At 41.1% G+C, this 60,948-nt stretch overlaps 2 protein-coding genes across 2 annotated transcripts; one reads left to right on the forward strand and one right to left on the reverse strand.

The window, feature by feature from the left end:
* Positions 1–41,857: 41,857 nt before the first annotated feature.
* On the forward strand, positions 41,858–42,199 carry LOC110683280. Its single transcript, XM_021859626.1, has one exon. The coding sequence runs from the start codon at positions 41,858–41,860 to the stop codon at positions 42,197–42,199; it is 342 nt and encodes a 113-aa protein (XP_021715318.1).
* A 2,691-nt stretch (positions 42,200–44,890) lies between these two features.
* LOC110683286 (protein ALP1-like) lies at positions 44,891–45,699 on the reverse strand. The gene is made up of 3 exons (XM_021859639.1): positions 45,604–45,699; positions 45,178–45,403; positions 44,891–45,093 (listed from the first exon to the last, which is right to left on the reverse strand). The coding sequence occupies exons 1-3, from the start codon at positions 45,697–45,699 to the stop codon at positions 44,891–44,893; spliced, it is 525 nt and encodes a 174-aa protein (XP_021715331.1).
* Between the last annotated feature and the right edge of the window lie 15,249 nt (positions 45,700–60,948).

The raw sequence follows: 60,948 nt of genomic DNA on the forward strand, positions 1-60,948 counted from the left end.
CGTGGCCAAATTAACTGAATTGATGAAGAATATGGCTCTTCAAATCAATGACCCTGTGAAGCAACAACAAATGGAGCTCATGCAAGAAAGCTTAAGCAAAATATCCAATGATTATAGATTCCAAGGAATTAGCTCACAAGGGGTCTCAGTGGATAAGGAACTTCTTCCGCAGAAGTGTAGTGCCAATGACATCCTTAAATTCAAGCCAACTAACAATCCTTACTTTCACTTAAGAGCTTTCGAGACTATAATTGTATATTAAGGGGATTGATAGGAAGATTTTTCGTTCTTTCTTCTCACTATATCACAACCATAAAATGTGGAATAAGCAACATACGATACGCAACTGTCAAGTTACATAGGAGACCTTGAGAATTATACAGAGCGCCTAGGTAAGATAAGCGTTTTATATAATGAAACCTATAGAGCGCCTGTCAAGGTTAACCGCTCTATTTGAAGTGTCTAAATTTTACTCCTTATTTATAGATCGCCCTTCTTACTTAAGCGATCTATAAGTATTATTTTTTTAACAAAATAAATAAATTCGAACAGCCCAACAAATTGAAGCCCATATCATATATGTTTGATACCCACCTAACCCTAAGATTTAAAATACGGAGTACCGCCTCCTACTCTCCTAGTTCCCACTTTCTCTTTCCTTTTGTTTCTATTTAGAAGTGTAGATCTTCTTCTAATTTTCTTTCTAATCTCCTCTTCCTCTCTTCAACTGCTCAACACCATCGTCAAAAAGGCTTCTCATGCCATCAGTCCACCACCTCGCAAGCTACTCACAACAATCAGTCACCAACTTGCAAGCGTCCCACGCCACAACCGATCTACCTTCTCACGCACCGGGCATCAGGCACCATGACATCAACCTTCTCACGTCAACCATTCATAAACCAGCCACCACCGAGCCATGAAGTTTAGACCGCCCAACAACGAGCCACCATGGCCGTCGCAAGCCAAAACGCATTTTTGTTTTTGCTTTTAATTCAAATTTCTAATTATAACTAATTTGTTGGTATAACTGTAATTTTAGGTTATTTTTTTTAGATTATTGTATGATTGAGAATTTTTGAATGTTTTTAGTATTATTTAGATCTGAATTCGGACATTTTTCAATTTATAATTTTGTTGTTTTTTTTGTTAATTAGATCTCATTTTATTTTTGTTATTTTTGAGATAGTTGTTTATGTTAGTTTTAGGGTGGTGTGGTGGTTTTTGTGGGTGTTTCAGGTGGTGTGGGTGCTGTGGGTGCTGTGGGTGGCAGTTTTTCATTGGTGTTTTTGGTGGTGTGGGTCGTAGTGGGGCTGATGGGTGGTAGTGGGGGCAGTAGTTGTGGCCTGTGTGTTTGGGTCGTGGGTGGGTGGGGGGGATGTGGGTGGGTTTCTACTTTGTACATTGATAATTACAAGTATAATAAGTTGTATTTGTAAATTTTCTTTCTCCGTTTATTTACGTAAATTACAAGTATAATAAGTCGTATTTTTAATAAACTAATATTTGTAAGTATTAGTTTATTACGTACAATTACAAATATTATTATTATTATTATTAAATGTATTTAATAATAATAATAATAATAATAATAATTTTTTTTAAAAAAAACTAAGGAAAAGAGAGCACCTATCTATGATAGGCATTCTCTTTTTACATACTTATAGAGCGCCTTTCCTAAGATGACAGCTCTCTTTTCCTTGTTTTTTTATTCACTTTGTATCTTGAATATGAAGCTCCTATCTTAGATAGGCGATCTGTATTGTGCTAGATATAGATCGCCTCAAAGAGGCGTTCTATAGACTTTATAAGGCACCCCCTCAGAAGAACGCCTCTAAGGTTTAGAAACCGTTTGTCAACAATGGTTCTTTTCTTTTGAAAGAGAGAAAACCTTTTCTTGGGATTCCATAATAAGCGCTTTCATAGATAGATATAAGTGCAACATTCAAGATGTAACAGACCATAGACAACTTGAGATGCTAAAGCAAAAAGAAAACAAAGGGTTCACTTCTTTCTTCAACAAATGGAGGAAATTTTTGCCAATATGGTTAAGGTTCCTACTGAAAATGAGTCTGTAAGGATGTTCATCAAGAATCTTCAAGAAAAATATGCAAAGCACTTAAAATACCAACACAACTTGAATACTTTCAAGGGTGTCCATAATATAGGCATTAACACTGAAGAGAATCTTTTGAAAGATAATAATGCGAAAGGAAAGAAGAACGACCATCCTTTTTCTTCCTCCCCCATTAATGAAGTACATGCTACGAACACCTCTAAACCACGAATCCAAAGGTCGAAAAGAATGTTCACTCCACTTGGTATGAGTTATGAGGCAGCTTTTGAAAAGCTACATCACAAAGGACTAGTCATGCCCATAGGACCTATCAAAGACCCGGTTCCAAAAGCTAGGCCACCTAAGTGGGATCCTAATAAACACTGCAAGTATCACCAAGGAAAGGATCACGACACTGAGGAGTTATGGAAACTCAAAGAAGCTATTCATGAACTGATCGATGACAATAAATCTTCCGAGATTCTAGCCATTGTAGAATATCAAACATCTTTCAATCCTTCACTCCTTATCACACCTGCAGGTGAGCCCATGATCGAGATAGCTTATATAACCTCTATTGATGAAGTGGCCATGATTGAGCAGGATGATATAATCTTCTTAGATAATACCGGGGAAAATTTGTCAAGTCTAAAAGAAGACGTTCAAAAACTGCAAGATGTCATTGTCATGCTCTTGAATGTGGTAGAAGGACCAGCAAATTGGATGATGGTTATCAATCAAAATTCTCACCAAGGATTTTATGAAGAACTCAATGCTCCTAAGCCACGGGCAAAACAGACCATTGAAGACTACACACCAATATAATTGACTTATGATGAAGCTTTTGACTATCTTCATGATAAAGGTTTCATTCATCCCGTTGGCCCTAGTCAAGATCCACCACCTGATAAACGATCTCACAATTGGGATCTAAACTCTTATTGCAAATATCATAGAGGCCATGGTCACACCACCGAAAAGTGTTTTACCCACAAGGATCTCATTGATTCAAATCACCTTCATGTTCCTCTGAGCAATAGGAAGGCCAAGAATAGTAACAATAATAACAGTGGATGGAAAGAAAAGATGAACGACAATCCTTCTTTTTCCAAAACTACCCACTCAAACAACGTTAGCACGTTTAACTTGGATGAGGTCCTTGCCATGAATAAACGAGGACAAAAGAGAAACTTCACACCTATTGGTATAAGTTATGACACAGTATTTGATCGCCTTCATGATAAAGGTCTCATAACTCCTATTGGACCATTTGAAGATCCACCAGTTGAAAGGAGGACGGCTAGCTGTAACCTCAATGCACACTGCAAATACCAATAAGGTACGGGTCATACTACAGAGAGCTGTTAAAAGCTAAGGGAGGCCATCCAATAATTGATTGATAATAACTAGCTTCCCATACCTCCAGCCGGCAAGAAGACCAAGTGATAATAAGAGCGCAAGACACAAGGCGAGCTTCAACGACAAGATTTCGTGACCTCTTTTTCTATCTTCTTTTATTCCTTTTCCCAATAAGTCTAGCATAAGCACCTTTTATTTTCCTTAGATCTTATTTTGTAGGGGTTTACCTTTTATCTTTTAATAAAATGAGCATTTCTTTTCTTGCATATGATTATTTCATTACATTGCATTAAAAAAAAAATTCCATGTCGAACTAAGCACAAGGTATACCAATGATTTGAGGCACCCCTTGTAGCCACATCATATCACCTTTAACCCTTCAAATATGCAATCCTTTCTTGATAAACCACTTTGAGCCTCGTCTAACGATAAACCTTTCTTTCTTTGACCCACATCTACCTAACCTTGGGATGGGATGGTGTGCATTTTATGCAATTTTCAAAGATAAAAGCTTGAGTAATTTCAAAAAATTAAAATAAGCCAAAGTGATAAAAGTGTACAAAAGGGAAAGTGTTCCAATATCTTTGATGTGAATATATCTTTGATAAGAACACGTCTCAGATTGCGTTTCTTACGAGTGTTAGATACCGTGTCTGAGAAAAATGAATGTCGAGTGAGTGATAGACCGCATGATCGGGATTGTCCACACTTATCCAAATAAAAAATAATAAAGCGAAAAAAAAGAGAGAGCAAAAAATATAAAAGAAAAGAGTTTAAAAGTGAGGGAACCTCAAGCATACAAATACAAATATTCAAAAGCAAGGTTGCACACCTTAGGGGCTTATCTAGGGTCTTGAGCCTTTATCCTTTTCTTCTTCCACCTTTAGCCTAACCACTTTACAACCGTTCGGCCTGATTCCTAACAGATACGTAGGCAACCTCACATTGGGGTGCGGCCGTAATAACAATGCATTCATATTTAAGTTCATAATTGATCATATCAAGGGATCTCATATGCTCATCCCTATCAATTTAGAGCTAGACTTGGGGGCTTGATCCCTACATCGTTAGCTTACCTAGCCTAAGAGTCATCATCATTTGACTCTTCTTGAAATAATATCTTTCCATACATTTAGCCTTTGCGGCATAACTTTAGTAACACTTTCACACACATCACAAATACATGACCAAATAATCCTACCTTTAGGAACCCTTTGTCATGAAATCATAACACAACATTGAAGCATGCATGCCTTGTAATATCGAAATCATTCATCGGTGTAATCATCATTGCATCACAAAGTATGAAGTGCTTAGCCACCGTGCTTAAGTTACCCAAATACTTTCATCATCAAGTCAACAATTCTAATAGCCTAGGATGAATTAATCCTATCACTGTGAGATACAACGTGGACGCATACATTTGACTAAGCTCATTTAACATACCATCCCACACTTCACTTCTTCCTTTTTGTGTCTTTCTTTACGGGAGAAAGTCGGTACCCTCCACAAAAAATGCCGGAAATTTTTCGCTTGCTTTTTTGCATTTTTGAGTTGCACAATCACATTATAATGCACACACGAGTCATGTACATTGAGTCATGTCACCTCGAATTAAGTCTAACACATGTGTCAAAACACATTAAGTCACACACGTGTCAAAACACATTGAGTCAACCTCAAGTTAGTCAATGACCTTAGGTCAACCCTAAGAAAAACACCAGCAAAGTCTTTTGCAATCTTTTGATTTTTACAGAATACAGCCATTCAACAAAGCTCTTGTTTGCAGCCAACCGAACGATCTCAGCAAACATTCAAGTATCAAAGCTCTTTTCTTCAAAGACGCGTAGGCATCCTATTTAAGCTATTTTTGTTCAGAGACGCGTGGACATATCAAAAAGCTCTTTTTCTTAGAGACGCGTGAGCATATCATTCAAAGCTCTTTGTTCAGAGACACGTGGACATTTCTTTTCAAGCTATTTTGCTCAGAGACGCGTGGGCATCCTATTTAAGCTCTTTTGTTCAGAGACGCGTGGACATTTCTTCCAAAATCTCCATTGTTCAGAGACGAGTGAATATCCTTCTAAAAGCTCCATTGTTAAGAGACGAGTGAACATCCCTCTAAAAGCTCCATTGTTCAGAGCCGAGTGAACATCCCTCTAAAAGCTCAATTTCATTGTCCAAAAACGAGTGAACATTCCTCATAAAGAAGCTCTTTTGTTTAGAGACGAGTGAACATCAACGACGACGAAGCACGACCACAACATCAACAACGAAAAGATGGCGTTCCCTAGCTCTTGGAAGGTTGTCACAACAACAATGCAACAATAAAAATCGGTTAATACAGAGACGTGTGCTCGACGGTGCAAGATACGCGTTTCTTAACTCTTTTATATGTTTAACTAACGCTAGTTTTCAGGTATCGGCGTTACAAGAGTGATTTAGGATTGTAGAACGTTCTAAATCATTCTCCGTCTCTATCGCTACTTTGACTTTTGTTTTCGAAACTTGCGTTTCTCCAAACTCAGTCAAAGTGGGGGCTTCTGTAGACACCAAATGTGTCTCCCCAAAATCAAACCCAGTGATGAATACCTTTCATGTAATTTTATTATTGAATGAAGTAAAAGTGTGAAAGGTCTAGTGATGTGGATGTTTTTACTAAAATAACTCTCCTTTTGTTTTCAAAAATGTTTCTTCTTTCACTCTATTTATGAAAATGTCCAATCTAGTTTGTTTTGGTCCATGATAAGGGTCCAATAATGGTGTAGTTGGATCAGGCTCGAAAAGAACTTTCCAACGATATATTATAAGCCTAATTCCGATGAATAATGAAAACGTTATGGCCAAAATACTAAACAGAGCTCAAATCGGATTTTACCTACGGCCCAATGATCATGTGGAGGGTCCGAAGGTTTAATCCTATTCCTAAACTAATTAGAATTCATAAGAATCTTCTATGAGTTTCTAAAAGATCTTAATTATCCTTTTTGAAAAGATAAAATGAAAGATTTTGAAATTGAATAAAAACTTTCCTTTTTAAAGTCCTAATTCTATTCGAATTTAAAGATGTTCAAAGACAGTCAGATATTATTTTTGTGCCTCATAATATTTATCAAAATCTTATATGGTTGGATAGATCTTGAAATTATCTTTCCAATAAAATATTATAATATTAGTTCTGAGCTATAACAAAAAAGATATGAAAGAAATACGAAACTCTATCCAAAACTGACACCCTTCCACTATTTCAACCATATCTTTTTATCTACAAAAAATTTTATTCTGATTCTAATTGAGTTGGAAAGTAGACTTCAAGATATTTCCAACAACATATTATATGACTTATCTGGAATTCTGGATCAAAAGATATGATAAAAATAAAATCCGTAAAAAGTTTTCCCAGCGCCAAACAACATGTTTGTCGCCTAGCACTACTACCTGTCGCCTAGCGCTGCTCTCGTCGTCTGGCGCTAACTCCTTTTGTTGAAGACATGAGATCTTTTATTTCGGATGGGACTCAAACTCTTTTCTATCGTATCCTGAGCTATTTTTTTTTCTATATATAAGGGTCGTATCTCCCTATTTTTAATCATTCACAACAATCATCTCTCTCTATTCTCTCTCAAAAAGCTAGAAGCTTTTTCTCTCTCTCTCTATTATTTTTCTAAACCTTCCCATCTACAAAATTTTTCATACATTAGCTCTAGACACACCTAGCCAAGTTCGAAGTTGCCTTCGCCCTAGACGTGAAAGGTTGAATATTTTTTAGGGTTTGGTCCCAAATCTCTATTTCAATTATTTAATTTAATTGATCTGTTTTAATATTTTTCCTTGAAATTACTAACGCGTGTATTTTGTTATTAGAAAGAGGTACGAGGCATCGGAGTAAGTAATTTAATTGCTTTATTGATCTTTTGATATAGAAATAATGCTTAGATTATTTTTTTGATTCCTAGTATCATGTTAGGATGTTTTGTTGCTTCCTAGTATCATGTTTAGAGTAATAATTAAAATTTCTAATTTCATGTATATTATTATGATGCTTCCTATTTCTTTCCTAATATCATGTTAGTGTCATGTTAGGGCTAATTGATCTTTATTGCTTAGTGACATGCTACGGTTTGTTATTAATATTGTTAGTATCATGCCTAGAATCTTGCTAATATTATTATGCTTTGAGATTGAGAATATTATTAGTATGATGATGATTGTTATTATGTTGCTTGATGTTTACTATTGTTATTGCTTGATCACGCCTTTTATGCATGTTTAAAGGGAATTTGTACTTGTAATCACGCCTTTTATGCATAACTAATAATCTTGTTTAGTCTAATATGATTATAATTCAAGTGGTTGCCAATAATAGGTTTGTTTTTGCATTAATATTCAATTAACATAGATAAACAAGTTTAGGGTTAATCTATTTATTGTATGTTAGTTAGAAAGCGCACATGAATACGAGAAGAATAAAGTAGAGGCCTATTTTTTAAGGTAAGTTCAATCTCTTTAAGGTTGGATTTGTACATTCATCTCCGAACTTTTAGTCATGGTTCCAGACCTATTGGAGTTAACGATCTCCTAGATCGTTAAGGGGTGTAACCTTCACCCTGTCAATGGTTTACAAGTTCCTAAAACTTGTTGGCGATTCTTTTACTCTAGCTTCCTTCGCTTTGGACGCCACCATGCTTAAGTGTATGATTCACAGTGGGGCTCAAGTGTGAGATGCTTGAAATATTCCCTACAAACTACCTATTTTTATTATTTGTTTTGAACTACCTGTATGCTTGGAAACGTTTGGGTAGCACTATCCACTAACGTTTTTCGTTCAATTAAAATATTATTTTGGCCCAATTTTTCACTTTTATCAATTATAATGGCCAATTAATGCTAAAATAAGCAAAACCCCCAAATTAATTAAACCCTAAATCCTTAGAAATTAAAATCCCCAAATAATACTAAACTCATGAATCGAAAATGTATTTTAATTAAAACTCTAATTAGGTTAATTAAGGTAAATTAAAACCTTTATACAAATCGGGAGATTTCATTTGGGTGGCAAAAGTGAAAAAAGTGGGCTCCGATAACATATTAATTGGACAGAAAATGATAATGGGTAGTGCTATCCAAATGTTTTCAAAACTTGTGGGTAGTTCTAAACTAAAAAAAAAAAAAAAAAAAAAAAAAAAAAAAAAAGTAATTGTTCACAAATGACCCTATTTTGAGGGTAGTTCTACACAAAATTTCCTTTCATGAGATACATCTTTAAAATGACTCTCTCCGTTTTTAAATTCTTGTTCCACTTTTCTTTTACGACCGTTTTTAAATACTTACTATATTTTTTTATTTAGAAAGTTTTTACAATATTTAATTAATTTCTCTCACCAAGGGACCCAACAATATTAATTTCATATTATCTCTACTTCAAATCTCTCCTCTACTTTTGATTTTTTACAATTTTTTAATCTTCCACCAACCCCACTCCCTTCATATTTTATTACTTTATACAATTTCTCTTAAAAATCCGCGCATAAAAAAATGGAGCAAGTATTTAAAAACGGGGGGAGTATCAAGAGTTGCAAGTCAAGTATGCGACATCATCCATATAAGTACGTTTAATATAAGTTATAAAGTTATAACATACCAAGATATGTTGAGAATGCAACATACAGTAACGTCTGCAAATGAACAGGTATTTCATTTGCAATATCGTGGTGAATTAGAGGGAGAAACGGAGGCCAGTTCTTCTCTTCTATTATAATTCCAGCTACAAAAGTAAAGTATTATTAGACATTAGATTATAAATCATATGGCAAGACACCTTACTTTTGACATCCACAAAAATGAAGAGCATTATCACCTCGAGAGATGGCTTCTTCCCTCCTTTTTAATTCCTGCATCCATGACAGAGATCAAGATAAGTTACGCTAAATAATATCAAGTACACAGTTATAACTTAAAATAAAGAGAAATACAATTAATATTGTTCAAGATTGTTGTTATTAGGAATTTCATTTACAATAATCTATAAATCATCACCTTAAGAAAAAGAAATTAGTATAAGAATTGTAAATTGTCAATTCTGAAAATGAAACAGGGTTGGAACAATAGTATAAAGAGATATAAGCATAAAGATGAAATTTTTCTAAAGGATATGTGTGATCATAAAATCATATTTGCTTAGCCTAGAAAGTCTTTATTGTAGGGTTGTGCAGAGTACGGTCTAGACCGCACCAAACCGTAAACCAAACCGCAATTTTGCGGTTTGGTGCGGTTTGCGGTTTGGAAATTACGGTGCGGTTTTAAAATTTGACCAAACCGCGGTTTTACAGTTTGGTGCGGTTTCAAAAAAATTTCAAACCAAACCGCACCGCAAGCCGTAATTTAATGCAAAGACTCTTATATGGAAAGAAGACTCTTATATTGTATTTATATGTAATGAATTGTGTGGGTCATTATTAAGAAAACCAAAGTTTTCCTTTCTTATTACTCTCCGTTTCTTGTGCTTTGGAGTTGTAATGGAGTGGTTGTGGTTTACTTAATGATTTTGCTCCATGTTTGCCTTGGTATGTTATTGGGTCACTATTAACATTGCAGTAAAGCACTACTTCTTTATTGAATTATTTGCATAGTTGTACAGTTTCCAAGTAAAAATTTCATAACAAAAGATTAGTAAATAATCATTATTTGTGAGGTAAAAAAATTATGGAAAAACCGCAAACCGCACCGCACCAAACCGTATTTTACAGTGCGGTTTGGTGCGGTTTGTATAGAATTGTAGTTTGGTGCGGTTTGAAAAAATTACAAACCGCACCGTGCACAGCCCTACTTTATTGCTCATAAGATAATAATAGTCCTAAGCTTGTGAGTTATGAAAAGTGCATTACATGTTCCTTTCTCTTCAATTCAGCTTCCTTAGCTTGCAGTTCCCTCTCTCTACTCTTTATATCCTGTAAATAATATATAAATACACAATCCACAGTTATAATTTCTATACCACGAATAATGATAAATAAATAGATAAAAGGAAATTTTGTGAAAAACTACCTATTCTACCAGAATTTGCGAGGAACTACCTATTAAAAAAAATATTGTAATTGACTACCTAATTTTCGAAAAATGTTGTAATTTACTACCTTACGCGGGATTATGAAGGAGTTTGACCAAAGTTCTCCGGTGTTGACTTGGTCACGTTTCATTCATCAAGTGTCACGTGACCAAGTCAACGCCGGAGAATTTTGGTCAAACTCCTTCATAATCCGGCGTAAAGGTAGTAAATTACAACATTTTTAAAAAATTAGGTAGTCAATTACAACATTTTTTTTAATAGGTAGTTTCTCACAAATTCTGGATTATAATAGGTAGTTTTTCACAAAATTTCCATTTTTAGGTAAACTTAATTTACCTTTCCATTATTAAAGGAATATCAATTGTTGCACCGCGGTTGTAATCAGCACGATCTGACGGAAGTGGTGACAATATTGTATATGGGGTAGGAGGAATACTACCAGGATTCTGCTATTACATAGTACATAAATTAGATATTAGCATTTCTTATTGTATAATGTAATTTATGTTCAGTATAGAATGATTTCATTTATAAAAGGTGAGAGTAAGATAAATAATAATCATAAAAAGGAGGAAAAATTGAAACAAATACTCCCACTTTTGTCTCATCTTTTCAAAACAACTAGGGATGGCAATGGGTCCTGGACCCGACTCATATGTTAGGTTCTGGGTCCTTATTTTTTGACCCGATGGGTCTGGCTCGGATATGAGTCTAAGCTTAATTGGTCGGACCCGGTCCAGATCCGACCCATGGACCTATTTTTAATTAATTTTTTTTTTTAAATAATGAATATATATTAGTTATAATATTATTAAAAAAATCACTTAATATACTACGTAATTAGAGGCTGAGAAGATAGACTTTAGTGAAAGTGAACAAATAAAATAGCAAGCAACCAAGCAATTAAGTTTTTTCTTAGTACGATTTTTTTCTTGCATTGTCTTTACTTTTTAATCAACAAATTATTAGTGTTTCAAAAATATGAACACATTTTTTTTAATGCATCTTTCATAATTTTGAAGTAGTAGTATAATTATAAATTTTAATATATATACAAAATTATAAAAAATTAATAAAAATCATAATTAGGCCCGTTTTAGACCCGCTAGACCCAAGTCCGGGTCTATTTTTTTAGACCCAATGGGTCTGGGTCGGATCTGGTCCACCTCTGAAATATTAGCTCTCAGTGGACCCGACCCAAACCCGACCCATTGCCATCCCTACTCACAACAACGAAACAGCCACAAATCAGCCACCTTGCCCCTAAGCGCGCCACCACAGCACCAGCCATGAAACACCAATATTTACAAACCGCAACCACCGATTTCAGCCCAACAGCCTTGCTGCCATTAATCTCGCGCACCGCAGCCACTAGCTTGCAACATTCCCGCAACAACAAACTCCGGCAGCCCGCCGACTTCACCACCAACTTCCTCCAACATCCCGCAATAGCATACCACAACCAGCTCAGCCACTGCGATTACCTCCCTGCTCCAGCCACCCTTCTCCACCGCAACAACCGAACCACAGCAGCTCCAACTCATTTAACCACCACCGCAATCGAAGCCTACTTTGAGCTACCACCATTCGAACCTCAATAAATATCAATTTGATTCTAATTGTTCGGGGGCGCGCACTCATACATCGGTACCGCGCATTTCTGGTTGCGTAAAAACCGTATCATGAGTTTCTCATGTGATAATTAATGAAGAGCGAACGGTCTTGCTATGAAGCTTGATGAAGACGATGATGATGAGCAGTGGTGATTGTTTGATGGAGCTTGATGATGATGATGATTATGATTATGATGGTTATGTGCACTAATGTTGGTGAATTGCGAAACAGGGGAATATTTCCCAATTTAGAGAAGCCAAAATCGAGCCCACTGAATTCGATTGGGTTTACACAAAATTTTAACATCCATTATTATAAAGATAGCATCAAATGATTATAATTTACCCCTGAAATGAATAAAAGTTACCCCAATATGCGTAAAAGTAACTCAATTCAAATAAAAATTATCTACACTTTATTAGTAAAGAATCACATTTTAATTGACTAAAAATCAATTATTAGTGATTGAATGTAATTAAATTACCTTTATAAAACTTTTCTTGTTATCTATTTTTATATAAAAATTGTATTATGTTTGAAGTTACCCAAAGAAAGGCAAAAAATTACCCTAAAATTAGCTAAAAGTTACCCTTATACTGCTCGATGTACACTAATATTAGTGTAAAGCGGATGTGTAAAAATGTTTTTGTTGTTTTTATTCTTACTATAGTGTATTCGTGCTAGCGCATCGTATATATGTAACATGTATATTTTGAAAGAAAAATAATATTCTGTAGGAAAGATGAAAGTTTTTCTAAAAAAAAATTATGGAAGTTACTTAATGGGATTATTAAAAATAATAATATTAAAAAAAATAAAAAAAATAAAAAACTAAACTCAAGAGAGTTGAGGATTGAGGTTTTGGAGAAACCTCATTAACTGACTCTTAAATTATAATATAGATTCCGCCTTTTCGAAATCAGGATACATTCCACCTTTAACCACTATCTCCCCAAAATAATCCTTTAACCTGTATTTTAAGTTGGTAACCGATTATAAGAATGTTACGCCACATGTCAATTTTTTGGTTTTTTATTAATTAAATTTAAAAACAAAAAAATTAAAATCACGCCACAAAATTGTCAAAAATTGGATTAAAAAAAATCCAAAAATTGATTTCACCACCATCTAATGAATTCTTGAATGAAATTCATTAGTGGGACCCACCACGTACATGTGTCAATATTATATTGATTTTTTTTAAAAAGTAAAATATCTTAAACCCTAACCCAGCCCTAGCGCCATCACCGGCAACCCTAAACCCCCACCATTGGGAGCCCCCTTCCCCAACCACCGGCACTTGTGAAACCCACCCAAGTTGACTAGTAGCATGACGTAGCACCCTAGCCCAACATGAGACACCGCAACCCTAGCCAGTACCGAAAATCTGGTAAACGAAACCAGTTTGACCCACCCCACCACCCTTTCTTACCTTCCACCCTTAAAACGGCCGAAATTGATCATGGCAACCCACGCTTGGCCGATTTTAGCCACCAATAGGGGTTAAGGAAATGGGAGTGGTTTCTGCAGCGGGCTGAATGTGTTAGTGTGGTTTTGAAGAGGGGGGGAAGGAGAAAGGGTGATTTCCGCGGCGAGTTGAAGGGGAAAGGGTGATTTTTACGGTCAAGGTAAGGCAGGGGGAGGTGCCGGTGGCAGGGTTGGGTTACCAACAGTGGGTGTAGGATTGTTACCGGCGGTAAAGTTGGGGGTAGGTTGGGCTTAGGATAATTTTTATTTTTTTAACCAATGCATTACTATATGTGTCGTAATGGGTCCCACTAACGAATTTTTATCCAAAAATTTGTTAATGGTGGTGAAATCAATTTTTGGGGTTTATTTTTGTGGTGTTATATTTTAAGTTTTATTATTATTATTATTATTATTATTATTATTATTTTATTTTATTTTTTTTTTTTTTTTTTGCGATGTAATAATCCAATTTGTGGCGAATTGTGGTGTTATTTTGCAAAATTTTCAAAAAATAATAAAATTAAACTAGCCCCCTTATAATCTTTTTCCCTCGTTGGCTCCTCCCCACGTGAACTAGCTACCTATTCCCGTTCGCCGGAGCCAACCATGCCCCTTTGTCTCGAAATCTCCTTACCCTCTTTGAAACCAATGTTAAGGTTTTTTTATTAACAAAATTGGCCTCTACAAAATCTGTGGTAGGGGTGGTGTTAAGGTGGGTTTCGAGTGGCAGTGGGCCAGTGGCGGATCCAGGTGGTACATAGAGGTACAACTATACCCCATTCCGCGAAAAAAAGTTAATTAAAAAAAAATTGATTACAAAAAAGACCGCCTATTCACAACCACTAATGCCCCGCCTTTTTGTGTAAAATTTTAAGAGACTACCTATTTTAAAAAGCGTTTTATTAGGATGTTTAACTATTTTTAATGCCATAATACTACTTTTGATCAAAGAGACCTATTGTTACAAATAACAGGTCTCTTTGGTGATATTTGTTAATTTTTTCCACCTTAGAATAGTACTTTTGATCAAAGAGACCTATAGTTACAAATAACAAAATAACAAAATCATAGATACTCTCTTTTTTTTACTCCCAAACTTATTTAGTTACTCAATTATAATTCTTGTTGTATAGTGTACGTAAATACTAATACCATAGCAAAAAAACTTATGCATATGCTTCACATATTACTTTGTATTTTTAATTCCGTACATGCATTCCCCAAATCCTAGATTCGCCACTATCAAGTGGGATGAGGCTTGATTTAGAGGTGGTGCTATGGGTTTCGGGGTAGGATTTTGAGGGGAGGTGGAGGAGTTTCGCCAGTCCATTGGGTTGGGGTCAAGTAAGAGGAGCTAGTGTTTACAGGAGTTGGGGATATGTGAGAGTTTTGATTTAAGAAGGGGTTGGCCTGGTGGGTTAGGGCTAGGGTGCCTAGGAAGGGTAGGGTTGTTGGTGGTGTGGGAAAGGAAAAGATGGTTTATTTATTTTTATTTTTTTTAGGTTGTGGTGGTGTGATGATAGGGTGACCATATAAGGTGGTGGACTGGTGCTTAAGTTGTGTGCCATGGTTGTGTTATTTTTGATTTTTTTTTAAAATATAACCTATCAAACTTATTTTAGTTAAAGTGACTGCTTTTGGGAAGATGGTATTAAAGGTGGGGTTGTTTTGAGAAATTGGGATTACTGATTTCAATTTTTCCAAAAAAGACTTTGTATGAATGAGAGAGCACTTATGTTATGACTTCAACAATTAATCATCTAAGTTGTTGACCAAGTCTAGATCACCTTTTGAACAACAAACATATTTCACACATAGGTATGCATTCATATAATAATCATATATGTGTATACACTTGCTCACACATAAGGATGATGTTTAAACCCCAAACAAAAACATGTGAATGCCCAAAAAATTATCAATTGATGGCAAAAGAATGCACTTACAGGCATGTAAAAAGGACCGCCGCTAAAGTTGGATTGATTAGTACCTTTTCCTTTAGATTGATCCTGGAATTTTTATTAACAACCATTAAAGATACAACTTTGAATATAAAATAGTTTCCGCTTTATGCATATTCTCCTGTTTTTCTTTATGTTATCTAATAGATTATGTAGGGCCAAATCTCAAAAACTAACATTTTATTGAAAATGTAAATGTTACTAATGCCCGATTTGTCTATACCCTAATTTACAAAAACAATTATGACTGATACTACCAAGACAAATCTATATAAAGTCACATACTTCCTCCGTTTTTTTTAGTTGACACCATTGGATTTGGCACACAATTTAAGACAAGGAGAGAGAGTGTAAAAAGAGAGGGGTATTACATGTCTTTTTAAGCTAATTGAAAAAGTGAGTAGGGTTCCTTTTTAAGCTAATTGAAAAAGTGACTTATTTCTAATCCAATTCAATTGTCTGAAGTAATAATACACGCAACAAAATTAAGCTTTGCTAAGCGGAACTCCAACATCAAACAACCTTTATTCACTCCATACATACTGTAAACTAAACAAAATTGTTCGAAATAGAAAAAGGTTGGATCGAAATATTTTGGTACCAAGTTTCATTCTCCCAAGGATAAGTCTCAGGCAGAAATTCTGCTAGTGAAGAAGCCGCAATTATCTTCTTCTGCTCCTTTGTAAGAGTATAATCCTTTCCCTTCTTTGAAAGAACAATCGGCTTCCCTTTTTCCATTACAGGAAAAATTTGATTTTTTTTTTTAATTTTGGAAGGAGAAAAAAATTTGAGTTAGATTACCTCAAATTAAGGAAAGATAATTAAAGAGAGTAAGAATTGCATATAGATTTGTGGATTTTCAAAGATATTTGAGGAGAGAGAAAGTGGTAGAATTTTCTAGATGAACTTCAAGAACACAATTAAGAGCTCTGGTAGGAGTTCCCTCAAACAAAAAAAAAAGATGTCTGGGAGGAAGACGTGGGTAAGTGGGTTTATTGCCAACAATCAAAGTAGAGTAGTTAGGTAGGTGGGATGTCATAAAAGAGTAGGGAGTGATTAGTTGTAATCAACAATTATATGTTTAAACAAAGGATGTTTAGGATATAATCTGTTTTTTTATTAAGGGTAAAATAGGAAATTCACCCTTAAAAACTTACCAAAAAAGGAAGTGTGTCAACTAAATATAAACTTCCCAAAAAGGAATAGGTGTCAACTAAAAAAAACGGAGGAAGTATATGTTAACAAATGTTCAATATTATCTATTCCTAATGAAAATCAAACTAACATATACTTCATTTGTTCCAAGTTGGATGATACAATTCTTTTATCAATTTGTCAATGCAAAAATTCAACTGAAAATATCTTTGATTATATTAATGTGACAAAAACTAAAATTGAATTTTAATTAAGTGCACAAAAAAATGAATCTATCATGAATATGTTTCTGTATAACTGTAAATCACAAATGCTAGCTTAGTCAAAGTAAATCTAATGAATAATGCCAAAAGTTCAAAGGTGTCATTTAATTTGGAACGGAGGAAGTAATAAAAATTACAAATTTTCATCTATAATATTATTAAAACCCAAGGGAACAACATGATCATGTCATGTGTCACCCTTCCCACAATATGACTAGGCGACACATGTGTGAGGTGGCATCCTATGTTTCACGTCTTTCCCCAATATAAATTGATTCCATCGATATTAATTAAAACTCTATAACTTTAATTAAAAAAAAAACTCTTCATATGTATAACCTCCAAATTTAATTCCATAACTTAAATTTAAACCTGTTCAACGGGTCGGGCTGGGCCGGATAGGGCTTTATCTAGAATGGGTCGGGTCGGGCCGGGCCAAGCCTAATCCAAAATGGGCCGATATTGTCCATGGGCCATTAAGCCCAGCCCGGCCCGACCTATTTAAAATGTATAAACAATCCAAACCAACCATAAAGTAGACACAATATAAGAGAATTATAAAGGGCCTTTAAGAGGCCTTATAAAAGAGAACACAGCCAAAAGCAACTACAAAAATATCGAGTACAATACAAAGACCCTAGGGAGGGACTTACCTTCTAGGAAGGGCCTTCCCAATGCCCAAGATCTTGAAAACTGGTTTATAAATAAAATCTTATTACAACTTTTTTTTTTAAAAAAGTAATTAGCTTGTTCTGTATACGATTGGAGAAAAATGGGTAGACCGGGAGGCATAAAGCTCAGCCTGGTCTGGTGATCTGAATACCTCACCAACGAACGTGTTAACATCAGATTGTTCTTTACAACAGAGTCTGCTTGAATTTCTTTCGGAAGGAGCTGTAGCATATACAGAAATAAGTAAGACTACTTGATATTTTGTTAACAAGAAAGCTGCTACATCAAGAAAAACAATGCTCAAATGTGGTTTGGAATCTAGTAAGATAAGCCACTATATTTATTATCCAATTCAAGGAAATTCGTAGCAATAAATTACATATTAGTTACATTCCCTCATTACATTATTCTAACTAATAGCTAAAACCCATCATCAATAACTCATCATAATATCATATACATATAGAAAATCAAGGAGACAACAAGAGTAGAAAAAAGCAGCCCTAGTCCAACCCTTTTATAAAAGCAATAAAAAGCAAAATAAAAACAATTCCCTAGTATAGGAAACTATCATCAACCTCATCATCATCATCAACGGCCTCATCATCATCCGAGCTAGAATCACAATCCAAATTTGAAAGGATGTTATATTCATCACGACGCCAATCTTGAACACAAACTAGGGCTTGAACCGTTGAGGGTTTCAATGAGCTACGATTAGGAGATATAGTTTTCCCCCCTACACTAAAAGCCGACTCGGAAGCCACCGTACTAACCGGAATTGTTAGAAGATCTCGTGCCAATATTGCAAGCTCCGGAAATCTCACGGCATTTTGTTGCCAATACTCTAAAATATCTAGCTCCATGTTCAAATCAAGCTCCGATTCCTCCAAATATGACTCAAGTTGGGACTTTTTTGTTTGAGTCCTTGTAATTCTTGAACTATAGCTTTGATAATCATCAAAGAAGTTTTCATCTTCAATCCTACTACTTGTAGTAGAGGGATCAACAATTGGGGAAGTTGAAAATGTTGACTTATACTCATTATACAAAGATCTTAAAGTGTTCAACACTTTTTCAACTTTACACATAGCCTCATCCAAACCATATATCTTGTCAAAACAATACTACACAAACTTTAACTTAAACCTCGGATCAAGAATTGCCGCACAAGCTAGATATATGTTATACTCGGACCAATATTTGTCAAATTTTTCCAACATAGGTAACACCATTTGAGCTAAAAATTCATGTGGACCTTTAGATGTCTCAAGTAAACGACGATGCACCATACATGCTCCCTTAAAATACATGTTAGAAGTTGGAGACTTATTGGCCGAGAACATACATGTAACATCATAAAAGAGTTTCAAAAACTTGTGAACAACACTCAACTTTTCCCATTCATCATCCAAAGGCACATAACTCTTGAAAGATGCATGTAATGACCCCAAATGAATAAACACATCTTTATAGTAAAGCACATTATCAAGCATCATATATGTAGAGTTCCAACGAACTTGCATGTCCATACGAAGTTTCCTCTTAGCCTCTAAATGAAAATGCTTTTGAGCGGTATCATAAAAGTCCTTGCTTCTAGAAGATGATCTTGTAACAAATTTTACCAAGTTTCTAATATTATCTAATATGTTCTCTGATTAGGGGATTTTGCTCCCACCAATCGGAATGCGCCACGTGGACCAATCAGGTCCTGCCAAGTGTCTCCTAGTTGGAATTGTCAGGGCTTGCCACGTGGCACGCGCTTATTCGTCCACTCTGGACCTGTTATGTCACGACATGTGGCATACTCCATGCCTAATGGAGAAACCGGCCACCCAGGCCCAATTTCCGAGGGAAGCCCAATCGGCCCTAGGTTTACCTAAACCTAGGATGGGCACGCTTCCCAAGGTTATAAATACCTCCCTTAATCCTCATTAAGGGGGAGAGAAGAAGTTTACGAAAAACATTACGGAACAAACACATTAATTACACACAGTAATAACCGGCTGATCTCGCTAACAAAGCAGATTACCCACATTAAACACTCTCACCTAGAGAGACCTTATTACTTTAATTTCCGCATTAATTACTCCTTAATCAGGTACTAACTTGACCGTTGGAGGCGGAGCTCACAGGAGTCTCCATTATTTTGCAGGTACAGGCGCCCGGTTCCAGTCTCTGAATTGTAACTCTCCCGCAGGACATCAGAAAACCCCGAAACATTTGGCGCCGTCTGTGGGGAGAGTACTTCAGAGATGGCATCCAAGTCTGTACCGACTCCTGAAGAGAGGCGTCCCCTAGACGACCCTCAAGTTCAGTCGGACCATGACACCGAAAGTGAATTTGAAGTTGAAACTCATACAGCTTCAGACGGGACCCTAAGGGCCCGACGTACCCGTCATACCGAAAGGAGGGAACGGGAGCATCTTCAAACAGGAAGCGAGCCAGCAGGCGCACCGCCTGTTCGGCAACAGCCGACTGATGGGTCTGCTCCCATCACAAGGAACGAACTCATGACCTTCATGAGGGACTTCAAGGGAGAGATTCAAGAGTTGATCAACAAGAAGTTGACTGCTCCAGTCAAGGAGCAGTCGGCCAAGAAACCCTCCACTTCACTGAAGAGGAAGCCAGTTGAAGGGCGAGAGGCGACTCCTCATCCTAAATCTAGGAAGCGGGAGCCACCTGCCCTTGATTTCACAAAATTCCGTTATCCTACAGGAAATAGGAAACCGGTTCGTCATATTCAGGCGGACGGGTCGAAGCAAACATTCACAGATGCTCGGCTACTGCTAGAGCAGAAGAAGAGTGACCGATTGTCAGAGTCGGCCTCTACTTCAAACTTTCAAGACAGTTTAAGAAATGCCTCGATGAGGCATACTCAGTCGTACCATGAGAGTCAGTCAGGCGGCACCTCCCGTACATTTGTGCCGCAACAACAGTATTTTATGCAGCCACCTCCATTTGGTGGACCTGCAGCAAAAAACGTCCAACCTATGGACTGGCAGCTACGGTTGCTTAGACTTGGTGAACAACCGTCGGCCTTCTCCAAGGAAATTATTGAAGCCGCTCAGCCGGCCAAAGTGAAAAATGTACTAGTAGGCGCCTATGACGGCACTACTAACCCAGAAGACCATCTGATGGCATTCACCAACCTGATGTACCTTCAAGGGTTGGATGATCCCACCTGGTGCAAGTGTTTCCCAGCGACTCTCAAAGGAATCGCACAGCAATGGTTCGGCAACCTGCCGACTGGTTGTGTAAATAGCTTCAGGACGCTTGCTTACTTATTTGCCTCCAACTTCGCCATGAACATCCCTGCGAAGAAAACGACCCTTGATTTGGGAACAATTCAGCAGGGCGAGAAGGAGGGGCTTCGTTCTTACATCAGGCGGTTTAACCTAATGAGAATACAGATTCAAGGGTTACCGGATGAGGTAGCTTATACCGACTTTTTCAGAGGTCTCAAAGACGGGTCTACCTTCAAATTTGATTTGGTTCGAAAAAGGGTGGCGACTCTTCAAGAGGCCTTGATTGAAGCAGAAGCCTATATACAGGCGATTGATCTTTGTACGATAAAACAGTCGGACGGGAAAAGGTTCGACAAAAGAGAAGGACGACAGAAACAGTCGTCTAACAAAGATGAGAAAAGAAAAGAGGTCTGGGCGGCTGATTCCTCTAAACAGCCGGCCCAGAAAAAGAAAAAAGAATTCAAACCATACTCCCCAAAGTATGCGTTTAACAAGGATAACCAGTTTATCCTAAAAGAAATCAAGGGACGGATCTCAATTGAGAAGCCGGTCCCCATGAAGGGTTCTGCAAACAACCGGAACCAAGATAAAATCTGTGCTTATCATGATGACGTTGGTCATCACACCAATGACTGCATCAGTCTTATGCGGTACCTAGACCGCCTGGCTGAGCAAGGTGATCTTGACACTTATGTCAAGAAATCTACGGGGAACACTTCCTCAAAAAAGCAGTCGGCCAAAAAGAATCAACAGGCCGACAGCTCCGATACAGATGATGCAGTCGTCTACACCATTGCAGGCGGCTTCTCAGGAGGCGGCCCCACTATTAGGGGCAACAAAGATAATATAAGGCGGTTAGATGTAAATTCCGTTCACCAAGAACGGCCGTCCAAATATACATTTCCTGAGATTGTCATCACTGAAGAAGATCTAGGAGGGGTAAGGGGGCCGCATGACGACCCTCTCGTTATTGAATGTAAAGTGGCCAACCAGAGAGTTGGCCGAATCCTCATAGATACCGGGAGCTCCTCAGATCTCATCAGTAGCAAATGTCTGTCGAAACTGAAATATCAGACTGATTGCATACATCCGGCCTCCCACCCTTTAGTAGGGTTTGGAGGAGGAGTCGTCCACCCACTGGGACGAGTAGATTTACCCATTCGCCTGGGCGAAAAAGGGGAAGGACGACACATGGTAGTCCGGTTCCTAGTAGTAGAGGAACTCTCGGCCTACAACATGATTCTGGGTCGACCAACCCTGAATAATTCCAAGGCTGTTATAATCCCGTCTCTTATGTTGCTCAAGTTTGAGAGGGATAATGGAACAGACGGCTCCCTAAGGGGATATTAGAGGATGGCCCGAGAGTGCTATCTCTCGGATGTCAAGCCCACTGTTATGGCCACTGGGTCAAGTGGTGAAAAAACAAACCTTGACAATGTCAAGGAGGGTGCGCCTGTTCAAGAGGCAGGCGACAAAAAGAGAAAGGCGTCCCAGACAGAGGCCGCAAGAAAAGCAAGAAAATATCAATCATTGGCAGAGGAGCGGTCGGATGAGTTCCGCCCTCAGCCGGCTGGTGAGCATGCGGACCTGATCTTAGACGACTCACGTCCTGACCGAACAGTCAAAGTTGGGACGACTGCTCTGAGAAACCTTGGTGACGACTTTCACAACCTATTGAAAGAATACAAGGACATCTTTGCATTCGAAGTCCATGAAATGCCAGGCATTAGTCCTGATCTGGCGGTACATAAACTCGCCGTGGATCCAAAAAAGAAGCCGGTACGGCAAAAGAAGCGGAACCATGGCGAAGAAAGAAGTCAGGCGGCAGCCGCCGAAGTTAAAAAATTACTTGATGCAGGGTTCATTCGGCAATGTTACTTCCCAGACTGGGTTGCAAATGTGGTGCTTGTTAAAAAGCCGAATGGCACCTGGCGAATGTGTGTAGACTACACAGACTTAAACAAGGCGTGCCCCAAAGACAGTTACCCTCTGCCTAAAATTGATAACCTGGTCGACTCAACAGCCGGCCATGCCTTGATGAGTTTTATGGACGCCTATTCTGGTTTCCATCAAATTCCTTTATGGAAGAAAGATCAGGAGAAGACGGCTTTCGTCACTGATCAGGGGTTATACTGTTACACGGTCATGCCGTTTGGTCTTAAGAATGCCCCGGCTACCTTCCAACGAATGATAAACAATGTGTTCTTTGATCAGATTGGGAGAAACGTGGAGGCATATATTGATGATATGATTGTCAAGACTAAATTTCAGAAAGATCATCTGTCGGACCTCCGAGAAACTTTCGCCACACTCAAGCGGCACCATGTCATGCTCAATCCCAAGAAATGTGTATTTGGAGTTGAGTCTGGGAAATTTCTCGAATTCCTTATCAATCAGAGAGGAATAGAGGCGAACCCTGAGAAGGTGCAGGCGGTCATCGACATGCAGTCGCCTCGTACCGTCCGAGAGGTTCAGAAGTTAACAGGTTGTCTGGCGGCCTTGGGAAGATTTCTAAGCCGATTAGGCGACAAATGCCTATACTTTTTCCAGGAAATTAAGAAAAAGGCAAGGTTTGAATGGGGGCCGGATGCTGAGGCCGCCTTCCAGATCTTAAAAGTTCACTTGCATTCCTTGCCGAGGCTGGTCAGCCCTTTGCCCAAAGAGGTTCTCTACATGTACCTGGCCGTCTCTGATCATGCGTTAAGCGCTGTTCTCCTTGCTGAAAGGGACGGCTGTCAGCTCCCGGTCTACTTTGTCAGTCACGTACTGAAAAATGCCGAGTTGAGGTATCCCCTAGTGGAGAAATTCGGTCTTGCACTCTTCATGGCTGTTAAAAAATTGAAGCCCTACTTTTTGGCACATGCAGTCGTCGTGTATACAGACCAACCTATCAAGCGGCCACTGACCATCATGGAGTCGTCAGGCCGAATGATCAAATGGGCCATAGAAATACAGAGCCTCGAAGTTACTTTCGAGCCTAGAAAAGCAGTGAAGGGGCAAGCCTTTGCTGATTTTATTGTAGAGATGACTCGTCCTCCTAACTCTCAAGTTGCAGACCAAGTATGGAAGGTATATGTGGACGGAAGCTCTACTTCAAATGGTTGTGGAGCAGGCATCATATGTCAGTCGCCAGAAGGAGACAGGTACGAGTATGCTCTACGCTTCAGTTTTCAGGCTTCAAACAATGAGGCAGAATATGAAGCTTTACTAGCCGGGATCCGCATGTGCAAGGCGGCAGGGGCAAGAAAAATAGACGCCTGTTCCGATTCACAATTGATAGTGAGTCGGTACAATGGCGAATACGAAGCAACCCATCCGGCCATGATCAAGTATTTACAGGCGGTCCGACAAGCAGTCGGCTCCCTTGAGGATTTCCATCTGATCCAAGTGCCGAGATCAGAAAACAACCAGGCGGATGCACTGTCAAAATTAGCATCATCCGCCTCCTCCGATACTCCTCGAACTGTTTTTTGGGAAGTAATGGAGAAGAGAAGCATCGAGGAAAACCCTATTGGAATCCTAGACAGAAGCTCAACCTGGATGGATTCAATCAGGGCATATCTGACAAACGGTACACTGCCGGATGATCCTCAACAGGCGGCAGCACTGAAAAAACGAGCCACCTGTTTTGAAATGATAAAGGGAGAACTTCACAAGAGGGGGTACCTTCAACCCTTCTTAAAGTGTGTTACTCCAGAAAAGGGACGAGAGATACTAGAGGATCTTCACTCTGGTTAATGTGCTTCTCATATAGGCGGTAGGATGCTTGCTCAAAGGGCAAGGCGGCAGGGCTACTTTTGGCCTACTTTGGAAGCAGATGCAATGGAGATAGTGAAAAAATGTGACAAGTGCCAAAGGTTTGGCAAACTAATTCATTGTCCGGCTACTGACCTCACTACCATTCACAGCCCACTGCCGTTTGCTAAGTGGGGCATGGACATTCTGGGTCCATATACGCCTGCTACAGGCGGCAGGAGGTACATACTTGTTGCCGTCGACTGCTTCACTAAATGGGTAGAGGCGGAGGCTGTAAAGGGAATCAAGACGAAAGATGTAATTTCATTCATTTGGAAAAATGTCATCACTCGGTTCGGGGTTCCCATGTCTATGGTTTTTGATAATGGTCCCCAATTTGAGACGCCTGTTCTCAAAAGCTGGTTGGGTGACCAAGGAATTGCAAACTACTTTGCATCTGTCGGCCGTCCACAAGCAAACGGCCAGGTAGAAGCCTTTAATAAAATCATCTCAGACGGTCTCAAGATAAAGATTGAACGAGCAGGCGGCCTATGGGCGGATGAACTACCACATGTTCTCTGGGCCATTAGGACGACTGAAAAAGGGGCGACTGGAGAAACTCCATTCCTCCTAACTTATGGTGCGGAAGCTGTTCTTCCAATAGAACACTATGAGCCGACTCTTCAAGTAATGCTATATGACGAAGAGGCAAACTGGGAAGCCATGCGCCTGGCATTAGACTCACCTCCTGAAAAGAGGGACAATGCTGTCTTGCGCCATGAAATCTATCTCCTGAGAATGACTAGATCATACAACAAAAAAGTATACAGGCGTCCACTCAAAATAGGGAACTTTGTACTTAGAAAAATGGAAGCAGTTGGTAGGGCTAATGAGTCTGGCAAACTAACTCCCAACTGGGAAGGACCCTACCGAATCTATGAGGAAGTCAGGGACGGTACCTACCGTCTGGAAACACCAGACGGACAACCGTTGCCTCGAACTTGGAATGTAGATAATCTTAAGAAATATTTCTTTTGAATGATGCAAATAGTCAAGAGCTACTTAATCAAAGTTTGCACTTACTATTCAATTTTGTACTACGAGGGGCATGCCGTCTGTACCTTTACAGTCGGCTACTCTCCATTGAGTTTTTCACTCTATCTTCAGAGGGGCATGCCATCTGTGCCTTTACAGTCGGCTACTCTCCATTGAGTATTTTACTCACAATACTTAGCTAAAAAGATAAGGGCCTGGCCGACCCTGTGCCTAACAGGCGGCTACCCTCCTTTTACTTAGCACCTACGTTCACCAAGAACTTACCAAGGCCACAGGCCGAATGATCAGACCAGGCGCCAAGCCAACTGATCAAATCTACAAAACTAATACGACCTGTCCCAACATCATAGCAGGCGTCCGACGGCATCCATCCGGATGAAATTCGTCGCAGAGAGCAGCTCCCTTTTGGGTGGAACATTGTTCTATAAACTAATTACACGGCACCTATACGACTGTCCCCAAGGGCAACCACGTAGCCGTTTTTGAGACAAGGATAACTCTATCACTAATCAAACCAGTGGTAGCAGTTGACATCTGAGTCGGATGACCGCTTGTATTACTTGGGATAAATACAGGGGGTACCTATTGAGTTACTAGCCAACAAACATTGGCGAATCAAGGGGTCTAGCCGGCCTTCGCCGCCTGGTACCTCTACTTCTCAAACAAAAGTGACGGCGACTGAGTAACTCCAACGTTAACTCATAAGTCACTCCCTCAAATTTGGTATGGAACCTAAAAGGTATGAGTTAATAGGGGCACCCAAACCTCTATTCCTACTAGGTAACCTATTGAGTTAATAGCCAACAAACATTGGCAAATCAAGGGGATCAGCCGGCCTCCGCCGCCTGGTACCTCTACTACTCAATCTAGATTGTGACGAAGACTAAGTAACTCCTATGTTAACTTAATAATCACTCAAACTTAGTATGGAGCCTAAAAGGTATGAGTCGTCCGCCTGTTTTTAACAAACAGGGGCCCTCAATCGCTACTCTTGCTAAGTTAAAAAATTATGAGTTAAAAGCCAACAACATTGGCAATAAAGGGAAACAACCGGTACCAGCCGCTTGTTTTCTCTTCTACACAATTCCTTAGCGACTAGGTAATACTCTATTTACTTGGTCAGACCACTTTCCTACTTGGTTAAATTTACAAATTACAGGACCGCCTGCCTAAACAGGATCCACACAAAATAGTTCGAATACTGATTGGATAAATGGCCGACTGATCGTCTATCCTGGAAACAAACAACCAGTCGTCCAGCGGCATAGGCGGCGTACTAACTCTCCGTACCTGTCTGCAACGTTCGGCCATGTAAAATAGTCGGTCTAGTGAACAATTGGATATTAGATATGGAATACTTAGAGAAATTTGAAGCAAAACAAAAATTCATTAAAAATAAGCCGATCATTAAAGACCAGCAAAATATTCAAAGCCCCGGCCCCCTGGCCGGGTAAATACAAAAGCAAACGGCACGCAGGCCGTGGAAAGAATACATAAAGCTTAAGAAGGGGGCAGTTCAGTATTAGCAGCTGCCGCCTGGTCAACACTCTTCTTGCTGGACTCGGCTTCATCTGCATCCTTTTTTGATGCCTTACCCCCAAGCGGCACAAGCGCCACTACCGGCTCCTCCTCCTCCTCCAACTCTTCCCCCAACGCCTCTTCTTCAGCAGCCGCCAGGATCTGTTGATTATATGCATCCGAGCACTGGCGGTACGTTCTTTCCCAAGAGGCAAAGTCGGCACTGGGGAAGAGGCGGCCCCAGGTCATGCGCTGGATTTGAGCGGAGTCTTCCATCATCTCCCGGACCAGCTCTTTCTTCTCTTGCTTGGCCTTTTCCGAGAGCTCTTGGGTAAGACTCTTCTCCTGGGTCACCAGGCGTTCCTTTACGTTGGCCAAGGATTTCTCCGTGGCTTCGTAAGAGTACATTTTCAGGCGAAGAGGTTTCAGCTCGGCCTTGAGATTTGTGATGGTCGCCTCCAGCTCGTCATTCTTCTTCTGGGCCGCCTCTAACTGAGCCCGAACAACGGCGGTAGCTTGCGCCTGATAATAAAGAATATCAATGGTCAGTACTTCATTTTGGGCAATTTGAAACATTGCCTTATCACAGTCAGAGGCGGCCATAGCTTTTGCAGCCTTTACCTCTTTGTTTTTCCGATCAAGCGGCTTGCGAAGGCCGTTAACTCGGAGCAGGGCCTAAGTACAAAAAAACAGGCGTCAGTTTCCAAACAAAAAAGAAAACAGGCGTCCAGAAATTCAAATACTCAAAAATATGCTAAGTATACCTCAGCAAGGACCCCTGCAATCCCGTCAAGGTCAAGGGTGCCGACACCCCTGACCGCCTCCCTTTCAGCTGGAGGAACTGCCCTGATCATAGACTTGGCCATCTCTACCAAGTCAGGCTCCTAGGGGCCGGCTGCATTAAGCATAAACAAACGGTTTAGACTTAGTAACAAAGGGAGCAAGTCTAAAATTTACAAGGACAACTTCATACCTCTAGGCGTCCCAGTTGGAGCTTTAGAAGAAGTGGCCGGCTGTTTCTCAGCCGCCACCTGTTTCCTGGCAGAACCAGGAGAGCTCCCAACAGTCGTCTTCCGGGCCTTGGGGTCCGGCTGTTGGGAAGATGAAGCTCTTGGAGCACCCGTCTAAAAAAGAAGAAAAAAAAGTCAGTATAGGCATAAACACTCCAAAAAGAGGGTGAAAGGTTCGGAGCTCACCAAGGGTGCCCCCTTCTTGGGGGAGTCGGTTGAAGCTTGTTGCATAATAGAGGCCCGCAACATGGCCGCCGCAGTCTTGGAGGCGGTGATTTTGCTCATGGCGTCAGCTGCAAAAACAAACAGCAAAGTTAATAAAAGATAAACAACAAATGTATGAAACAACAGAGTATTCGACAGGCCGACTACCTCTTGAGCACCGACTGCTGAGGCCGCAGGCGGCCAAAAAGTACTCGTCATAGAGCCACTTGAAGCTCGGGACGCAGTGCAGGGGTACTTGCTCTCGTACCCATGAAGTAGAGTCGACCCTCGACTCTACTTTAAAGAGTCCTTTATCAAGGATCTCTTTCTTAGCCTTGGGGGGAACAGGCGGCATGCTACGGCCGCCTGCAAGAAGGGGCGGATTCCTGTTCCACCTATTGAAGCGCTTGTTCTGCTCAATGTCAGAACTCTCAATGATGAGGAAGGTGCTCCGCCAGTCCTTCCACTTGTTTGCTTTACCTCTCGTCATGAGGTAGCCCCTGTGGCTTGTCAATTGATACCAGCCGATACTGCCTGTCTTAGGGGTCCGGCTGAGATAGTTCATATGGGCGAAAGCCTCGAAGCTCGGCTCCACCCCGTGCAGTTCGCACCCGGCCACATAGCCGAGTACGTTGACCCAAGAGTTTGGGGCTAACTGCCATAACCCCAACTCATACCCATCCAAAATCCGCTGAACAGCCGGATGTAATGGGAAGCGAAGCCCTGCCTTGATGGCCGCCTCGTAGCAGCCAAAGCAGGAGCTTTCATAACTGGAACCAGCCGGCCAGACGACTGTGTCTTCTGGATCCGGCACAAACACTAGAAAATCGGGGCCCATGGTGTGGTTGGCAATAAAGCTCTCCACTTTCTCTTGCATGGCTGTGATTCGGCCCCGAGGTACCGTGCAGTAGTAGGGGGTATTTAGCTCTCGGTAAGAGGCGGATGGTTCCGCCCAATTGTCCCCCTTCTCAACTGCGTGAGAAAGTCTCGCCTCTTGCAGGCGGCTGTTTTTCTCTTCTGTACCCAAAGAAGCATGGCCAGAAGAGCTTGACGAGGAATCGTCCTCGGACGAGTCTGAAGAGGACGACTCCTCCCCTCTCCCGGTGGGGCCCGCCTCCTCTCTTTGAAAAGGAGCAGATTTGTTAACTGTTAAATTGGAAGGGGTCACTATGACTCCCCCCACAGAATTGCCGGCATCCAGGCCGCCTTGTCTCACTTCAACATCTGGCGCCTGGTCAGATGTTTCACTAATCGGCACCCTGTGGGAGGAGCCGTCTGAATTTGAGATCCTAGCTGTCTTTTTCGTTCTGGCCATCCTGCTCTGCATAGACACAGATACAGTCGGACTTTGTATAAAGGGCAAAGATGGGTCCGGAAAAGGGCAGGCGGCACTCCTAGTCCTAGATTCAGCCGTCCCCGGTGACCGGCTGATCACTAACCTAGGTCGTGTCGTGTGCTTCCGTGGTGCCATTTCAGAAAATAAAAAGAAAATTAAGAGTAAGAGAACTGAGTTACCTGAACGAGTGACGGTTGATGAAGTTCTGAAAATCCTGTGCAGTCGGCTTGTCAGAACAGGCGGTAGGCAGATAAAGTCCAAAATGTCAGAGCAAGTTCAGGGGTCCGAATGTTCTCAAATAGTTCTCAAAGTGTGAAAATGACTCAAGGCAACTCTCCCTTATATAGGCGAAGTGAGAAGGCGAAGGGTCACTTCCAGAATTCAAAATTTGGGCGGGAAAATCTCTCGTCCTTTCGCCGACTGACACCTGTAGCAGGCCGTCGCCCGTTACTGTGCGACACTTGTCACAGGTAACACGTGACCAATCACGTGCCACCTGTGAGGGGCAAATGATTAGGGGATTTTGCTCCCACCAATCGGAATGCGCCACGTGGACCAATCAGGTCCTGCCAAGTGTCAACTAGTTGGAATTGTCAGGGCTTGCCACGTGGCACGCGCTTATTCGTCCACTCTGGACCTGTTATGTCACGACATGTGGCATACTCCATGCCTAATGGAGAAACCGGCCACCCAGGCCCAATTTCCGAGGGAAGCCCAATCGGCCCTAGGTTTACCTAAACCTAGGATGGGCACGCTTCCCAAGGTTATAAATACCTCCCTTAATCCTCATTAAGGGGGAGAGAAGAAGTTTACGAAAAACATTACGGAACAAACACATTAATTACACACAGTAATAACCGGCTGATCTCGCTAACAAAGCAGATTACCCACATTAAACACTCTCACCTAGAGAGACCTTATTACTTTAATTTCCGCATTAATTACTCCTTAATCAGGTACTAACTTGACCGTTGGAGGCGGAGCTCACAGGAGTCTCCGTTATTTTGCAGGTACAGGCGCCCGGTTCCAGTCTCAGAATTGTAACTCTCCCGCAGGACATCAGAAAACCCCGAAACATTCTCAATACAAGATAGACCGGATTGGACAATAAGATTGATGATATGAGCACAACATCTTATATGAAAAAAACAACCACCACTAACCAACATACCCCTTGACCCAAGACGATTTTTCATGTGCTTAACCATCACATCATTGTAACTTGCATTGTCAACCGTTAAGCTAAGCACTTTGTCATCTAAATGCCATTGATTAAGAAACATAAAAATCTCTTCGGAGATGCTTTGTCCATCAAAGGGGGGTGACAATGATGTGAACTTAATAATCCTTTTATGAAGTTTCCAATCATGATCAATAAAATGGGCAGTTATGCAAATGTAATGTTGCTAAGTATGTGATGATTTCCAATTATCAGTTGTCAAACATATTCGTCCGGGTGCATTCCTCAAATTTTTTTTTATTTTCTCTCTATAAAAGGCATACAAAGAAAAAAGGTCTCTAGTTAAAGTTGCTCGACTAAATGGTTTAAATTTAGAATTAGCCTTTAACATCATCCGCCTAAAATCTTTTTCTTCTACGGTCGAAAAAGAATGAGAACCTTCAACAACATATAATAAAATCTCTTTTCTTAATTCACTCATATCAAAAACAAATTCTTCCTCATCCTCAACCGCCTCACCGAGTGGAAGTCCCTTAGTTCGTTTTTTACACACATCAAGCAAATGACGTATTAAATGAGATGTGCCACTATTATTGTGGACAATTAACTCCACTTTACAATGCTTACAAATAGCAATTCGCTCACCTTTTGCATTTGTTCCTTCCGTCATTTCTCACCAAACTTTAGATTTCCTACTCCTTTTTCGCTTACGGGCGGCATTAGATTCATCAACCTCATAATCTACTGGCATTGACGTTGTAGTTTTTTCACTTTTCATGGTTAAAAAAACTACAAAATTAGGTAATTAATAATTATTAACCAACTGCCATTATTATAATTTCCTGCTTTTTTTGTAACCCAGAAAAAAAGGGGTCAATACAGTCTTATAGAGTCAAATTTCAGTGTATGATTTGGTAAAAAATTGATTAATTTTGATCAAAAATTGAGTGAAAATTAAAGGGTGTTGAAATTTGCTCAAATGTTGCTTTTTTAGTATTACTTTCTACTGTTGCTGCTCTTTTCTTCCTTCGTAATGTTGGTTAAAATGCTGCACTTGTTTGCTTTGAAAAACAAGCTCATGATGTTGAAACCATACATTTTCCTAAAGTTGATTGGAATTCTATTAAACCCAACTTTGATAAAGTCACCCCATATTCGAATTTTCGGGCAGAAAAGTGGATCATTGTGTCTGCTTCGGATCTACATTAATCTTCTCATTAATAATGAAAAGTTGCATAGGAAACTACATTAATCTTCTCATTAATAATGAAAATCACAAAAACATACAAATTCCAGATGAAATAAATCAAAATAATTGAAAAAAAGGAAGTTAAAATGTACTACTTGAATATGATCGAGAACTAATCGAGAAGAATTGAGCGAAATCGAACAACATACCTTGGTAATTGAATTGATATGACGGAATCAACGATTGAGAGCGGCAAGCAAGAAGGTGATAAATTGAAGATTTAGAATTTGGGAATTTTTTTAGGGTTCATCATTTGGGGGAAAGGGATTTTTAAAGGGAATTTTTTATTTGAAACTGACGTTAGTTTGTTTAAGAAATAAACAGAAAATTTAGGATAAAAAGCCTCATAAGTGTTATCTAATTTCAGCCCTTTTTAACTTAGACCAAACCCTTTAAAGCCCATTATTTAATAGCCCTTTAAAACCCCACCCCATTTAAATGTTGGATGGGTAAAACCCTTTTATTAAAGGGCTGGACTAGGGCTTTAAATGGGCCCCTAACCCATTGAACATGTCTACTTAAATTCTCTATAATAATGTTTAATTTTCAACAAAAACTATTCATATGCATAACCTCTAAATTTAAATTTGACATGCTTATTTTAAATATATATTAATGAAAGATCGTATAGATTATTACTCCATATGTATTTCACTCATTTATTAATAATCTGTATTGTTAAACATTAATAATTTTTATTAATTTTGATCACAATTAATTATAAATTTACGATGTATCGGGGTATCGCCCGGACCAATAACTAGTTAGAAAATAAAATCCCCGTAAATTAAACTTCTCTAATTATATTTGTACTCAGTAGCTTCCTTCCTAAACAATAGTTAAACTAGAAATCCACATCTAACATATGAAACAACAACTAAAGCATTATAATGATTTTGACTACATATATCTCAAAGGTGTCCATGAATCAAATTCTAAGAGCCTATGTAAGCACAAATACATTGTCGTGCCAAAAAAAAAAAAAAAGGGGGGGGAAAAGGGGGTTTAAATATGCATTGTATACAAATCATAATAAATCTTACATATTGAAGAAAAATGGAAAAACAACATATCAATGACGATAATAAATTATGATACTATATGACATTTATCTACATATTCAAGGGAATCAAAGAATATTGAAATTTCAAACATGCTTTCAAAGAGAAAGAGATCTTACCGCGAAAGGATTTATATCTTCGTCAAATGGGTTTCTATTATGCGCCATGAAAACAGAGTTGGAATTATAAGGATCGCATTAAATTAAATTTGAACAATGTAAGTGAAGATATGCGAGAAATCTACTAGATTTTTCGGGTTTGTTTATTTAGAGAAAGCGTTTTAATGAATGGCTATGAGATTATCATTTTATTTTTTCGTTTTTTTGTTTGATTTTGAATTTAGATGCATTCTTATTTTTAAATTTAAAATGGGATCTTTTACCAAATTGGCTACTTTTACAAAACTATTTACCAAAACGGCTACTTATCAATATTAATTACAAAAGTAGCTAACTCATTAACTTGGAAGGAAATTATTTATTTGTTATTTTCCATTCAGCTAGTTTGGTTCACTTTATGGTTGATTTTTTTTTTTATTAAAGAGAAATATTTTTTTTTAAAAAATTTTAAAATTATTTTTCTTTTTTTTGGGGGTGGGGGGGGGGGGAGGGAGTTTTAATGCCATAGTTTTAGATATCCAATGATGAGAGGGTAGCTAGCTTGTTTTTCATAGGGTGTGCTTTTGTTTTCTGTTTTGTTTTTTTTTTCCTTTCTTTGTTTTTATTTCGGTTAGTGTGTTTTCTTTTGTTAGAGGTTCTCCTCTCTTTTGCACCGAAAAAAAATATCCCATTAATTTGAAAAATAACATTCAACATGTATGGGGAGATATAGAAAACGGGCTGACATCGCATAAAAGGCCGATATCTTATCTGGGTACGGATCCTCAGCAACTACCAAACATATCGGCATCCATGCATAAGGCAGATGTGTCGGCTTATCAGTGATCGGCACGTGGCAACAACGCTTTGACACATGGCACAAGGTACTTTGCATGCAATGCAGCCACCTGTCATTTGGAAGGGTTATAAATAGTCAAGCTTAATCCTATGATCAAGGTAGCATTTATGACTCTCTCTCTCTACTTGCTCTCTCTACATAACTTCTTATCTCTTTCTTAAACACTTTTTAACTTTATCATCGGAGTGGTTTTCCCCGAATCACCCCAGGGTAAGCTAACCTCTGCTCTCTGTGTAGGTTCTCATTTGGACGATAGGATCTTCATGGATCTCGGACTCCAACTTTCGGGTTATCGGATCCTAACCAAAACAATTTAGAGCTAGAAGGAGGGGGTATTGATCACTTTTATCGCCTAAGAACCTCACAAAGACATATAGCAATCAACCGATCATGATTGGAAATCAGGAAACTCTTGTGTTTAGTAGGGTGGCTAATCAAAGGATAGCGGCAGGAAATGAAACAATACAACCAGAGAAAGTAGTGGATGATGAAACTCACACCCTAGAGGAAAATCAATTTAATATGTTGCTAACCCCAGAAGGGTAAGCTGGAGCATTTCATGACCAATGACTGAGTTTACACCTAAGGATTTGGTAATGAATGCAATAAGTAAACTAGGCTGGAGGAGGGGTGCCAAATTGCAAACCTTGCCAACTAGTTCAACCAATCAGCAAGTTTAAGAGACGCCGGTACGAAGAATTGCCGGTAAGAGTGCAGGCGACTCGGTGTGATGTGGATTCTAACCCCTTGTTTAGTCAAGATTTTAGAAAATCCACAATCTTGAAGTAACGATCCAATCTTGAAGGATTTCTTTAAGATTGAATAAAAACGAACCGATATTTCTCCTCACAAGATCACTCCTGAAACTTATGATTCGAATCCCCAAATTAATTAACCCACTCCTGGACGCTAATTATTTTGAGATTAAACTCTTAGCCTACTCCTAGACACTAAGTGTTTAATGTTCTAATCTTCAACCAACTCCTTGAATTGAAAACTAGCAAAAGAATTTGTAAGCAATTAAGCAAAACAAACAATAAACTTGTATTAAATTTTCTGGTTTTGATATGTTCTTCAAAGCCACGAAAATAAGCTTTTAAAAGCCTCAAAAGAGGTCTCCTAGTCCTCCTAGAAGTAGAAGATCTAACCTAGATAGGATTCTAATAATCCTACATAAGATAGAATTTCAATCCTATCAAAGATAAGATTGCTAGGTAGTTTATTCCTAATCAAACTCTAACTAACTAAAAACTTTCCTAATCACCTTATGAAGTTTATAGCAACTAAATGACAGAAAAATAAACTTATCCTAATTGCTTAAACCAAGAAAAACCCTTTCAAGTGAAAGGTAAAAACTTGCAAGCAAAACTCTAGAAAAAACTAAGTAAAGAAAATCTTTCTTTTTGTACTGCCGCCGAACTACCACCTCACGCGCCTCCATCCTCGACACGCGCCCCACCACCGTGTAGCTGGACTCAGGCCGGAGCTAGGAAGCCGGCGCGTGGCACCCAGATCGGCGCGTCGCCACCGCTGTTGTCGTCGGAACCCAACTGGTCCTTGACTTCTTCTTCAATGGCTGCGCATGTTAACCATTCTTGATTCTTTGCTCCAAGCTCGAACCCTAATGGCCTTAAAACCAATATGATTGGCTCTTCAAAAGAATTTCCCTCTTGATTCACATCATTCTCCCCCTCTTCAAAAGAATTTGTCCTCAAATTCACTTCATCTAGGTAAGGAGTCAAATCACCAACATTAAAAGTAGCACTTACATTACCATATTCGCTTGGTAGATCAAGTTTGTAAGCACTATCACCATAAACTTCCAAAACCTCAAAAGGGCCGTCAGCTCTAGGCATGAGCTTGTTCTTCCTTTTGTGTGGAAACCTTTCCTTCCTTAAGTGTAACCAAACAAGATCTCCCGGCTTGAATGTAGGTTGTTTGCGCTTTTTGTTAGACCTTGCTTTGTATAAGTTATTCATCTTCTCAATTCTTACTTTAACTTGTTCACATGTCCTCTTAAAAACTTCAAGCCGTTTCTTAGCATCAATATGGATGTCCTCTTTGTTTAACGGCAACAAATCAATAGGCAAGAATGGATTAATGCCATAAACAACTTCAAATGGAGCTTGTTGTGTAGTTGATGAGGGTGACCGATTATAAGCAAACTCCGCATGGCAAAGTCTCATATCCCAATCCTTTTGAGTCTTACTAACCAACCCTCTAAGTAAAGTACCTAAGGTTCGATTGGTTACCTCAGTTTGACCATCTGTTTGAGGATGATGAGAAGTACTAAACATGAGCTTTGTTCCAAGTAGCTTCCACAAACACTTCCAAAAGTGGCTAAGGAACTTTGAGTCCCTATCCGAAACTATGCTTCTAGGAACTCCATGAAGTCGAACAATTTCCTTGAAGTATAGATTAGCTACATGTTGCGCATCATCCGTCTTGTGCATTGGAACAAAGTGAGCCATCTTTGAGAATCTATCAACTACAACCATAATAGCATCCTTCCCTCTTTGAGTTCGTGGTAGTCCAACAATGAAGTCCATACTAACACTATCCCAAGGACAATCTGGAACTGGAAGAGGTGTGTATAAGCCCTTTGAAAAAGAACTCTTTGCCTTTTGACAAGTAGCACATCTTGAAATCACACTTTGAACATCCTTGATCATATTTGGCCAATAGAAATATTCTCTAAGCATATCAACTGTTTTGTGAACACCAAAGTGCCCCGCAATTGCACCACTATGCACTTCTCTAATAAGCAATTCACGCACACCACATTGAGGAATACAAAGTTTGTTACCTTGAAATAAGAAGCCATCTTGAAGCACAAAGTTGCGTGAAGGGTCTTTGTACTCTTTTGCCAAATCCGGACAGGTTGCATACAACCCAAGTATATGATCAAAACCAATGATCCTAGCATCCACCATGGCTAGCAAATAAGATCTCCTTGATAGTGCATCGGCAACCACATTCGCTTTGCCTTCCTTATACTTTGAAGAAAACGTAAAAGATTGTAGGAACTCAACCCACTTGGCGTGTCTATAATTCAACTTTTGTTGTCCATGGATATACTTCAAAGCCTCATGATCCGAATGTAGCACAAAAGGTTTTGGTCTTAAGTAATGAGACCAATGATCCAAAGCACGTACAATAGCATAAAATTCACGATCATAGTTAGAGTAGTTCAACTTTGCACCACTTAGTTTCTCACTAAAGTAAGAGATAGGTCGTGCTTCTTGAATTAGAACCGCACCTATACCTGCTCCATTTGCATCACATTCCACTTCAAACAATTTATCAAAGTTAGGCAAAGCTAGAACCGGCGTATTGCATAGTCTTTCCTTGATTGTCTCAAATGCTTGTTGCGCCGAATTAGTCCACACAAAGTCCCCTTTCTTCATCAATTCCGTGAAAGGTGCCATGATACTAGAAAAGTTTCTAATGAACCTTCTATAGAACGATGCAAGACCATGAAAACTACGTGCTTCACGAATGTTTTTAGGCGCCACCCAAGTCGACATAGCAGCCACCTTCTCGGGATCCACTTCAATACCCTTACCCGAAATAATATAGCCAAGAAAAGAAATACTTGGAACCATGAATGAGCACTTTTCAAGTTTGCCATATAGTTGATGTTCTCTTAATGTTTCAAATAATCTTCTAAGATGATCAATGTGTTCAACATTATCTCGACTATAGACTAATATATCATCAAGGTAAACGACAATGAACTTATTTAAGAAGGGTCGAAGTACCTCGTTCATGAGTCTCATGAATGAACTTGGCGCATTGCATAGCCCAAAGGGCATGACCATCCATTCATATAATCCTTGCTTAGTTTTGAAAGCAGTCTTCCACTCATCTCCTTCTCTAATTCGCATTTGATGGTAGCCGCTTCTAAGATCGATCTTGGAAAATATGGTAGAACCATGTAACTCATCAAGCATGTCTTCTAGTCGTGGCATAGGGAATCGATACTTGATAGTAATGTTGTTGACCGCTCTTGAATCAATACACATTCTCCATGTACCATCTTTCTTTGGAACTAGTAAAGCTGGAACCGCACAAGGGCTCATGCTTTCACGAACATAGCCTCTTTCAATCAATTCCTCTATTTGTCTTTGAAGCTCTTGGGAAGCCGTAGGGTCGCACCTATAGGCTGGTTTATTAGGTAGGGGAGCTCCGGGAATAAGATCAATAGCATGCTCTATTCCACGCAAAGGAGGTAGACCTTTAGGAAGTGCCTCTGGGAACACATCCTTAAATTCATCTAGCAATTCTTCTAGGTGCACGTTTGTTGAAGAACTTGTGGATTTCGCCTCTTTTATCACTAAGGCAAAGACCGTGGCTCCCTTTTCTACTTCACTCTCAAGTTCCTTAGCATTCAAAAAGAAATTCGGCACTTGCTTCTCTTTATCTTTGTTATGACCGTAGCTTGCATTAGGGGGTAGAGGATTGAGTTTGAACCTTTTGTTTCCTACTTTCACCGAATAAGTATTTGCCTCACCATCATGTGTAACTTGACGATCAAATTGCCAAGGTCTCCCTAAAAGAAGGTGACAAGCACTCATAGGAATAATATCACACCATAACTTTTCTTTGTATTTGCCAATGGAAAAGCTTACTAAGGCTTGTTTCTTTACATGAAGTCCCTTAGAATCATCAAGCCAACTCAACTTGTAAGGATTCTCATGTACTCTTGTTGGAAGGTTGAGCTTAGTAACCATTTCTGTGGACGCCACATTAGTACATGAACCACTATCAATGATCACCTTGCATGATATATCTCCTACTTTGCAACGAGTATGGAATAAGTTTTCCCGTTGAGATTTGTTAGGGTTTGCTTCGGCATGGAGGATCTTCCTTACCACAAGCACCTTTTCATCATCCTCGGGATCAATCTCCTCGTTCTCTTCCTCACTACCTGTTGCCTTAGTTTCGGATTCCTCATCGTCACACTCAAAAACTATGTGTTTCTCTTCTTCTACTTGTTGTTCGTACTGTCTTATTGTGAGAGTTTTCTTGGAAGGACATTGATCCGACCTATGTCCCTTTCCTTGACATTTGAAACATCTAATTCGGGCTTCGAACTCTTCTTTAGATATCTTAACGAATTTCTTTTCTCCACTTGTTGAGCTTTCTCCCTTAGACTCGTAGGAACTCGGTTTAAAAGGCTTGAAAGCTTTGCTTGTTTCGGTCCCTTGTGAGAACTTGGTACCAAAACTCTTTGTACTTGTGCTCTTCTTATCTTCGAGCCAATGACTTTCAATTTTTAAAGCTAGTTTGCACACATCATTGAATGATTCATACGTACTCAATTCAATCTTCCTAGAGATAGTGCGATTTAGACCTTTAAGGAACCTAGCAATCCTCAATGGTTCTTTTTCATCCAAATCACAAAGAGAGGTTAGTTTATCAAATTCAGCAATATATTCATTAACACTCTTAGTATCTTGTGTCAACATAGTGAGTTTCACATACAGAATTTGTTCGAAATCATGTGGAAGGTATTTAGAACGCATCTTCCTTTTCAAAACCGTCCAAGTCTTGATTTTTTCTTTCCCAGCCCTAGCACGTCGTGCTTTCAAATTATCGAACCAAATTCCCGCATTCTTAGTGAGTCGTATATAAGCAATTTTGAAACGTTGAGAATCATCAAAACCTTTATAATCTGAAATTTTCTCTAATTGTCTCGCCCACTCAAGAAAATCTTCGGGGCTTCCTAGACCCGTAAAATCATCAAGCTTGATACCTTTATCATCAATCTTATTCATATTATGAGTATCAACATCACTACTAGAAGCATCACTATCACTATCATGCCGTTTTTTCTTCTTTTTCTTTTTATCAAGCAATAGTTGTGAAAAAGCATTAAAACGTGCCTCCGTGTTATCTTGCAATCTTGCAAATTCATCCATGAGTTTGCTCAAAGCTTCCTCCATAATTATAAGACAAAAACAGACTTAAAAGAACCCTTATCCACACAGGTATATCCCACAAAAATCGCAACACAACTTGGAACAAAATTGCACACAACGAGCAGTAAGTATTAAATCGGACCAAAACTGACACAGTTGCGGAAAACAGTCCAGTTTAATAGCAAACGAACTCGAAAAATTTCGAAATTTCACAGGCAGAAAGTAGACAAAATTTCACTCAAAATCAAAAAAAGAATCACCTGAAAAGACCTTGTAACGAAGGAGAACGAGCCTTCTGAAGTTGACAGAAAAACTGGTTATCCGAGAACAAGTGCGATTTGATGAACGAAGTGTTGAACGATCAAAAACCCCTGAAATCTGATACCAATTTGATGTGGATTCTAACCCCTTGTTTAGTCAAGATTTTAGAAAATCCACAATCTTGAAGTAACGATCCAATCTTGAAGGATTTCTTTAAGATTGAATAAAAACGAACCGATATTTCTCCTCACAAGATCACTCCTGAAACTTATGATTCGAATCCCCAAATTAATTAACCCACTCCTGGACGCTAATTATTTTGAGATTAAACTCTTAGCCTACTCCTAGACACTAAGTGTTTAATGTTCTAATCTTCAACCAACTCCTTGAATTGAAAACTAGCAAAAGAATTTGTAAGCAATTAAGCAAAACAAACAATAAACTTGTATTAAATTTTCTGGTTTTGATATGTTCTTCAAAGCCACGAAAATAAGCTTTTAAAAGCCTCAAAAGAGGTCTCCTAGTCCTCCTAGAAGTAGAAGATCTAACCTAGATAGGATTCTAATAATCCTACATAAGATAGAATTTCAATCCTATCAAAGATAAGATTGCTAGGTAGTTTATTCCTAATCAAACTCTAACTAACTAAAAACTTTCCTAATCACCTTATGAAGTTTATAGCAACTAAATGACAGAAAAATAAACTTATCCTAATTGCTTAAACCAAGAAAAACCCTTTCAAGTGAAAGGTAAAAACTTGCAAGCAAAACTCTAGAAAAAACTAAGTAAAGAAAATCTTTCTTTTTGTACTGCCGCCGAACTACCACCTCACGCGCCTCCATCCTCGACACGCGCCCCACCACCGTGTAGCTGGACTCAGGCCGGAGCTAGGAAGCCGGCGCGTGGCACCCAGATCGGCGCGTCGCCACCGCTGTTGTCGTCGGAACCCAACTGGTCCTTGACTTCTTCTTCAATGGCTGCGCATGTTAACCATTCTTGATTCTTTGCTCCAAGCTCGAACCCTAATGGCCTTAAAACCAATATGATTGGCTCTTCAAAAGAATTGCCGGTAAGAGTGCAGGCGACTCGGTGGGAGTCCAAGATTAATCCTCAGGCCATGCCGCTAGTACAAGAGTTCATCGGCAAGGAGGTTCGCATATTGTAGGGCAAGAGATGGTGCAGACAGTGGTCTAGTTAACGACATCACCGTTTGCGCAGAGTATCTTGGATCAGCCTATGGAGAAGATCAAAATGTCGACATGTAGGTACGATGGAAGGGGAGATCCAAGTAGATATATAACCTTATACAAGGGACATATGATCTTATACACCTACTCGGATGCCGTATGGTGCAAGGTCTTTCCAACCACTCTGACTGGGGCTGCAGCAGATTGGTTTAACAATTTGGGAAATGGAACGGTAGAAAGCTTTGAGAAGCTAACTGAAATGTTTGTGGGCAGTATATCAGCAACATTGTATGGCAGAGAACTTCAGGAGAATTAATGGTAATCGGGCAGAAGGAAGATGAGTCTATAAGGCACTACATTAGGAGGTTTAACAATGAAGCAAACACAATCCCAAAATTACAGCAAGAGATAGTGGTTATGGGATTAATGAATGGTCTTAACGACTCGGAGTTTAAGAGGTACTTAACCAGAAAGAATTTATCGACACTAGCAGCGGATTTTAACAAAGCCCATGATTACATAAAAAGTGAAGAACTGATGAAAATAAGCAGTCGAGTTGGTTCTGCCGATAAAGCTCAGCCTATGTCGGATGGAGGATCTTCAGGAGCAGGAAGGCCAAGAAATCCGGCCCTAGTAAGGGGAGGAGGAAGTCGGTAGGAGGTCAGGGGTGCCAAGGCACCAATACGGTATAGTTCGTACACACCGCTGAATGCGCCGAGGGCTGCTTTACATTCTGTCAATCAGAACTGAGAAGGATGGGTGAGACCCATACCTATGAGGGCAAAAGGAAGGGATGCTAAGAAATACTGTATGTTTCACCGGGATGTGGGCCATTACACTAAGGAATGTACGCAGTTGAAAGATAACATTGAGGAGCTGATAAGGAAGGGGCACCTGGCCCAATACCGGTTGAATGCGGGAGGAAACCAACCTTCGCAATACCGGCAGATAGAGCGCCAGCGGTTGGAAGCAAGGCCCAAAAGGCCACAAGCCGGAATTATTAGGCAAGGGGATGGAGGCTTGCGGCCGTTGTCAACGGGGAAAAGGGTTGATGTGATAACTGGGAGACCGGTTCATGGAGGAACAATAAGTGGGGCAAGGAGGCACCTATCGAAGCACCAACATATAATCAATGCTCTGGATGCTGATAGTCATCCTCGACCTACCTGTATTTCTGATGTGGTGTTTACAAAGGAAGATGCAAAGGGAATTGTCTTTCCTCATGGTGACCCTCTAGTGCTGATAATGAAGATAAATGGGGTTGATATAAAAAGTGTCTTGGTGGATGGCGGCAGCTCAGCGAATGTGTTATTCATACAAGAATTTAATGAAATGATGATTGAGAGGCAGTATCTGATGCAGGTAACCTATTTAGTAATTGGATTTACTAGGTAAATGGTAAGGCTGGAAGGAAGCATTGTTTTACCTGTACGGCTAGGCGATGGGCCGGTGGCAAGGGACGTGATGTCAGAGTTCTTGGTAGTTAATGTACCATCAGCTTACAATGCTATTATCGGAAGGCCGATAGTTCATGATGTGCAAGCGTAGTATCAACGTATCACCTGACAATAGCCTATGTGTCAAATTTGGGAGCCGTAGAAAGGGTGCACAGGGGGTAGGTGATGGCAAAGTTATGCTATGTGACAGCTCTGAAGTATCCGGTGCAGGAGGGTCCGATACTGAATAACCCTAAAAGAGAAAGGGAGCCAACGTTAGGAGATATGTCAAAGGAAAATTTTGATACAAGGCTAGAAACTGTACCATGGCCGTCACCAGGAGGAGAAACGGTGCAAGTTGAACTTCAACCAGGAGATCCTACTCGGAAGGTCAAAGTTGGGGTAGATAAGGATGTTGACATGAGGTTCCATCTAATTAGTCTGCTGTGGGAGAATGCAGATGTGTTTCCCTTCTCGGCGGATGAGATGCCTGGGATACATCCTGAGGTTATGGAGCACAAGCTGAATATTGATAGAAAATTCAGGCAAATAAGACAAAAGAAGTGTAATTTTTCAACAGAAAAGATTGAAGCAATACAAGCTGAGGTTAACAAACTCTTAACGGAGGGGTTTATAGAACCATGCACATATCCAGAATGGTTAGAGAATGTTGTAATGGTTAAAAAGCCGACAGAAAAATGGCGAATGTGTGTGGATTTCACGGACCCAAATAAGGATTTCCCCAAGGATTGTTATCCGTTGCCACGGATAGACAGGATGGTAGACTCCACTTCCGGCCATGCGATGCTCAATTTCTTGGATGCAATTTCTGGATATCACCAGGTCAACCTTCACAAGTCGGATAGAGAAAAACCGACATTCATAAAGGATGCTGGAGTGTATTAATATAAAGCTATGCCGTTTGGGTTAAAAAATGCAGGGGCAACTTATCAAAAGCTTGTTGATAAGATATTTAAGAAACAAAAGGGGCGAAATGTAGAAGTGTATGTAGAGGAAACAATTATGAAGAGTAGGTTAAAAGAAGATCACATAGCTTTAAAAGAAACGTTTAAGACCTTGCAAAGATATTAGATGAAGTTGAATAAAGAAAAGGGTGTTTTTAGGGTCCGATTGGGGAAATTTTAGGGCTCTATGGTGAGTGAACAAGGTATCGATGCAAATCTTGATAAGGTGAATGCAATCCTTGAAATGATACAGACGAATTTTTTTTGAGATATACAGAGGCTTATGGACAGGATGGCAGGGGCAGGGCTAACCCGCTTCATCAGTAAATCAGTTGATAAGGCGCTTCCGTTTTTTGTGGTGTTACAGCAAAACAAAACCTTAGAATAGGGAAAGTATCAGGCTGAAGCATTGGAGGTGGTGAGAAATCATAAGAGACCCCTTCCAACGGTTGGAAGACTAGAACGAGGTGTCCTCAATGCCGCAGAGCGTAGATATCCTGTAATAGAAAAGATGACGCTGGCAGTGGTAATTGCGGCCAGGAAGCTGCGGCCTTACTTTGATGCTCATCCGATAGAGGTGCTAACAAATAATCCATTAGAGAAGGCGCTGCAAACGATGGATACGTTGGGCCAGTTATTGAAACGGGATGTAGAGTTGTCGGAGTACGAGCTGCATTGTAAACCTAGAGTATCAATTAAGGCACAAGCCTTGTCGAATTTCATTGTGGAAACTTCATACAATGATGAAAAAGAAGAATTGGGAACATGGCAGGTATCAGTGGACGGGTTAGCAATAACAACTGGATCTAAGGCGGGTGTTGTGATAGTAGCCCAGATGGGGAAAATTTTGAGTACGCTATAAAGTTCAAGTTCAAAGCTACCAATAACGAAGCTGAGTATGAGGCGGCCATAGCCGGTATTCTGTTGTCAATAGCGGTAGAGGCAAATCAGTCTTTGTCTGCATGTTTCATCAACAACCCAAGAGCCCTCTCAATAGTGTTTCGAGCAGAGGAATGTCGTAAATTGAAAAGTTCCATATAATTTGTTGGAGTGTTTCCCCTCCACAAATTTAAATGATAACGGGTTCCATTGTAAGGAGCTAAAAATCCCTCACAGTTTGAAAAGCCCAAATCCACAAGAAAGTTTTTGTCTGCATTATCAAATATTAGATTAATCATATAGATTCAATATAAAATTACTAAGTTATGAAGAAAAAAAAAATCTAAACTCTTACTTCTTGGTATTTTAAGCCCATTAGGCCTCCTTAATACATCACGAAGCACACGAGGATCTGATGCGGACCCTTCCCAACCAGGTAAGACATATGTGAAACGAAGATTAGAATCACAATCCGCTAAGACATTAGTACTAAGGTCACCTTTCCTATCTCGATAGCGAGGACAAACCTCAATAGGGACGGTCATCTTAATGTGTGTTCCACCAAGAGCTCCAACAACACCCTAGCATTATATTTCACAATACATAACTTAGGCTAATAAAAAGAAATTTATATCGTTAATGCTTTAGGTCATATTGATTTTACCTCAAACCATTTCTACTTGTTATCCTTGGCAAAACTAGTGGTTTGGTCAACTTGCTTGATGTAATACTTTCCAATCTTCAAAATAGATTGGAGGACTATATGGAATTGACGACTCACGGTCTCTCCAGAACGGGCAAAGATAGCTTGAATTGTTCTATTTTTCAAATCTTGGGAAAGAATATGAAGAAACAATGCAACTATCTCTTTTACCATGACATTTCTTGTTGTCTTTAAACCTCCCTTAGTTTGCAATATATGACATAATTTATTAAAACAACTTATGTCAAGCCTTAATTGCTCTCGACAAATCCTATCATTTTTTAAAGTGTTCATCCAAGTAGCTCTAGTTAAGGCACGCTCATGCTCATTCCATGTTACCTCCTTAAGCCTATACTTTTGACCATAACATGCACCTACTACTATCATAATAAAACCTATAACTACGACAATAAACTCCATATCTTCGTCATCATCCCTTACACGTTTTAGAAAATTTTTCTCAGAGAGTATCGTGGAGAGAGAAAAAGTGAGATGGGAAACAAATTGGATTTGAAATGACATGATTTGATAATGGATTTTAAATGGCCATATTTCTTACATACCTTGGATTTGGCCCAATTAAAAATCCAAATTCTTAGTATAGCTAAACAATCTATTTGGCCCAATTCCGTCATTTAAAATGAAATCCACAATACCAAACATGCCATTAGTAGATTTATTATATTGATTCTTTCCTCTTCATTAATGGTTAAACCAATTTAATTTCTCTTTTAACAGTTGGATCTTTTAAAATATTAACCGTTTCGGTGACTTCAATTACCGATATTTTATTTTAAGTGTTTCCTCTGATTTATTTATTTCTTTAACCTTTTCATTGTTAGCAAAGCAATTCTCATCATATTGGGTAAGAGAATAAAACGAGGAGTAAGCGAATGAAGACATATTATTGAATTTATAAATCATTACATCAAATAAAAAGACGTCCATTGGGACTTGGCTATTGATTATCCTAGGAATAGGTTCTGAACAAGAAGGTATTGAAGGAGACACAATCATAGAAGGTTTAAAAGACTCTACTAAAGGGAACATTATTTTAGTACCCTCGCTCCCGAACTCATTTATGGTATAAGTAGACCAATGTGGGCATGGGTAAACTTAGGAGTCGGGCTAAATATCCCTTGAACTCTATTTGGGAGAAAGGCATGAATGAGGTTTATAAGTTTTCCTAAACTCATTGGGACTCCTTATTAGTTTCGTACAGAAAAACATAATGATACGATCAACTCTAATTCAAGGTCCCCCAACCAATAAGGAATTCAAATCCTAGTATATCATGACAAGTATAAAGTCCTAGGATTTTAATGGGCCATGGGTGTTTTGGGTGTTTTTGTCCCTCAGGAGAGTTATAACACAAAAACTGGTCCGGTGCGGCCTGTACCTGCAAAACAAACGGAGACACCGGTTGGGTGGTGCTTCGCCTCCAACGAACAAGTTAGTAACTTGAAGGGAGAGAAAAAGGTGCGGAAATTTAGGTGGGTATCTGCTCGGATTCCAAGATCAGATGTCTCTATCAAAGGGACATTTTTTTAATAAATGGTAAAACGTGTCCTCCAAAAGAGGGGAATCTCCCTATTTATAGGGTCCTCGAGATTTGTGCCCCTAGTTAGGTCACTGAACCCTAATCATTGGTGGGCTGCGCCGCATTGCGACTTTCTCGGGATTTGGGCCTGAAGGCCGCCATTTCCCCCAAGTTTCTGGAGTGACACGTGTCAAGCAGGGATAGGTCCACTTTGGGCCATCCTGGGGCTGACACGTGTCATCCTCTGATTGGACCACGTGGCGGGGTAAAATTACCCTAAACATTTGCCCTCACAGATGTGACATGGCACACCACGTGGCATATGTGACACGTGTCACGCTCCGGTTGGTGTTAATTTTACCGCCAAAAAGTAACTGTTTACCTTCTGAGTAAATTACGGGGATGCCCCCGAATTTACCCTTTATATATAGCCGTTTATCCTCATAATTTTGTACGTTTACAAAAATTTTCAAGAGAGAAAAATTTGAGAGAGAGTAGAAGTCATCCGTCTGAGTCAAGCGCAAGTAAGAAAACTCTTTCTCGTCAACCCAACCGGACCCGTCTACCTTCAGATATCAAATCTAAAGGTACCGTCTCTATCTCTCTCAGCTCTTTTTCATTTTTCACCGCTTGTACATATTTCTTGCAATAAATGGATGCATCACCACCACACATGGCACAGCCTAGGTTAGAGTCCAGTCGGTCACCAGGGACGGCTGAGTCTAGGACTGGGAGTGCCGTCTCGGGGTGTTGGGATCACCCTTTTGCTTGGATTCCTACCATTTACGTGTCTGTGCAGGACACAATGGCTCGGACTATGCAGACGGCCCCTGATCTAGATTACAGAAGCGAGGGCTCTGGCGGCCAAACTCCTGAGGGAGAAACGCCTGGTCAGGGAAACCAGACGGATCTGGAGAGATCTCCTCCGCGTGCCCCTTCAACTCCCGCAGATTCCTTTTTGGAAGAATGCGACCAAGGCGGCGATGAAGCCGTCTCAGCTCCTTTTTCACAAAATGAGGAGGAGATGGAGAGTGACAGCTCCGCCTCAACTTTTGAGAACAGTGACGACTTGCCACCGCTTGTAGATAGTGAGGAGGAAGAAAGGAAGAAGTGGAATGAGAAGGATGACCCCTTCAAAATCCACGTTTCAGCAAAAGATAGGGGTCACATGGAGGATAACTTAGAGAAGATTAAACAACTGCACCCGTTAGGAGACAGGTACAAAATCAGAGTGCCGCCTGAGGACGGCACCATCGCCTAGGAAGACGATCAACAGAACGCCAACGGCTACTTTGGCTGTTATGAGGCGACGTTTAAGGCCAGTATTCGCTTTCCCCTTCACCAAGCGGTGAAGGCAATCTTGAGAGGCTACGGCCTCGGAGTCTGGAAACTTACCCCTAATTCATGGGCAAACATCTTGGGGTATGTTGCCGCCTGCGAATTTCAGGGGCTCTATCCCGGCTGAGAAGCTTTTGCTAAGATGCATTATCTTAGTCGCAACCAAGGCGGCTGGAGGGCGTGGTACACTTTAACCACGTATCCCCAATACATGATGACCTTAGACAAGGTCTCTAAATTTGACGGCTGGATTCACAAGTTCTACCTGTTGACGGCTCCCAGCAGGCGGGAGAACTATGAGCTCCGCCAATACAATAAGAAGCCCGAACTGATGGTCCGGAAGTGCTGTCTTCCCCGGATCCCAAATGAGGACTTTGAAAAAATAATTGAGATACTTTTTTGGCCTCACAGACGCAACCTTGTCAACCGGGGAGACAATAAAAGTCCCCAAGAACTGGATCCCTAAGAGCGCCTGGCTCAGGGATGAGTGTTTCTTAGCCGCCTGCGGGCTCGAAAACATGTTTAACAAACCAAGGCGCCTGAGATCAACTTTTTTCCTTTTTGCAGAAGAAGCTTTGAACATGTTGCCAGATGAGAAGACACCCAGGCGGTCCTCTGCAACCATCCGCAAGGAGCTTGCGGAAAAACAGGCGGCCGAGCTCAGGGCCAAGGTGAAAAACGCCTGACTCTTTCTTAGGTTGTCTTCAAAGTTTACTTTCCCCGAATGCTAACTTTAACTTGGTTATTTTCACAGGGAGGAGAGGTAGTGAAGAGTAAGACGATTGAGAAAAATCTCAAACGGGCCAGGGAGGAATCCGCCTCCACCCCCGGAAAGACAAAAAAATCCAGCTCCACCATGACTCCTGGCGCCCCAGCCGGTAAACATCAGAGCCGGATAGGGGGGCGAAATGAGAGGGTAGGCGGCAGTCTGGGCCTCCACCTCGCCAACCCCCTATCAGCAACCGGGGAGTTCACCACGCCTACAAGCGGCTCTCGCTTGGCCGGCTCTGAAGGTAAGAACCCATTTGAATCCCCGCCTCAACTGGGGTGGCCTTTGCGAGTGAAATCCCACTCCCAACAGACGTCATCCTCAGACGGTCGGCAACAGATAGGTGCCGCCTTAATTTCGCACTCATCACCTGTTGATTATGGTGAAGATCAATCTCGTCGCTGGCCAGACGTCCAGAGGCATGCTAGGGCCAATGGGCCATGCTGGAGGCGGTGAGAAGGAAGGACAAGGACGCTATCCCTGGGATAGAGACGTTCAATCTGGAACGAATCCTGTCCCTTCTGGCTGAGGTAAGACACTTGAAATTTTTTTCTTAGTGCTTTACTCCGCCTGCAATACTAACTTGATTTGCTTTTGTAGGCTCTACTGCGGGTAGACGGGCTCAAGCGTCCTTATACTCGCAAACGGGAAGAGGTAAAAAGGGCCAAGAAATCCGCCACAGACGCTGATAATGTTGCTTTATACTCCACTGTCATAAATGACCTTGAAACTAAAGCAACCACAATGACACAGGCGTCGAAAATCCAGAAGCTGGAGGCGGAGCTAAAGACGGCTAACCAGCGGGTGAGCGACGCAGAGGCGGCTCAGAAGAAGGCGGAGGAGGGCCTCAAGAAGGCTGATGAGGCGCTCAAGATGGCCCAGGCGGACCTTGGCAAACTCCAAGGTGTTTCTGAAGAGAACACCGACTTGAAGGCCAAGGTTCAGAAGCTTGAAGATGAGGCTGCCCAGGCTCAGATAAAATTTGCAGCAACTCTGGAGGCAGAGCAAAACCGCCTGGTTGCTGAAAGTGATGCTGACAATGACACCAGAAATAGGATCGCCTGGGCTGCCTTGTACCCAGACAAGGATTATGGCGTCTGGGCACTAGCTCACAAGTAAGCCGAAGAAGTGGTGTACTTGAGAGAGAGAGGCGAGCTAGAGCTTGAGTCCTTCGCCGTTTGGGCCAACACGGAGCTTCCCGAGCCTGAGCAACCCGGTCCTTGTCAAGCGCATGTGATTGCCTCAGATGGTGAGGAAGAAAGGGAGAAGGACCAGGAGGATCTGCCTGTGGGCCAGAAGTGGTTTCAGCGGCAGTATGCCAACTCTTTTTGTTTGTTTGTTTTTTTTTTTTTTTTTTTTTTTTTTTTTTTTTTTTTTTTATGCAGCAGTATGCCAAAAACTTGCTTTTCTGGCCTGTGTGCCGAGTATTCTTGTGTTGACCGGATGAGGAGCCAGGTTAATAAACAATTTCTCTCTTCTCCCGAACGGGGTTCGGTTAACATTTGATCCACTACAACCGTTTGGTTGGGTGGAATTTTAATGAATGCACCGACTGAGTCGGTTTTGATCATTTTGCGTTTGTGTTTGGATTTCAATTTTTGCACTTTTGCGTATATGCCTGATTTTTGCCTACCTTATCAAAAGCATGCCGCGATTTTTTGCCTAACTTATCAAAAGCCGGCTGTCCTTGCCCCTGGACGGCTGTGTGGTTGGTTTCAAATGGAGTTGGTTGATTGACTTGGGAACGTCTGATGCTGCAAAGAGCATGATACGTTTGTAAGTCAATCAATCACAGTAGTGATTGCCCCAAACCAAGTGCACAGCCGTACACCAAAAGGCGTTCCAGTCACTAACCAGACGGTGTTTGTCCGTCTAGGTAGAGATTGCATAGCCATTGCACAACTCTTTTGCCCCAAACGGGAGAATTGGTGCAACTTAAAAACGAAAAAAAATGCTAAGTAAGAACTTCAGTCGGTCACCGACTGATGTCGCAGGACATCCGGGTTCCGAGACTTGGTCATTCCTTAGACTGTTCAGGTCAAACGACTATGGATGGGCCGATTCGGCCACAATTTGCATTGGTACGTAGAGTAAGCAGATTGGCTTCTCTCTACGACGATCGCACCTGGAGGGGTGTCGCCGGACGCCTTTGTCCATGTTGGGACAGACGAATTTGTGAAAAAGCAGCCATCCGGCCATTTGCCTCTGGTCTAGGTTGAGACCGGCTGTATAGCCATTAAGCGATTTTGTGCTTAGCTTAATTATCTGGCCATTGGCCTCTCGTCATACAGACGTTAATTTCGCTTCAAGTCTCAAACTCAGAAGGTTAAACAAATGACAGTCTGTGCAATGCTTCAGGCGGCGTACAAAACACAAACAAAATTGAAAACAAAAAGCAATTTCTCATTAATGTACTTCTTGTTTACAAACATTACAAATCTCAGAAGTAGTACTTTTTCAAATTGTCTACATTCCAAGTCCTAGGAAGGCGCCTTCCGTCTGGAGTTTCCAGGCGGTAGGTGTCGTCTCTTACTTCTTCATAGATCCGGTAGGGGCCTTCCCAATTTGGAGTTAGCTTTCCCAGCTCATTGGTCCTACCGGTTGCCTCCATTTTCCGTAACACTAAGTCGTCAACTTTCAAGGGACGCTTGTGTACTTTCTTGTTGTAAGCTCTGGTCATTCTCAGACAGTAAATATCATGACGCAAGGCGGCATTGCCCCTGCGTTCTGGGAGTGAATCCAATGCCAGGCGCATTGCTTCCCAATTTGCCTCTTCATCATATAGCATGACTCTGAGAGTCGGCTAGTAACGTTCAATGGGCAAGACGGATTTAGCACCATAAACCATGAGAAATGGGGTTTTACCAGTTTCCCCCATTGCTGTTGTCCGGATGGCCCATAGGACATGGATTAACTCCTCTGCCCACAAGCCACCAGCTCTTTCAATTTTCTTCTTAATGCCCACAAGCCACCATCAGTTTGTTGAAGGCTTCAACTTGGCCGTTTGTTTGGGGTCGGCCGACTGATGCAAAATAGCTTGAGATCCCTTGATCTCCCAACCAAGTTTTGAGCTGAGACGTCTCAAACCGAGGACCATTATCGAACACCATAAACATAGGTACCCCATACCGGGTGATAATGTTCTTCAAGATGAAGGAAATTACGTCTGAGGTCTTGATGTTCTTAACCGCCTCGGCCTCCACCCACTTGGTGAAATAATCCACAGCCACCAAGATGTAGCGCTTTCCGCCTGGTGCAGGCGTGTAAGGACCTAAAATGTCCATGCCCCATTTTGCAAACGGGATTGGGTTGTGGATGGCCGTCAGATCAGTAGCCGGACGGTGAATAAGTTTGCCAAATTTTTGGCACTTGTCACATTTCTTCACCAACTCCTTGGCGTCTGCCTCAAGAGTGGGCCAAAAATAATGTCGTCTGGCTCTGACGGCTAGGGACCTGCCGCCTATGTGGGAGGCGCAGAAGCCCGAGTGCAAGTCTTCGAGAACTTCCTTCCCCTTTTCTGGGGTGACACACTTCAACAGAGGCTTCAGAAACCCCGCCTTGAAGATTTCTCATTTCTCAGCTCGAAGCTTGCAGCTCGCTTCTTCAGGATGGCTGCCTCCTGTGGCGAATCAGGAAGTGTACTGTCTGAAAGGTAGGCCCGGATGCCATCCATCCAGGTAGAGTTTCGGTCAAGAATTCCAATGGGATCTTCATAGATGCTTCTTTTTTCAAGAACTTCCCAGAAAACTGACCGAGGCGTATCATGGCAGGCGGAAGATGCCAACTTTGACAATGCATCCGCCTGGTTGTTGTCCGACCTGGGTACTTGACTCAAGTGAAACTCTTCAAGTGACCCAGCCTCCTCTATGACCGCCTGAAGATACTTGATCATAGCCGGATGAGTTGCTTCAAATTTTCCCTCAGACTGGCTAACGACCAACTGTGAATTAGAGTAGGCGTCAACTTTCATTGCCCCTGTCGCCTTACACATACGTATACCGGCTAGCAGGGCTTCATATTCCGCCTCATTGTTAGAGGCCTGAAACTTGAACCGTAGTGCAAACTCATATCTGTCCCCTTCAAGAGACTCGTAGATTACACCTGCACCACAACCGTTCTTTTTAGAGCTCCCGTCTACATACACTTTCCAAACCTGATCAAGATTATCCGGAGCCACCGGACGGGTCATTTCAACAATGAAGTCGGCAAACGCCTGACCTTTCACTGCCTTTCTTGGTTCGTAAGTGATTTCAAGAATTTGCATTTCAATAGCCCATTTCAACATTCTCCCGGATGACTCCAAGGTGGACATTGGCTGCTTGAGTGGCTGGTCGGTGTAAATCACCACTGGATGTGCCAGAAAGTAAGGCTTCAGCTTTTTGAATTCCATATACAAATCAAGGCCAAATTTTTCAACCATAGGGTACCGGAGTTCAGCATTTTTGAGAACATGGCTAATGAAGTAAACCGGGAGCTGAACGCCGTCTCGCTCAGCAAGGAGAACGACACTGAGAGCATGATCTGAGACGGCTAAATACATGTACAACGTCTCCCTAGGCAAAGGACTGACCAACCTAGGTAGAGAATGCAAGTGTTCTTTTAACTTTTGGAATGCCGTCTCAGCATCATCTCCCCATTCAAACCTGGTCTTCTTCCTGATTGCTTGGAAGAAGTAAAGGCATTTGTCGCCTGACCAGCTGAGGAACCTCCCCAAGGCGGCTAGGCAACCAGTGAGTCTCTGAACTTTCTTGACAGAACGGGGTGACTTCATGTCAATCACTGCCTGTATCTTTTCAGGGTTAGCCTCTATCCCCCTTTGATCAATCAGGAATTCGAGAAACTTCCCAGACTCAACACCAAAGACGCATTTCTTGGGGTTTAACATGACCTTATGCCGCCTGAGGGTGGTGAACGTTTCTCGGAGATCAGCAAGGTGATCCGCCTGTTGCTTGGATTTGACTATCATGTCATCAATGTACGCCTCCACATTCCTCTCAATTTGTTTAATGAAGACTGTATTAATCATACGTTGGAAAGTGGAAGGTGCATTTTTCAAGCCAAACGGCATCACAGTATAACAGAATAACCCCAAATCAGTGATGAAGGTCGTCTACTCTTGATCTTTCTTCCATAGGGGTATCTGATGGAAGCCAGAATAGGCATCCATAAAGCTCATCAAGGCGTGACTGGCTGAAGAGTCGACCAGACTGTCGATCTTTAGAAGCGGGTAATTGTCCTTTGGACACGCCTTGTTGAGGTATGTGTAATCAACACACGTGCGCCAGGTCCCATTCGGTTTCTTAACAAGGACCACATTGGCCACCCAGTCGGGGAAATTAAAAGGCCGAATGAACCTGGCGTCTAGCATCTTTTTAACTTCGGCAGCTGCCGCCTAACTTCTTTCCTCGCCGTGGTTTCTTTTCTTTTGCCGGATGGGCTTCTTTTTGGGATCCACGACGAGTTTGTGGACAGCGACATCCGGGCTGACGCCTTTCATCTCTTTCACTTCAAAGGCAAAAATGTCTTTGAACTCATTCAAAAAGATGCAAGCTTGCACCCAGAGTAGCATAAGCAACCGGTCCAACCTTTATAGTACGCTCTGGACGATTGTCATCCAAAGTGAGATCAATGTTTTCACTAGCCGGTTGGGGACGGAGCTTGTCTGACCGTTCCCTGGTCAGTGATTGCTATTTTTTCTCTTTCTTCACCTCCACCAGCAGAGGCGCTTTTCTTTTCTTTCCAACGGCTGGTGGGGTGGGATTGGCACCCTTGACATTGTCAAGGTCTATTGGTTCCTGCTCTTGGCCGTCTAAGGCCACAATGTCTTTAACGGCTGAGAGGTAGCACTCCCGGGCCGTCTTCTGATCCCCGTTCAGGGAACCAACAGAGCCATCATCCCGCTCATACTTGATGAGCATGAGACACGGGATGATTACCGCCTTAGCTTTGTTGAGAGTTGGCCAGCCAAGGATAATGTTGTAGGCGGTCAACTCCTCAACGACCAAGAATCTGACGACAATATGTCATCCCTGGCCTTTCTCTCCCAGCCGAATGGATAAGTGAATTCTTCCGGCAGGGCAGGGTAGACCATCCCACCCCCAAAACCAACCAAGGGGTGGGTGACCGGATGCATGCTGTTGACATTGTATTTCAGCCTCTGCAAGCATCGGAGGCTGATAATGTCCGACGAGCTGCCGGTGTCAATAAGGATCCGCCCAACCAGTTGGTTGGCGACCTTACATTCAATGACGATCGGGTCGTCATGCGGACGGCGAACGCTACCCCGGTCCTTCTCAGTTATGAGGACTTGTGGGAAGGTGGAACTGGCAGACGCCTGCTCATCATCATCCTTGTCCATCTTTCGAAGAAGGCTCTTGGTGCCTCGGATGGTAGGGCCACCACATGAAAATCCGCCTGCTATAGTGTAGACCGGATCCTTGTCGGTATCCGAGCTACTAGTACGCTGGTGGGTAGTCTTGGAGGACTGACCCTTGTTCTTCTTCTTTGCCCCGGCTGAGGACTTAGAAATGTAGGAAATCAACAGGCCTTTGTCAGCCAGACGGTCCAACGCCCGCTGAAGACTGAAGCAGTCGTTGGTGTCATGGCCAACCTTCTCATGGAACTGACAGAATTTATTTTTGTTCCGTGACTGGACGGAACTCTTCATTGGATTCGGCTTGTCAATGGACAACCGATCCTTTACCTCCATGAGGATGGAGTTGCAGTCTTTGTTAAACTCGTACTTGGGGACGTACAATTTAAACTCTCTCTTTTTCTTCTGGGACTGCTGGTCTGAATCACTAACCGCCCAGACTTCTTTTCTTTTTTTGCTCTCTTCTTTCTTGTTGGCCGGCTGAGCAGACCAACTTTCTTTTTGTTTGTCAGACTTCTTGGAGTCTGACTGACCAGTAGGGGTGTAGAGGTCGGTAGCCTGAATATAGCTCTCCGCTTCCCTCAGGGACGCCTGTAGCGTGAATGCCCCTTTTTTACGAGGTCAAACTTGAAGTTTGACCCGTCTCTCAGACCTTTGAAAAAGTCTATAAATTCTACCTCGTCAGACAGTCCCTGGATTTGGATTCTGATCAGGTTGAACCGCCTGACATATGAACGTAGCCCTTCTCTCTGACCTTGCTTGACGGTGCTCAAATCAAGGCTCGTTTTCTTAGCAGGGATGTTCATGGAGAAATTGGTGGCAAACAAGAAGGCTAGCTTCTTGAAGCAGTCAATTGAACCGGCTGGAAAGTTGCCAAACCATTGTTGGGCAATGCCCTACAATGTAGCCGGGAAACATCGACACCAGGTGGCATCGTCCCAACCCTGTAAACACATGAGGTTGGTGTATGCCATCAGGTGGTCTTCTGGGTTGGTGGTACCATCATAGGTGCCCACCAACACATTCTTAACCTTGGACGGCTAAGCCGCCTCGGTTATTTTTTTGGCGAACGCAGAGGGTTGTTCACCAAGCTTGAGCAGCCGGAGCTGCCAGTCTAAAGGTTGGGCACTGTTATATGCCGCCTGACCCCCAAAAGGAGGAGGCTGCATGAACAGTAGGCCATATTGCCCATACTTCGCCTGAGGTGCATGAACTGTAGGCCATATTGCCCATACTTTGCCTGTCCGACTCTCAAGTAAGGACTGTGAGTTCCTTACAGAAGTTTCTTTGAAGTTGTTTGGAAACCTCGAAGTGGAGACTGACTCAGACATCTGCTGATTTCTCTTCCGCTCAATGATGTGCCGAGCGTCGGATGATGTTTTCTTGCTGGTCCCCGGCTGTTCACGCCGAGGTTGCCTCTGAGGACCAGTAGGCAGTAGAATTTTCGACCAGTCAAGTCTGGAAGCTAACTTCTCCTTCTCCCTCTCTTTGTCTTTGGGATGGGGAGTTGGCCGCCTGTCCTTGACTGGCTTTTTCTTCCCAGGAGTGGGAGTCTTTTTAGCCGGCGGGCTCTTGCTAGAGCCTGCCTTGTTTTTGTTGATCATGGCCTTGATCTCACCCTTGAAAGAGTTCATGAATTTCATGAGCTCATCCCGGGTGATTGGGGCTTGACCTTTGGCCTTCTGGGTTTCCCCTTCTAGCCTTCCAGTGGGCCGCCTGCTTAAGCCCGCCTGGTCAGTGTTGCGCTCCAATTGATCTTTGGAACGCTTGTACTTGGACATGAAGGACCCTTCCTTGGTTGTATAGGTCTCCACGTCATCATCATCTTCGTCATCAGCTTCATCCTCAGTGACGACCTCAGGCAGAGGCCGATTGAACAACTGAGGGATTCCAGAACCTCCCGGCTGAGACATCAGTTGAGGGTTTTCTTAACTTTTCGGTTGTATAACCGGTCGTAGGTTTGTAGGATCAGGAAGGGGTACAGAATCTCCAACCATCTTTGAGGTACTCTCCCCACAGACGGCGCCAAATGTTTTGGGTGTTTTTGTCCCTCGGGAGAGTTACAACACAAAAACTGGTCCGGTGCGGCCTGTACCTGCAAAACAAACGAAGACACCGGTTGGGTGGTGCTCCGCCTCCAACGAACAAGTTAGTAACTTGAAGGGAGAGAAAAAGGTGCAGAAATTTAGGTGGGTATCTGCTCGGATTCCAAGCTCAGATGTCTCTATCAAAGGGATAGTGTTTTTAATAAATGGTAAAATGTGTCCTCCAAAATAGGGGAATTTCCCTATTTATAGGGTCCTCGGGATTTGTGCCCCTGATTAGGTCACTGAACCCTAATCATTGGTGGGCTGCGCCGCATTGCGACTTTCTCGGGATTTGGGCCTGAAGGCCGCCATTTCCCCCAAGTTTTGGAGTGACACGTGTCAAGCAGAGATAGGTCCACTTTGGGCCATCCTGGGCTGACACGTGTCATCCTCTGATTGGACCACGTGGCGGGGTAAAATTACCCTAAACAATGGGCATATAAGGAGAAGGATCCCCTACGATGGGCACATCCTCCTTACAACTTAGCACTCACAGGAAGCTGGAGTCAACATATATGATAGGGACAAGGAATGTAATAAGGAGCCACTAACAAGTTTTTAACGAACTTGTAAACCATTCACGGATAATAAAAGGCAACCACGATTAAGAGACAATGATAGCTAACAACAATTAACTCGTGAAGGTTACACCCCATTCATAATCCATGAGATTACTAACTCCATATGGTTCAAAACCTCGAAAGAAGGACCTGGGATGATCGTACGAAGTGAGTCATGGATTCATATCCGTCTGTATTAGCCTCTACTCGATTCTTATTGTGAAAAGTATTCCTACGATATCAAAGGCCCGTAAACAAAGATTCAATTTTTTCCAAACTATCATTAGGCTAAATTGGTTGAATATTAATGCACACATAATTCTAAAATATTGTGATCACTTCAATAAAAGAGCAAGATTAATAAGGAACCTAAACCGGTTTTCCATATTATCTTATTAGGTGTGATATTCAATTATACATTCCCTTTAAAAATGCAATATAGTGATCTTAAAAAATATAATAAATCGACATTAATATTAGAAGCAATTTAAACATTAAATTGTTAGTTAAATAAAATATAAATAAACCTAATCATGATACTAGCAACAAGAATAAAAATAAGAGTAATTAAGTGATTAATTACTCACTTTCCTGATTTCCATGAATTGCTACATCATGAATAAATTGTTAGTAACTTCAATAAAAATGAATCAAATTGAAATAATCAAATTAAATAAAAAGTAGAGTTGATTTGGTCCAAACTCTCACTTAATTCTTCCTTTCACGCGTTGGTTTAAGGATGGAACCTCAGGTTTTTTATGACTCCTTGGACTTCTTAGAGGAAGTATAATGAGAGAATATGGAAGACAATATTTAAGATAAAGAGGGAGAAGAGAATGATTGTTGGTGTAGGGAGAAGCATAATTATTTTTGTTACCCCTAACTGGAGAAATAAGGAAGCTATTTATAGAGGAAATTAACAGGAGATTCCACAAAACCCTAGAAGGGATAAGCGCCGCGGTAAAACCCTAATTGAGCACCACGTCACGATGTGTGCATCGCGACACGGTATTGGGCACCGTAACGCAATACTGTCCACCGTGGCACGGTAATGCATACCATGACACGATGTATTGTTTCACTTAAAAACATCCAAATTCATTAAGCGAGTGATGCTTTAAGAGTGGAGAAAACGTGTGAAAACAACATGTCACGGTATTTGTGCCGCAACAATGCTTAAAATACCATTACACGGTATAAAGCACCGTGACACGTCAGCATATGTCGTGACGCGGCAAATACAATTTTTTATGTGTTTTTAAATCTATGATAACTTTTTGTCGCTAACTCGGAATAAGAAATATAATATATCGTTGGAAAGATTATCAAGTTGTATTCCAAACCAATTAAAACCAGGTCAAAATATTTTGTAGATTTGAAGATATGGCCGTTTTAGTGAAAGGGTGTTTTTTTTGGGCTAAGTTTAGTGTTTTGCTCATGTTTTCTTCATTTAAATTGGAATTGGGCTTATGATATATCGTTGAAAATTTTATTGAAAGGCCTATCCAACCAAATAATGATTGGATCAAAATTATAGGGCTACAAAATCAGTTTTTCTCGGTTTTGTGATGTGGACACGAAAAGAAGAAGATAAATTATGGTTTAGCAAAATGGGCTAGGAATTGGGTTGGTTTATGAAATGTATTGAATTGAATATGGTTTTAAGCACTCCATAGATTATATACTCAACCCTACCAATGATGGTGGTGAAAGGTTGTTCATAATCGAGTTTGTAGAAATGCCAGTTTCAAAAACGACAGTCAAAGTAGTTGATTGGGATGGAGAATTGTTTAAGACGTTCTGCGATCCTAAATCACTTTGTATACGTCGATACCTGTAGATTAGTGTTAGCTCCACAGATAAAAGAGTAAAGGGATAGATAGCGTATTTAACACCAGTGTGTCGATGACAAACATGTTTAGTAGTTTTCTAAGCTTGAAGAAATCTACCGGTTGAAGACTATCATGATATTTTTTCCCGCCTCGGGAATGATTATTCCACACTTCTAGAATGCTGTTAGATGATTATTTTCCCCAACTCGGGAACGATGTTAGATGATGTTTCCATGCCTCTAGAACCCTCTTAAATGTTAATTCCACTCATCTAGAACGCTTTTTGACAAGCTCACATTGAGTGCGCTTTAAGGCATATAAATGGGTGATTTTGGATGTATTTAGGCCCATTTTGGTCGTTTATTGCCTTGTTACACTCGTTTCCTTCATATTACGTGCTTCACGGGTTTCGGTCTGTTTTTGGTGTGTTAACAGGTATAGTTGACAAAGTTATGTCGAGTCCCGAACCATTGGTGCGTAATCAGGCTATTATCAATCCTAGTCCACCAAGCTAAGGCTTTGCTACGGTTCTCAAGGCCTTGAAAGGCAAGTTAAGTAGCAGGCAAGGCAGAACAGTTCACAAATATGACACCTGTTCACTATTTTGCTCACACTTTCGGTATACAAATGATAATGGAGTGATTCTAATTGCATTAGAAAGTAGACTTGAAGAGCTTTCCAACGATATATTGCACGCCTCAAACGGAGCTCTGGATAAGAAGTTGTGACTGTTTTAAGAAGACCAAAGTGCCTGCAACCTTCCTGCCTATGCTGCACGGCCGTGCCACTTTTAGCACGGCCGTGCCAGGCATTAGCACGGCCTTGCCAAGCCAATTTCCATGCCCGTGCCAGTGCCAGATTCAGCACGGCCGTGCCAGATTCAGCACGGCCGTGCCAGGCATTAGCACGGCCGTGCCAGATTCA

This window comes from Chenopodium quinoa, unplaced genomic scaffold (genome assembly GCF_001683475.1).
Source record: "Chenopodium quinoa cultivar QQ74 unplaced genomic scaffold, ASM168347v1, whole genome shotgun sequence".
NCBI classification, from domain to species: Eukaryota; Viridiplantae; Streptophyta; class Magnoliopsida; order Caryophyllales; family Amaranthaceae; genus Chenopodium; species Chenopodium quinoa.

Coding starts and splice junctions, on each gene's coding strand:
- LOC110683286 (XM_021859639.1), bottom strand. CDS start 45,699: ATGGTAAAAGAGATAGTTGCATTGTTTCTTCATATTCTTTCCCAAGAT. Junction 45,404..45,603: donor TTGCCCGTTCTGGAGAGACC/GTGAGTCGTCAA, acceptor ATATAATGCTAG/GGTGTTGTTGGAGCTCTTGG. Junction 45,094..45,177: donor TGGGCTTAAAATACCAAGAA/GTAAGAGTTTAG, acceptor TTGATAATGCAG/ACAAAAACTTTCTTGTGGAT.
- LOC110683280 (XM_021859626.1), top strand. CDS start 41,858: ATGGTAATCGGGCAGAAGGAAGATGAGTCTATAAGGCACTACATTAGG.